Raw genomic sequence first — 72,089 nt, forward strand, 5'->3', positions numbered from 1 at the left:
CAATAATTTCAAACGAACGTTCGGATTCAATTCCGATTTCCATTGTCCACGGTGCTTCCCGGTTCCGTTCCTAATATCCCTTGATTTAATACCGAACATTGAAATAAAGCTGCCCATTGTTTCACGGTTGGTTTCCAAGATGATTATCAATTTCTCTTGATACAACGTCGAACGTCGAAACAGAAACGAGATATGGACCGTTTATTTCGAAAGTGGTCCATTTTTGAAAGAAATGAGATATCACGTAATTCATGCTTAATTTAATGTAAATTTTGTATGTATAACTAGTCCGTGTTTAATTTTTTTTAAAATTCCCATGTTTTGTTCAATTTAAAATTGGTCGGTAAATGAAATTGCATAATCATCGATTATGAAAGTAAATACTATCAACATCTTGTAATTTTAATAATTTAATTAGCGTCTAAAATTAAAAATATTACTTCTATTTTATGTCCTGTCATTATTTGTAAACGCAATTGGATTAATATGAATTGTATTTTAAGTGATATTTTATTTTTCAAAATTGAAATTAGCCAGCCCAAATTACATATTGATAAAACAGTAGAAACATTGTCAGACTTCATATAATTTGTCTAAATTTTTTAATTAACATAGGTTAACTTTTAATTTTCTCGAAACAAGAGAAAATGGACTAACACCACTTTCGAAATGAACGGTTCATTTAAAGAGAGCCTCGTCCGAGAGATAAATTCATTTCCGATCAAGAGCCGCGGTCGAATCGAGCTGGACGTCCCGTCCGGCGAAAACGTTACGTCGTTCCATCGACGTTTCGTGAAATATATTTCGGTAGCCACCGGGCAAGACACGTCAGATATTAAGCGCGTGGATTTCCGATAGCAATTAACGAAGAAACGAATTACAATGTGCCAAGGGGAATCAAACGGAGGTTCGCGAAGCACCGGCATGCCGCGTTAAAAAAAGTCGGCCGACGTGGAAACCGTTCGCGCAGTATTCTCAAAGATACCGACGGAGATCGGGGATCCATATATCAGTTCGCCGTAAATTAAACTCGCAGGACCATCGGTGGATAGAGAATTAGAAGGGCGATGCATCAGTTCGGGAAACCAATTACACCGAATTAGAGAATTTTGTGATATTCCCGGCGGGGACCGAGAAGAAGAGGCTGGGATCCACGGATTAAGCCGGTCCTAATTAAATTGCAGAACGGTACTGTGTCTAAAGCAACGCGACCAATTATCTTGTCTGTTCTAAGAACATTCCTTGCCGCCGTAACTTATCGAAATCATTTCTAATCGAAACTGCTGACTCTAGTGCTTCTAGCTTCGCAGGAAGAATTTGCATCTTCGATATTACGTCGTCCGCATTGATTTGGTATTAGGTCTATCACAGCTGGTTAAAATCATCTTTATTATAGAATAATTCAAATTGTTGAAGTATTTTTATTTTATCAAAAGACACTATGATAATACTTTTATTGATCAATATAGAATATATATAAATATTTTTCATATTTGATATGGAATATCTAGGCATTTCTAATATTCATTATTAAATATTTAAATACTTCTTTTATATTCAATCTGAAGTATTTAATATTCGATATATTTAAATATTTTTCGTATTTAATATAAAATCTCTAAATATTCTTAATATTCGATATAAAATTTCGAAATATTCGTAATATCCAATATAAAATTTCGAAATATTCGTAATGTCCAATATAAAATTTCGAAATATTTCGAATATTGGACATAAGATATTAAAATATTTTCTTCATCAACACAAGCTATCTAAATATTTTTCCTATGTAATATAAGATATGTAAATATTTTTCGTATTCGGTACAAAATATCTATTTCTCTCTGAATGGGTCAGTGGGCGTCAGAAAATCGAGGTCCGCAACAGTTCCTAAGGCAACGATAGGCCTCCGGGGGTCGGCAGGTCGGATATCCCGTGTCCCGGCTCGCAGCGTTTTTTTTAATCGGCCGGCCGCGTCAGGGAAATTGATTGCGACTCGCGTCTGATACTCGCTACGTAGCGCCTCCTCCGACGATATTTTAATAAACGCCGGAAGGTGAAATATGCGTTCCGTATCCGCGAGCAGCCGGAACGGTAGCCGGCGCGGCGCGGCGCGGTTGCCTTCGCCTGCAAGATTAATTGCGGTGCGGGGGCCGCTGGAGGACATCCGACGGCGGATCCCCGTAGGGGAAAGGGTGGATTTTTCGTCGGCTCGTCCGTTGCTCCGTACGAGAGAGAAAGAGAGAGAGAGACGGGGTCTCTCGATATTGGCGTGGAAACGGCGGACCGAGTACGTGCTCAGATACGAGCCACTCGTCGCTGATGGAACCGAATTTCTAGATAGAAGCTCGAGGACCCGGGGCTCGTCTTGGCGGGCAGGCCGATCGCCGGGAATCGGGAATCGGGAATCGAGGATCGGGGATCGAGAATCGGGGATACAGAAATTGGGAAACGCGCGGTGAATTCGATGATCTGCTTCGTCGAGAATCGGCCGTGCTGTGGGCTCCTCTAATTTTAGTGCCGGAAGCACCGCACAAACCTGCATTCCACCTGCGAAAGTTTCTTTGTAATCGAAACCGTAAGCTTACGTGACTGGACTGGACCATACCGTGGCCATGGCAACAGCGATCGAATGTAAAATAATACTGGTATCTCGACAATTTCCAAGTAATTTCTTCGGAATTTTCGACTCGTTGTGAACTGCGACAATCGATGATTGATGGAAGTATAATCGTGTAATTAATGGAGGCAGTTTTTATTTTGCATTGAAATCTGCGACAATTTTTAACAATTCCTTTAACTTTTAATTATATTTGTTTATTGTACAGACGACGTGGAGTTTTTCTTGTAGGAAACATAGTGAAAGCTGTGGCACACATTTAACATTTACGCACCTTGGAAATTATAATAAAATTAAAAAATTATAGAGTTGTTTAGCACCAAAATTTCTCTATTCAATCATTAAATGACTTAATTTAGAACAGGGAGATCTCCCCATTCAATTGAATAATTGTTAATAACGTTAAGATAAAAGAGACGAAAGAATGGCAATAACAATTGGTATAAATGGGTAACCGATTTAAACAGTCACAATGGTTATATAGTGTACGATAATAATTATAGTTAATTGATGTTAACGTCAAGGACTCTGTGTAACACAGAATACAGTAAAAAAATAAGATATAAAATGATGGAAAAATAAGAACTGCACGAGTTATGCATCATATGACATCGCGCAGTAGAAAAAGACGCCTATAGTCAGACAGCTGTCAACCTCCAGAAAACGCGATCGACAGTCACGAAACAATCACCGACGAGAAACAAGCATCTGAGCCACAATTCGAAGCAGAATACTCGAAACAAAATTCTATAATTCTGTTTTCTAAAAGCTTGATAGGGTATTTTCGAGAGCTTCCTAGCCAGATGTTTCAATTAGACTAAAATGGCTGGCCTTCGGGCAGGCTGGCCTCATCCTCGATTTTTCTCTGGACAGCGGCAACGCGCTCGACAACACGGATTCTCGAGAGCACGGTTGTAACTCGCTTGAATGAATGACACGGGCATTCGATTCTCTCGCAGCGATTCCGCTTCTGGCGCGAGCGTGTGGCACAAAAAACGGAGCGGAATAAATTGAGAAGAAACGCTCGTCTCGGCTTGCCGCACAGTGCAACGAGTGCAATGGATAAAAAATATCGGAAATCTATTAAAATAGTAACATTTTCATAATAGTTGTAACCTAATTATATCTATATTGAATAAATTTATTTATTCGTAATTACTAATCATTATTCAGAACTATAAATACAGTAATTTTTAGGTAAGTATGAAACTACTAAGATAAAATATTTTCGACCACATCACGAAATATAAACGAATAATTAATATATATTTGCAAAAGAAGTATATTTCATGCAGAGATCGATATTTTAATTTTCGCCCGCGAAAAGCCGCACTATCCGCACCACGACGAAAGCAGGAAGCGCGTAACGGCCGCGTTTCGTATTTTTCGGCCGGCCCATTTTTCCCGCGTTTGTAACCGAAACGTAAAAAAAAAAAAAACGAAGAAAGCGGATCCATTTTGGTTCTTATGGTCGCGGGCGACAACAAATTTCCATGGAAATATCCGGGGGACGCGCGCGACCGGGTTGGAACGGGACGAGAGAGAGAGAGAGAGAGAGAGAGAGAGAGAGCCCTGTCCGCGCGCCGCCACGCCGGATTTATGAAACACTGCGGCCCATTTTCCCCGGCGACTATTTTGTACATTTAAATCCGACGAACTTTAACTTGCAAATGCCGCGGCGCGGCCGGCCCCGCATTTAAATACTCGAAATTTGAATAGTTCGCGCGACGATTAAGAAAAATGTCCGGGCGGCCGGACCGGCGTGCGCGCGCCCGCGCGGCCATTCCGCGCCCGGCGGAAAGCGTTTTTTGTCTCCGCGGACTTTTTGCCCTATTTCTGGCCACCGCGAAAAATGTGCTCGAATTTCCGCCGAAAAGAGCAACTATTTCGAGAGGCTCGCGCCGCAGAATGGTCGCCGGAAAATTCTCGGGAAATAATAAGATAGCCGGGGCTTTCTGGGATCTCGCGATCGCCGCGGCCTTTATGGTTAACGTTAATTGAACGCGACGTTTCGCGAGCTTGAGGAATCGCGACCGTTCGTACGCGACCGAAATGACCCGATATTTCGGCTGATTCCTTTTCTACGTCATATTGACCCTGTTAAAAAGCTGGTCGTTTGCGTTCTACCGTCCCAAGACGGACAAACATTTTCCTGGAAATTGAATTCTGATCAAAGGACACTACGCGAGAGATTTCCATACGGAATGAACATCGATACCGCGGAGAGTGAAGTCGCGCGTAATCCTTTCTTTCCAAGCGAATGGTTGTTCGACCTCACGATTTTATGCGCTTTTAATATCTTATTGTTGCCGTGGAAATTATTTATATTTGTTCGAGAGTCGTAGTTGGTCGGTATTATTTAATTGATAGTTTGACATATTTAAAGTGAAAATGATCCTTAAACTGAAAATGATCGTGAAACTTTCATTATATTAAAACAATATTATTTCTTTTTTCGCATTCTGAACCGGATTGCTACTGCAAACATTGAACATTTAATATTAAAGCAAGGCTCTTTCCACAAGTTATCTAGTAATCTAGTAAAGCGTAATATAATTCGTAACATGAACAAATAAAAAATCTTACATCGCATTTATGACATTCGTAATTTATATATTTTTTAATATATATTTCATCGCGCTACACGTTTGCGACTTTTGTCTAATTACGCTAAGATCTATGGGAATAATTATCGATAAAATTGTTAGGATTGGCGCTCTCAGTGTTACGAACGGAAAATTTCTAAGCGCCTATAAGCGGCCACAGTAGCCAAGGGGTTAAACGGTATCGCTGCGCGCGACGGTTTCGGCCGCGCGTGCCGTGTCTTCGGCATTAAAATATGTGGATCAAGTGGAGTTCTCGCTTGGAGTGCCGGCACACTTTTCATTTACGGTACAATAAAACCGCGACGTGAAATCGCGGACCAACTTTACAGAGGCCATTGTAAAGAGGGAACTTCTCTTTGCGAGGCCACGTTGAAGCGAATCTGGGCAAAAAAGAGTCGTTTAAATCGCGTTGGAATTCGCGGTGATTCTGCATCGACGAAATCACCAGCAAGTTGACTTCCGTTTCTAATTATTTCTACACACCAGGAACAAAATCTTCGATGAAATCGATTTCATGAAAGCGGAGACTTTGCTCCTTGAAACGAGCTCGGGTAGACTATTCCACGATCTTTTTACGCGAATTTATACGAGTTCGAAGATCGTTAATTAGTCGTAGAAAATTCTGCGATAATAATTCGTTGAGGTTTTCGAGGCAGTGTCAGGTTATAGCAGAGAGTTAAATTATTAGTTTAATTATTTCAAATAAATATTTACCTTTTGGTTAAATATTTTGTTCTAACAGAGATTGTTTCATTAATCATTCGATCTTTTTATTCGAATAAATTAGTATTAGAAAATAATCTTGGTCGAATGAATGTTTATTTAAACAAGAGGTTATTCACCTAAATCTTTATTTAGATAAATTCTTACTGGATCAGATATTTATTCATAATGACGAATAAATTGCTATTAGAAAATAATCTTGGTCGAATGAATTCTTGTTCGAATAACACGTTATTCACCTAAATCTTTATTTAGATAAATTGTTTACTAAATCAGATATTTACCCTTAATGTGGATTAAAATTTTATTAACCGTCTTCTCTAATTCATGATCGCACAAGATGCAATCAGGACTATTTCTTGCATAATCCTGCGATTTCTATAACTAAAATGTTTCCAAAACTCCTGAATGCATGAAAACGATTAAAACATTGATGTAAATAACACAGAGAACGACAATAAACTCGAAACGAGAGTCCGACAAGGAAAATCCAGTGCCATCGAAACCGTTCAATTAAACGGAAGGATCGGCAAAGGATAAACGATCGTTCTGGATCAGGATCGTACGAGAGAAGTTTCATCGAGTCGCGGCGACAGAGTCGAGTATCGCCGAGGGACACACGTGACGAAAATTTTTCCAATAAGCGGAGCCACGATACCGCCCAGAGAAGCAATTTCTGATTCCTATATCTCGCGCTGTTCCGCGATGCAACGCCGTGCGTGCATCACAGAGAGAGAGAGAGAGAAAGGGACTCCGGACGCTTCCGAGCGCGGTTCGAGTTATCTGCGAGCCTCCTCCGCGCGCCGTCGTCTAATACACGACTGTATTACACCGTATACGACTCGTCCAGCACGGGGTCACGCTTGATAAGCTGCCCCACGCGAATGCGAAATATGCTCGATAGGATCGTAAACGGTCGCGAACGACTGCGAACATAACGCAGTGAAATTTCCACCGGCAGGCGCCATTAAAATCGCGCTGCGAACGCGCGTGAACTGCGTTTCCCTCGGCTAAATGGCGAGCTACTTCAGCGCCCTTGGACACTGTCATTCGGGGATACAGATCTTCTGGAGTTACTATGCTTGTGGAATTTATATTCTTCTGGACGCCGTTCGTTGGATGTATCACAATTGAACGCGATTTTATTAACGCTGGAAATACAGAGCTCTAAATACGATCAACGTTTACTGATCTGTGATAGCGGCGAGATTAGGTTTACTTAAGCTTAGAGTTGGGGAGAAATAGATTTTTGAAGTAGCAAATAGATTATGAATATTTTTACCTTCTTATTTGATGCAGAATTTGGGTAATTAACTTCTTTTCTAGTATTTTGAGAACCTTCATATTTTATATGTTTAATTTGAAGAAATGATTAAATAATTAGATTTAACAGATCGAATTTGACATGTATTATTTTATACATATAACACTAATTATACTTGAAAATAGACAGAAACCATTGTAATTGGCTATCCGATTGTGGTTTCACTATTTTAGTTATATCTAATGGATTGTCGGTAATAATTAAATTACAGCTCTTTGTGCAAATTGACAATTTTCTAAGACAATTATACGGAACCTGAATTAAATAAAAATAAATTATTGCTTTTATTTATTTTAATAAGTTACATATAGTACAACAGTATAGTTAAATTCTGCTCGCATCTCCACGACTTTTCACCTACTCAATCATTTATAAAATCCACGATTCCCAAAACAATTCACGCGACGTTCAACACGTTAAAGAAGAATAACAAGACCCGAGTAAAAACTTGGTGAACAATTAAGACTACAATGTGGCGGATAATCGAAAGTTCGCGTCCCATTGGAACGGACCGCTTGCCACATTTTCGAACGAGAAACGCTTCGCTACGGAGCCGATCACGAGCGAACGACGTCGTCCTAATTAAACGGTTCGAAATGAGCAGCGGTGTAATCGTCGAAGAAGATCCCCAGTTTCGAAAGACAGTGTCCCCTGGAACGGGGCAACGTTTTTGCCGGCAGGAAGCGGGGGCGGAACGAAGGGGGGAACGGGGGGTAACCGGTATTCTTAATAGCACTTCGTCCTGATTAAAATGTGCGGAACAGCCGAGCGCCGCGCCGCTCCGCCAATTGGACGGCTGTTGTTTCGCATTGTTTAACGAGCACTCGGCTGCTGCCAGCCACTCCGACCCGTAGCTCCGCTTCTCGCAAAAATTAGCTTCGAAATCTGTTAAGGCAACGGCACCGGCTATGCTTCGCACGCGGCTCTCGCCGTTCTCTACCTTGCCGACTCGAACAGCTCTGACCTGGAATGACATAAGCTGGAATGACATAACCTGGAACGACAGAAATATTAAAAGGTCCGGCGACATTCGCGTGGTGGGTGCGAAAGTTACCGTCGAAGTTAACCCCTTGCACTCGAGTGGCGCCTCTGAAGCTCCAATGAAAATTGTTATGTAATTAACAATATAATGTTGACATTATTTTAATATATTATTAAATACCCTTCTGTTAAAAGCACAACAGTCTTACTAGTGAGGAGACTCAATCTCATATAGCAAATTATACTAAGAACAATACCACAGCAATTGTACCACAAAAATAGCAATTTTGGATCTAAGCTTAAAATGGCTTCGAGTGCAAAGGGTTAATACAGGCGGCGTCTACGGTTTCGGGATCTCGTTGGAGTTGTTTCGCGGAGATCAAACCCGTTCCGGTTATGTCTTCGGAGAAAAGTTTGCGGAACGTTCCGAGAACTATTCGAATGTGGAAAGATCTCGTCGGGGCTGTATTCTCGGTGATTGTGAATAATTATTGGATGTACTGGGAAATGCCAGGGAGTAATCTATTTTGTTGCGTTCGACGGTGTATTCCAGGGGAACCGGTGGTTCGAGAGACTGACATTTGAATAGACCTAAATGTCTGCCATTTTTATAAACTTCGTCCGCCTTGCGCGCAGGGGTTCAATATAATAATGCGAAACGTGCACGTGGTCTGCGAAAGGTTGGAGTAGTATAATTAGATTGCGGTTTTTCTTAATTTATAATACTTCCCAGATTTATAATTATTTTTAAATACTCATGCGACTTATTTGAATTTTTATATGCTGTAGCTTAAATAATATTTTATAGCCAGATAACTCTGCCGATTGAGTTTTAACAAATAACTATAATTATGTCAGAACTTGACAGTATATATAACAATTTTAGCAACTACACTCTATGTACCTGGATTTGCAGAATAACCTCCAAGATAAAAACTGTGTGATAAAATAGCAGCGATGAGTAATTGGGAAGCCTAAAAATATCGTAGAGAATTTCGACGAATAGATTAAAGCCCCGTTCATAGTGTGTTAAATATTAGAAAAACTGCTATATCAAAACTATCTCGGTCGCGTTGGCAAAAATTTCGAATTGAAATAAAATATGCGCCGTCCCATTTTAGAGACCCTACAGAACAAATTAACGCAAAAATGATTCGCGCGGCTCTCATAATTAGAGCCTGAGCAATTCTGAAACGTGGAAATTCGACACTTGAAAAATGATACCGCGGTCATTGAAACGCCAAATTATCGTAGCGCTTCGTAATTAACGAGTATCCAAGGATACGACGGGCCGGCTTCAACGCGGAGCCGAGTATCTCAGAAAAAGCGTCGTTGCGGAGAGCCGGGGCGACGGCGAACGTGAATGGGGTCGTTTGCATGCGGCTATCATCAAATTTGCGTTATTCTTCTGCATCGCGAGGGGCGAATAGGATCGTAAGAGGGAATCTGTATTATTGGCTGGGATGGTTGTAAGCGCGGGCGGGGGCTCCTTATACGCGTTTTGAGCACGCCGGAATGGATATTTCCAAACGACCGTCACGTTGCTACGATACTACGATACGGCGTAGCAATTCCGAATAAGCTTTCGTCCCCGGCTAACGACGCTGGAATTTCTTTCCAACGGCGGCCGCGATCGCGCGCGGACGTGCCGGATAGGCTGGGGCCGACAGTGCCGGCTGCGAAATCTCCATTCGTAAAACTGAAAACCGAACGAGCACGACTCGACGAGCGAATCTAATCGAATCGATATGTATTTGCTTCGATAAACATTTCTGCCATTATTTAATAATAATAATAGCTTTATTGATCGGTGGGAGAACCCTCTGTTATAGTGAGGGAATAATAATAAAGTAGTCGCAGAAGGATGGATGGAATATGAAAAGATGAGTTTGGTAGTTGATAATTAATAATTGGTACTTAACACTTGACACTTGATACTTGACACTTGATACTTGATACTTGATACTTGACACTTGATACTTGATACTTGATACTTGACACTTGATACTTGATACTTGACACTTGACACTTGACACTTGATACTTGACACTTGACACTTGGCACTTGGCACTTGGCACTTGGCACTTGATACTTGACACTTAACATTTGATACTCGGTAGTTGATACTTGATACTTGACACCTGATACTTGATGCACGGTATTAAAAGTTTAAATACTTTTCAGAACTCACTATAAAACTGTCTAAAATACTTTTTCCCATGAAATATCCCTATACCATTTTCATCTTTCACACGCGGTAGAAAATGTTACTTTAATTATTTCTAACACACTCTATAATAAATCTACTAAGCCTAAACTCTATCGACGAAACTGAGAAATGCTATAAATCTCGAACTGCTATTTCATTCAAGTGCCTCCATCTCTCTCCATTAAACATAGTTTTCTCCAATTGCAACGTTCAAGAACCATCTACCTCGTCTACCGTTCTTTTTAACAAACTCCATCAAGCTCAATCATAAATAATAAACTTACATACACGACGACGAAGTATCTTCGCAGATAGCGTTCGCCAAATTTCGCGAACATAGGTATCCGGGCAAAAATGCTTGACTTTTGACCGCATCGTGTGTGCGTCAGGAGGTCGGTCGTCTGCTTCGAAGCGTTCTAACGTCAAGCCACAATGCGTGGACGTGCCGAATCCGCGTGTTTGCTGACCTATGTTCGACAGCTTTGACGCGCCCCTGTTGGGACGACGCGGACACCGGGGATCAAATCTGGAGATGAGCAAACCGCTGTCTCACCGCGCACCACACCACGACCGATTCAGGATTGCCGCTATCCAATCCTGTACGGGGTTAGGTATCGATGTATACGACCGAGTTACGATGCTGATAACGTCGATGTCGTATTACTCTGGATATAGCGGAGGGGGATCGCTTACTCGCACGTGTACGATAATATGCTCGGACAAAGCGATACCTTGATACCGGTCGCTGTTCACCGTTCTACAATGAGCTCAAGTAATCACTCCGTCGCGTCGGCGTCGCGCGACCTGATAATTAGTACGATGTCGTTGATACAGGGAGCGGATAAAATTTTATTCGAGCGGTCGATCAGAGATAAAGAATTGGCGAGGGTATACATTTATTCGAGGCAGTTCGAATAATATCCAGGACGAATAAATAAACGTTAAAGTAGATAATAGAAGCAGGGAAATTTAACCCTTTGCACTCGAAGCTATTTTAAGCTTTGATCCAAAATTGTTATTTTGACCAACTGTAGTATAGTGCTTAGTATAATTTGCCATATGAGATTGCGTCTTGTGACTCGTAAAACTGTTACTTATTTTGTTAGTTATATAACAATTTTTATTGGCGCTACAGAGGCGCCACTCGAGTGCGAAGGGTTAATACCTAAATAAAATTGAACAATTTAGTATGAGCCAAATAGGACGATAAAGGTACATAACCTGTATTATCATAGCAAATCGATTTTCCTCTTGAAAACCCCTTTTGATCACTAATTTTATGTTCTTTTGTATTCTATTGTACCTTTCCCTTTATCGTACCCTTTTCTTCTCTATTTCTATCAATTGGCCACTTATTATCATAATTGCTATAATTACGAAGAAATGCAAAGCTCGCGTGCCACGAACTGTTTCCAAAAATACGCCTCACCGCTTCTCCAATTTCCGTTTTCAATATTCGAGCGGAATGAATTATTTCGAAAGTATTAAGTCGAGGAACGCGTTCGAAAGGCGCGACCTGAATGACAGAAAAGGGGAGGAGGGTAATTTCGTACCTTCGACTGGAGTCGAAGGCTAACGATCCGCCATAAAATTAGCCCGATAGGGAGTGTTTCGCGGCGAAGATCGAATTTCCGTAATGGAAAATCGGCCGGCGAAGAACGAGGTCGACCGAAAATTTGTGGGGGTCGTAGCTTTTTCGAAAATTGGCCGCCGCCAGGGTCCGCGCAACGAGCACGGTCCGCGGACAATAAGAAGCCCGGCCTCCGGGCAACTTTCTGAAAATCTGCTTTCCAATAAGCGAACGGCGACGAGCATCGCCCGCCGGGATCTCCGATCCTGATTTCTTATGCAATTCTATGGAAAACAAGAGATCGGTGCGCGCGAAGACCGGGCGACCCTCTCGGAATTTCATGTGTATCCCGGTAATTGCATTATAAGCAGATTGAAAACTTGCCCGGGCGAACTTCTTAAGTGGATATTACGCGGTGGGTGTCTCTATAGTGTAGTCGGCAGAATGACATTGTCTTTTATGTCGTTGGAGTAGCGTATATGGGGAAAATCTTCTAATCGTATTGCATTGGGTTTCGCTAACGCGACGGGCGCTGTTATTTGAATTTATTGTGCGCTAAAAGTGATTGTTTTTTATTAACTCGTAAAGGTAACGAACAGACGTTTATTCTGATTTTTAATCGGTGTTATTGTGATACTTGCCGTGAGTAAAGATATATGGAATAAATAAATGTATCTGTACAATCTATTAAAATAATCGTAGGTATATTAAAATACTCCAATAATACTGGATTAAATTTTTGGACCTGTAAATGTAGTGTTAATAGTCTTTGTCAATAAAATATTTTGTTGATAAGTAATAGATAATTTACTACACTAAACAATAATCGTCGCCATTGCAGTCGAGCCAATAATTTAATAGAACACCATAGAAGAACATTTGTCTATCGATTATTCAATTTGCTCACAAACAGGATTAAAAATTCATTGATCCTCGAAAATATTTCCGAGTGAAATGTTACCAGAAAAATGTCAAAATCGCGGTTCGAGAAATAATGTTAACATGTAACGCGTTGATCGTTAAAAGGCGAGTTGCTAGAGTAGTAGCCGATTCAATTAAGTCCGCGGCCACGAAACAGAGAACAAAGTGGACTCGTTCCGGGCGGGGCGATCAGTTACTTTAATAAAACTGGTCGGCGGAACAAGAAGTTTATTGGCTATTCGGCGAGCGCGCGGGCGGGCGACATCGCCGAAAATCGGCTTTCCAATAAGCGGAACATAGGACCGTTGAGAAAGCAATTTGTGATTCCGGGGTCTCACGGTGTTCTACGAAATCGCGGACGTACACCGCCGCGTCTCGGTACGTTCGTTTCCAATTTTGTTCGGCCGCGCCACGGAGATCGTCCTATAAGTCACGCGATCCCCGGATCACCGGCCCTCCCTCCCCTCCCGGAACTTCGACGATCCAGACATTTTTTTCTTCGGAACTCCAATTTCGCCGGGGACGTTCGTCTTACGCCGTGGAATTCTGTTCTACGACGCCTCCGATCCGCGTCTACCCGGGGCTCAAAGGGAACACGGATTCTTCGAATACTTCTCGGTGAGCAGCGAGCACTGTTATCCCGTTGCAGATCTCATTTAAGTTGCCGGAACAAGTGCCTCTATGCACCGCGGGTTCCGTCGATATATAGTTAATTCTATTTAGAAGAGAACAGGCAAGTTCGTAGTCGACGCGAGAAGATGTGAATGGAAGAAGAATGGAAATAGAATGAAAATAGAATAAAATGGAATAAAATATAATGAAATAGTGTGAAGTCGAATAGAATGGAAATAGAATAAAAATAGAATAAAATAGAATAACATGTAATGAAGTAGAATAGAGTAGAATGGAAATAGAATGAAAATAGAACAAAATGGAATAAAATATAATATAATGAAATGAAATGAAGTAGAATAGCACATAATAAAGTAGATCGTAATAAGAATAAACTAAAATTGAACAAACTTCAATGGATCAATACTAATAACAATAAAGCAATAAAAAGACTGAGCACACAGACAAAATGGAAGTCAAAGTGTTACAGTGCCATTAAAATTAATATTATACTCTGACAAGAATTGCGAGAAGTTTTGTCAATTCGGACGGTTCTGTTTGCACCCAAGGGGCCGAAAGTTGCTCGCCCGGCGGATGATCGAAAGATAACAGCTCGGAAAGATGTAATATATCTCTTCGGTGTCGGTGGTCGGCGGATTCATCGGAACTGGCGTGTTTCCATGCGTCACGGAAAAATGTCACGAAGACTAATTGCACAGATTGCTACGTACGCTCGGACGAGCGCTCGTAATTATCGTTAACTGCGTTATCTGGCCCGGTCGGACGGTCGATTCGCAATAAGTACGAAACGCGGAAAAATTAGAGATAATTCATCGGACGGCCCCGGCCGGTCCTCGTCCGCCCCGCCCCCCCCCCCCCTCCCCTACCCCCCGAAAACCCCGCCTTAACGAACCGATTATCGTTATTAACGCGTTTTATTGGCAGATAGTGTCCCGGGGGATCGTTTTTCCGCTATTCAGGCTCCCCCACCGCGCTACTCCCACCGCTGCCAGCCGACTCTTTTTCACCGAAAACTTGCCAGAACGGTACGAAAAGCCCTCGTCCGCTTTGACGATCGAATAAACGTCCACGTTAATTTCTTTCTCTTCCTCCCGCGCGCGGTGCCAATACGTTCGGCTTTTCTTCTTCGACGAACGTATCCGCCCCCGGCTGTTCTCCTTTCCTTCGTCTCTCTCTCTCTCATTCTTTCTCTCTCTTTCGTTCTTACGGGGGCAGGGTATAAACCCTCGGAGGACAATCGTCGATACCGCGTTGTCTCGCGGAGTTTGGTGTCGACGCATCCACGGTTCGATACGATCGTGAAATTTGTAATGAACGATGTTGTTCACTTCCTAGCTGGTTTTAGCTCCTTTATTTGAAGCGACCAAATCCGTCGCTGATTTATTTGATCTTTTATAGAGAGTATAGAAGTGGTATAGAGCGGATGACCCAATTCCAGTGCCATCGAATCAAACGCGTATAGCCAAACGAAAACTTTTATATATAAATTGATGATTTATAGTTTTATATTCTAATCAAACTGAATATAAAAATAATGATCACTGTTTCATTTCTCCATAATCTTAATACGTTTTACTAATACGATTAACATTAATTTTACTTAATATTGATCTTTATTCGCTAAATATTTTCTTAAGCTTTTTAATGTGCTTTAAGCCTTAATTTTATGTCTTAGATAATTACTATGCTTCATAATACAATCATTGCTCTAATATAGCACGTATTCTTCATATTAAAAATATGAAGAGACTTATACAAAATTATATTAGTTACTCTAAAAATATTTTAAAAGAATTTGTTGTTGGTCGCCATTGGTTGGGTGTGGATGTCGGATATATCCGGCGTTCGAAGCGAAAGGGTTAAGAAATATTTTAAAAATTAAATTGAAAAAATTGCCATACCTTGTACGATGAATGTAAAATGAATTACGCTTGAATGTAAACAAAATACACTATTGTCTAACCGATAGTAATCGTATCCACTATTCTACACGGTGAATCCATGGCGGCGAAGGCACGGGAAGATGTTCTTCGTGGCTTATCGAAGAAACCGGCGGCCAGGGGCGGCGTGTTTCGGCCGACGCGGCGGCCCGTGGTGAAATTCGGCACGACCGGACCGAATACTAAACTGCGGCGAGCGAAATTGAAGTTTCGGCAAATTGAAACTGGCGCGGCACAACCGGTATAGGGCGCGGCGGCGTCGGTGTTTCGTTAAAGGGAATTTTGATAAGAGGGCTAAATGGAGTTGCAGGCTAAAATTAGCGCGCCGCTGCATACTGTTTAACCGCCGTCTGTGTCATTAAGCGGAACGAGTTTGATCAGGATGTGTTTGATTAGAATTAATTGGCTACGGCGCGGACGTCTGCCCGTCTGTGTTTGGTCTCGCCGGCAAACAGCAGTTTTCTTTTCAATTACACCGACGGCACCACTCGTTTTACTTTTACGGGCGTGCCACCCGCCGCTCGATAATTCGCCGGGAATCTCGTTACGGGCACCATCAACGCGCATTCGATTTATCGCGCAAGATAAAACAAATAAAAACGCCCCGGCAGGAAACGCGTAATTGAATTTTAACTTTGCCCGCCGATCCGAAACAAATTGATTTTCATTGAATTGAACGGTGTTGTACTACTGACGAAGTTAAGCGGAGTTTAAGTCATCATTTCTTTTTTTTCCTTGTTTTGTTTGCGCTCGTTCACGTATCGCCGGCGTTCGTCGCTTTGCTGCTTCCGATTTGACGTGTTCGCGAGTGTACAGGCCGGGGTTAGGAATTTTTATTTCGCCGACTGAGTTCCGAATTCACATTTCACGTCTCTTCACTTCAATCTAGAAAGTATGGTCTGTTTTCGAGATATTTTTCGAATGGATAAAATAATCCTTTCACATTGAAACGTACGAACAAAAGTGAATAAAAAGTCGTGCCATTTTTGTGTGATTAAAAATATACCGCACATATCAATTTTTATCTCGAGAAGAAACGACGGGATTCGATCGACATTTTCGCAATTCAATCTAGTATGTTTGATCTATAGTACCCATACTTTTTCATCCGCTAATTATCGGATTTAGTCGAACAATTTTTTCATTTCAGTTTGGATGAAATAATCTGATTGCATGGAGACTTACGAGCAGAGACGAATAGAGCCGTGCTATTTTAGTATGATTAAGAGTACGCTGTACGTTTCAATTTTTATCTCGAAGATAAATAAACCTATTAAATAGACATTTTTTTATTTTAATGTAGAAGATCTGAGCTATAGCATCAAAAATTTTTCAATTAATTTCGCGCTGCTGAAAATAGTAAACAAATGTTTTCATTCGCACCATGAAATAAGTCTTGACGAAGCGCGAGGAACGAGGGAACGTGTCACGGACTGCGATTCGAAGCGGAGCGAGGCGTATTGCGGACTTTCGAGCTCGCGGTCCATTCTACGACGGCGCAATTAATTATGATAAGCAAGCACCGTGATTGATCGCCTGTGGCTCGGCGGTTCAACTCGAAGGAAATAGAAAGAGAGAGAGAGAGAGAGAGAGTAATTACTTTCACGCGCGGATTTCCGGCGATAATTCAACGACGAGCTGGCCCGACGCAAACGACGCGTGAACGCGAACTTCCTTCGCGAGCTCGCGAAAAACAAAGGAACGATTATGAGCCTCGACGGGGCTTTGCAACCCACTGAACCACGACTGATGCCGCGAATATAGGCTAGGCGGGGCTTTCAAAAATCCTTCTGCGGAACATCGCGTGGAATCTTAGTTCCCGGCTCTACTCTCTTCGAATCTTACAGTTCCAGTCGCTTCAACAACCAGGTAAACACTGGAAAATCAGTTGTCACCAAGTGTCAGCTGCCTGGAGTGATACACGCCCGCGTCGGAAAGTATGTTAACACCTTTTCAAACGAAATCACTTTTTTAAGGGTGGAACTGCTGTGAATTGTTTCGCAGCTATTGCAAGATTTCGTTCACTGGAACTTCGTACAATATACGTATGTTATAGTAAATATTGTAGTAAATATATATTCTAGTAAATATTACGGCAAATATATATTATAGTAAATATTAAAAATATTTCCATTTCCAACAAAGATTTAACAAAGTCCGTGCATTTCATCAAACTTGGCAATTCTCAATATAGTAAACACGGTGTCATATTTAAAGAGTTACATTAGTTAAAATGCATCAAACATAAAATCCCACAACAAGGTTTCAAAATAGAGGTTTCATGCTCTAATTCAAAACTAAATTGACCATTTTACAATAATTTTTCGTGAAGTTACCGTCGATCAAATTCGGTCAATTTGAACTCAGTATTTGTCTTTGCTGTAACATTATTGAGCAGTGTATTTACCTCCAGAAAGTTATAAACAGCGTACTCGATATAATTTCGTACAAATTCGAGATCGTTGTACTCCAATCACTTAAGCGACGGAATAAATATCGCGGTATCGCAATAAATCTCGGCGGAACGGAGTCCGGTCGAATTACGGAAAGAGGAAAACTGATGAGAAGCCGCCGGTTGCACAGACCGCGAGGGGGGCGATACGAATCGACGAAACAGCGAGCGCGCCCGGCTTCTTCTGGTTCCCGCGTCGAAACAGGGCGCACTTTATCCGGGCGCATTAATCCATCGAGCGTCGTGCAACAGCGTAAAAATACAGCTTACGTATTTGGGTTACGGCACCAGTTGGTCGTAACGTGCTGGAAACGGTGGCTCGGTTGTGTTGCGTTTCTCTGGAAGAGCGAGCGCGGACGCGAGGCGACGCGACGCCCGGCGTCGAAATATATTCCCAGGGCCGGGGTAGAGGGGTTAGATAAACTCCGAGGGGAGCGCAGTTCGCGTCCTATCTTTACGTAAGGGCTTAAATCTGGCAGCAGATAGCGCCGGCGGACCCATTGTGCATCGCGTGTCCTCGGCAAAATTGCGACGGCTGCGCCATTAGCCGATGCATCTCCCCGAGTAAATTGACCCTCACCCTTCTCTCTCCCCCCCCCACCCCCACCCTCCTTTGGCTCTTGTTTTACGCGGCTATTTGCCGGACGATTATGTCGCTTTCATGTCAATTCGCGAACGCCTTGCTACCACGGTCGCACCGACGCGGCCCCGCGGACCCGACTAATTGAGATTTTATCGACGGATAAGCGGGTCCGGATTTTCGACGGAGTGCGCGTCGAGATTCGAGCAATGTTAATTACCGGGGCCTGCTAACGATCCCCGTGTCAACGTCGCCGTGCCGGGCATAAATTACGCCCGGGCCGATGTTAGCCCGTTTAGAAAGGAACTATGAATAATTCCGCGGAAACGAGCTGGCTTTGTGGCAGATTTTAGGCTAACGCTGTACGGCCCCGCTACCGCATATTCCACGGTTAATCGCGAAGCAACAATTAAGTGACGTCGGCGCACCTCGACGGCTGGCTTTCTCTGATTTTTACGTGGAATTTGAGACTGCGTTTAAAAAGGGGAAGAGGAATTACTTTTGGGAATTTATTACGGGGAAATTAGGTATAGGGTGTTTCAAAAGTCACTTGCAATGGGGGCCTGGGATCATTCGAAGCAACCTTTTCCTTAGGTTATGTTAACTGTGATGATAGTGAAAAATTGGACAAAGGAAGTGTCGACCGAGAAAAGCGTACTTGTATTATCGAGTGAGTTCCGAACGCTCGGTTGCGGGATTGCAAAGGCGGGCATGTAAGACAGGCCGCAATTCCTCGAGGATTTACAGAGGCCGGGGTTTTACGACAGTCGACGCGGGACCCTAATTCTTTAATGAACCCGAAATTGCAAAGTCGACCGGGAAGCGGTAAATTGCCAGGCCGCGATAACGTTCGCCGGTGGACCGTGCCGCCGCGGCGTTCATGGTTACCGGCGCCTCGCAGGACACGCCGGGGACTATAATTGAGATTTTATCGAGCCGTTAAACGCTGCAAACTTCCGGTGCAACACGTGCCAAAGTTTGCGGAGCGCGGCCGGCCGCGGCGCGCGTTCCACGGCGCTTCTTTAAACCGGCGCGAACAGGCGACAAACGGTGACAAACGCCGTCAAACGGTGCGTCCGCCGATCGCGTTTCACACGGTCCCCGTTGCCGTTTAATTGGCAAACAATCACTCTGTTGCAGGCCGGAGAATTCTTCAGCGCGGCGCGCGGTGCGCGATGACCGCCGCGGGATACTGTTCCTGGCAACGCCGACAAATCGGTGAGTCGATCTGTTTCTGTCGATTGTGTCGGTCAGGTTCGAATTAACCCCTTCACTACAGCGGACTATGAGACACGTTGGCTATACTATACGGGATACTATAGGAATTCAGTTACAACGAACGCCAAAAATGGTGAAATTTTGGGTAGGAATGTATTTTTATGAAAATATATTGCAATGATTGAAAAACTGAATTTCGCTGTATTAACTCTTTGCACTCGAATAGCGACTCAGCGGCGCCATTAAAATTGTTGTAGCACAGTCCAAAATTATTTTTATACAAGAGTTTGCATAAAATCTTCACCACGAGTCTGACTCGTTATTACAGTGCAAGGGGTTAAAACAATATTATTTATTTCTTCGTATTCTGAACCGAATTGCTACTACAAATATTAAGAATATTAAAAATTTCTATTTCTGAATAAGTAAACAGGTTTCTCTAGATTTTGACGATACTAGCTGCTATTCATTTTGTAACTTAATGTTCGTTTAAAATTTGCGAAGAACTTTGATTGAAATTCAGAGCAGATACGTGGCTGGGTCGTAGTTGGAAATGTGGATTTTATGCATTTATGATTAGACTGCGGATTTTATGCATTTGTAAGTAAACTCTGGATTTTGTGTATTTAGAGCAAATTATGGCTTTTGTGCATTTAGAGCAAATTATGGCGTTTGTGCAATTAAAGCAGAAATGACTGTCTGCGATTAGAAACGTTAAATGGTTAAAAAGAATAGAACTATATTATTATGTCATTTTTGTTTAATTAAAAGGATGAAAGACAGAAAGAAATTCCAAAATGAGTTCTGTTGTTTGTAAAACAGAAACAATTATCTTACGCAAAGATCTGCAGTCATAGCAGATGTGATCAAATGCACATGCCATATAAGGAAACAAATGACTATGTTGTAATCTTATCTCCTAAATAACTTAGCACTATGTTCACGTATCTCGTAAAAATTACAAATCAATAATTTATTATATTATTTTACTATTTTAAATTTATTATACAATATATTAGTTCCAGCAAATATTACAGTAAAACTCAGAAGTTAAAAATCATAATAAATATCTTATTATTACTTTCGTCAACTAATATAACACAGCGGTTCTTCCACAAATGTTACACCTTCAGCGTCGAAAATCAGCCACTAAAATCTCCACATAGCTAAAGCAATTTAATTAATTAAAGCAAAACTGAAAAGTTAATATTTATCATACAGATTAGCATTAGAACTCTTTCGCATTCGAGACAGTCTAGTCAAATTCAGTTTGTTCAAATAAATTACAATAGAAATGAATTTTTAAAATTGGTAAAAAATTGTCACGCATATTTGACTAACGCGGCGTTTAGTTAATAAATCTTCCATAAATCCAGTGTTACCCCAGACAAAAGATCCGAATACGGTTTCCGGTTTCGTTGCACGCTTGGCCCGCGCTTCGCAGCTGGTTTATTGGACCGCACCGAATGCTTCCGGCCTAATAATCTCATAATGAAGGAGCAACATTATTCCATCATCTATGACTTCTTTCCTGACGAGAATCGCGGCGGGGGAATCGAAGAGACGGGAAAGATTAATTTCCGATAGCGCATCGCCCGGAAATCGCGTCGATCCGCTCGCTGTCGTTGCCGGGGGATCGGGCGTCGGCCGTGTATCTTCGTCCAGGGTGCACGCATTAGCAAGTTTTGTCGACGGCGCCGCGATAAATCATCGTCGGAATGAGAGGTTCGCCGGTGAAAAATCGTGCCCGGTCATACCGTGAGTTGCGCTGATCAAGGAAACACCGAAAATATCTTTCGGAAATGAACGGCCGGCCGCCGAGAGATGCATTAAAACTCGCGGGGAAACCGTAATGCTCCATCCAGACGTTCGTTCTCACGTGTCCGCTGATTTTTCGGACACCCGCGCCATTTCATCTCGCGTTAAAGATCGTGCGCGAAAATAATTCGCGAAATGGTACGCGAAAATAATAAATCAATCGCTGGTGGCGTTAAAGGATATATCTCTGATGCGACGTTCGTTGGGCCATTAAACAATTATTTTTATTCTATGTTTATTTATTAACTTACTTATATGTTTATGTAATATAGTTATTTATTATAAGCTTATTTGTTTTATTTGTTACTTATCTTATAGTGGTATTCATAGTTACAGAGTCAAAGTTATTTTTACATTATTACTAATATCTGTAGGAGAATTTAATAAAATATCATGTTTGTATATTTCTATTATTTTTAATATGGAATATATGAAATATATTATAGAATAATATAGAATATCATATAAGCTAAAATAAACTCAAAGTAACTTTTCAAATTTTATAGATAATTAAAGGAAAATCAAGAAGAAAGCTATACTTATATATTTCCATATTAGAAATGACACAAAATAGAAATATACACTGCAATTATACAAAAATACTTATATTCTAAATTACAATTAAACTGTACATGAATTCATATGATCCAACTGATTCAATGGCATCCCATAAATTTATAACAGATCCTCTAACAGAGAATTCCATGTTCCATAAACAAACTTCGCGATTGTTACCCGAGAGTGTTAGATCACGAGCTTCTTTCTAAACTATATCAGAAATTTGGCGCATATTAGACATTAAGGAAATGAAATCACCTCTCGCAGCACTGTTTCCATGCAAATATTCCGCAGCTCGCTAAGCACTCTAACGAAGATTCTAACAGCGCGGGCGTAGATCGGATAGCGAGCCGGGCTCCTCAGCGGAGCGAAAAGTGGAAAGTTAGCTCTCCGCAACAGCGTAGCCGGGAAATTTCGGAAAACAGCCGCGCGGCATTCCCCTATATTTCCCGAGTGTATTTCACGGTAGCTGGGAAACGCGCGTACATTAACGTCGACTGCCGCATTAGAAGCACGCTCTGCGGAGACGTAGCCCCAGCTGATGGCAACTCTGTCTTCCAAGTGGCTTTTCTTGTTCCACGCTCGATATTTTGTCCGCCGCGCGTGGAATATGCTCGTTACGCTCGCCGACACGTTCTCGCGTCGAATCGCTGCGACGGAAAACCGCCTCTAATCGGAGCGTTCCGAAGGATCGGCTCTCTCTCTGTTCCTTCCTCTCGCGCGCGAGCTATCTCTCTCTTTCTTTCTATCTCTCTCTCTCTCTTTCTTTCTCTCTCTCTCTCTCTTTCTCTCTCTGTCCCTTCCTCTCGCGCGCGAGTTACCTCTCTCTTTCTGTATTCCTTTCTCTCTCTCCTTCTCTTTCTCTATTCCTTTCTCTCTCTCTCTCTCTTTCTCTGTTGCTTTCTCTCGCGCGCGCGAGCTCGCGCTTTCGAGAGCCGAGAGCCCGCGGAGGCAGGTTGTATGCACGAATTACAATGAAACGCGTGCCGAGAATTCGCCAGACGCGTCTTCTTTCATTCGGTTACGATCCTGCATTGTGTGAGACGAATATGAGGCGAGCGGAACAGTCGAAAGTCCTCCAAGAATTCCGCACTCGTCGCGTAAACCACTTGGAAATTTCAATTCTTCGGCGCACACGGAAACTGTAGGACGTTCCACGGCTTGCGGGGAAACTTTGCTGTTATGGAGTCGGTAACAATGTGACTCTAGACACTTTTAAGTGCTCCGGAAACTCTATCAGAAATTGTCTCTCCCAGATGTTTGCGTTTATCCACGTCGGTTTAAGGATCACTGGTGGCCCCCGGATTTCGTGTATTTACGACAGCGTTCGGTTGTTGTAACTTAAAGCTTTGCACTCGAGATTATTTTAACTAGAAACTCGAAATTGTTTTAGATGAGTCAGAGGTTCTCTGTTTAACACGTTGGCGACGTTATTTTCCTTGCATTTCACAAAATAGATACTACAAGATAGGTTTATGTTATTTTATCTGAACATTATAAACAGATATTCGATAGTAAAAACATAGAAATTCAATATTATAAACTTAACATAATTATTTAATTTTTGTAAATTTCGGGCGCCGCTCACAGAGAAAATCGCGAATATCGGTGCCGGCGTCAACATGTTAATATCATTTATTTATGTAATTTATGCATACGAGATTGAATTTATTTAACAGTTATACTTTGAATAGTTCTTTGAAAATAAAAAATTATAAGTAAATATTAATAATTAAATTGTTAATTTTATAAAACGAAATCGCCTTTTTGATCCAATATTTTAACAGCGTCATTTATTCTGTATTTGATGAGTATACTCGTCGCTCAATTCTCGCGACACGTATAAATGTGCGCTTTGACATATAAGCGCCCCAACTAGCTGTTTAAACAACGAAAATCGTAGTTAAATTAAAAATTGAAAGTTCGACCGAACCTGCCGCTGGCAAGTAATTTTTGGCGCGACGTGGTACGGTACCGATCGCGGCTACAGGCTCGAAAATCTTGAAATATGAAAATATTTTGATCCCCAATCCCGGGCGCGCAGAAATATGTAAATATTTGAAGGCGAGGGAGCCTGCGAGGGCCATCCCGTGGTATCCGGGTAATTCCTCGAACGATCGTATCGCGGCGTTCGAGATTCTATTCCGAAGTTGATCCGCGAGTTTCAATATTCCTTATCCCCCAAACATTACACTTTATATCCCACCTTCTGAAACTTTTAAAAGGGTTCTCTCGGAGGCCGGCGCGCGGCGAGGTGCCGGTCGGCCCCGCGAACCGCTCCGCTTCCTTTATTGATAAACTCCGGGAAAAGTCCGCGGCGAAGTTTCCCGTCACGGATGTCATATCTATGCGGACGCAATCGCCTATCGGCCCTCGAAATGCGCCGCGAAGCCCGCTTTCGCATCGTTTTCGTCGCCGCGACTCGAAATAATACTTCGAACGGTCTGCCGAAACTCGATCTGGTCTCCGGAGTGCGGGAATCGCGCGGAAATCCAATGCATCCTAATTTTCGAATGTCACTCGATATGTGTGATCCTCCCCTATCGGATTCCAAAACTTTTAATTGTTCTACAGCTGTTCGTATTCTTTTCGATTCGGAAACTTTTAATCGTCCCGCGACGTGTCCTTTTTAATCCCGAACGATTTGATCGTTCTACAGCGTGAACTTTTTCATTCAGACCGGTTTAATTGTTCTACAAAGTGTCCCCTGTTTCATTCAGAGCGCGGCTCCCCATTGTTCCGGAAAGCATTTCTCCCCCATTCGGGGCTTTGGAAATCCTTTAATTCAGGATCTTGTAAAACCTCGTGAAAAATTAAATGCGAAGGAGCGCCGCAATTCGCGGGCCAATTTGCATAAGACCGACGACGCTGTGTTTTCGCTTGTTATAATAATTCTCGGTGAAAATTGGGGAATCGAACGTCGATGAGGGCGACAGTTCTCGCGGTGATACTGATAATAAAATAATAATTAATTGAGGGACAGTTGTAAGAAATACGCTAGAAAACTTTGTTTGACAAAAATTGGCCAATATTTTTGTTTAATTAGAATTTTATAGTGTGATTGGAACGAGGGATTACTAAATTTTAATCGATGAAATATATCAATGCTATAACATAGTAAATTCAATACTAAATCTACCACAGTTAAATGATGATGTCTTACTTTAAAATTGTAGTAACAATTAAGACAATTTCGTCAGTTTTTAATATTTTTATCGTCACTCCAAATAATCATAAAATTAAACAAATACCATTTTAGTCACTCTGTATCATCTAAAAGCAATCCAAATCGTTAAACAAACCACGTCGTGTTAAAAGGTGTCCGAATATTTTCATTACCGACTGTAGCCCATGCAGTGCTCGTCGCCGCGAACGCGCGACGATCGCGCGGAACCGAAACGGAATCGCCTGTTACTCGCGCCGGGAACTCGATTCGGTCACGGGGGACCGGAGCTGTCCACCGTTGATTTAAAAGCACGGGGTCACCGGCGGGCTCTTGGCGGATCCCTTGCAAAATGTAGTCCGCCCCCGATGAAATTCAAATATTCATTCGAAGTTGGCGGGATGGTTCCCTGCGTTCATCAACGTAGAATCTTACGGTTGCCCGGTATTTAATCGCCGGGGCATACCCCGATGGAAACGCGGCCGCGGGGACGTGTCTCCGTGGAAAGAGAGAAGTTTCGCGAAACTTTCGTAATTCCCTTATCGCGGCCTTGGCTAATGTAATTTCGTGAAAATAAATATTGGCCGAACCGGAAAGTTCTTTTTACCGAAGGTCCTACGGATACCGAAGGCGTTCCTGCGACGTTGATCCCGTTCGGCAAAGAGAGGACAGGGCGGAGAGCGAGAGAGTGATGGAGAGTAAGATAGGGAGAGAGATAGAGTAAGATAGAGTAAGATGGAGTAAGATAAAGATAGAGATAGAGATAGAGAGGGAGATAGAGCAAAATAGAGTAAGGTAGAGCAAGATAGAGCAAGATAATGTAAGATAGTGATAGAGATAGAGATAGTGATAGAATAAGATAGAGAGGGAGATAGAGCAAAATAGAGTAAGATAGAGTAAGATAGAGCAAGATAGAGCAAGATAGAGTAAGATAGAGCAAGATAGAGTAAGATAGTGATAGAGATAGAGATAAAGAAAGAGAGAGTGATAGAAAGTAAGATAGAGATAAAAATAGAGCAAGAACCTGATAGAGAGTAAGACAAAGATAAAGAGAGAAGGAGATAGCGATAGAGAGTAATACTAGAGAGTGAAACATAGAGACAAAGAGAGAGAGAGGTGGCAGTAGACTCTAAGCGACGACGGATGAGCCCGATCGGCGAGATTGAACGCGTGCTGCCGCCAAACCACTCGAAATAACGGCGGAATAATCGGCCAGGCGATTGAATGGAGAAGTTCCATTACCAAGGCGAAAACGACCGTGGGAGTAGCCACTTTTCTTAACAACCGGCTCCGCTCGGCCAGGATCGCGCCGGTAATTGCCGGCCGGGAAAATCGAGCGCCTTTTCAGGCAACTAATTCCGCCGATCGCTTGACAAACTTGTTAGCGGAGAGCTTCCGAAAGCACCAACGCTACCCCGGGCCTCCATTCAAACTTCACCTTATTCGACGCTATCGCGCTGTTGCCCTCGCCAAATGCTCTCTGAATACGTTGTTTACGCGCATCGATCCACGGATCGGTTGCTCAACGCCGCTTGATGACTGGTTAAGACGCCGTCTCTCGGCTGGCGCGTCTTCCACGATTTAAATCTTCCGCTAATTAAATATTCAATGGTTTGTAGATTTTCGTAATTTTTATTTCAGTTTTCTATGAATTTTTATTTTAATTTTCTATGAATTTATATTTAGGTTTTGTATCCCATATTTTTTATTGTAAGAGGCAAAATTGAGAGTTAAAGTATTGTAGTACAACTATTTTAGAACTGGTTGGGACATTAATTTTTCTTTAAATGTTAGTTCACTGTACAACATCTGAAATTTTACTATTATTTGGAATTTAAAAAATGGAGAAAGACTATCGTTTCTTCACTGCTTGAACTGAGCTTATAATGAAAATTTGAAAAATTCATTTGGTAACTTACTAACTTTCATCAGCATGCATTTAAGTTACCCAGAAGTAGCAAATTCATTTTTAAATTTTCATTGCAGGCTTACGTAAGAAACGACAGATTTTTTAGATTTTTGTATTCCAAGTAATGGTAAAATTAAAGAGAGAACGTATTTTAGTTATCGTACAGCGTACTTGTCCTTCTAATATTTACAGAAAAAAATTCCATTTTAAAAGTGTTGACTCAATGTTGCTCCCCACAGCATATTTCAATTTTCACATATAAAAGAACTATAATGAATAACACACAAAGATCCACAGTCTAGAAATCACTTTCAAAACATAATAAACAAACTACGTACTTTATGCATTCATAACAAAAATGTACAAATCAAATACAGAACAGTAAAAACATTAAAAATATTTTCAAATATTGTTGCATTAATTTGAAATCTCTAAAATTATTAAAAGCAAATATAAATGTCCCTCCAGCTGGAAGTACCTTGCAATTGATGCAGCGACATTTTATTCCGCATAAAAAATCCACAGCCCGCTAACGAATATATGAAAAATGCTTAAATAATAAATTAGAAACGGCGAATCATTGCCATTCGCGCGTGCCGGAATAAACGCGATTATTCCGGTCCACGGGCCAAAAAAAAAATATCGCCGGACATTCTCATAATCGATAAACTGTGAACGTCGGCGAATATATACGAGTTCCGAGGGAGTTATTGAAATTCCTCTATTTTGTCGGTAAAAAAAAAGGGAAATAGAAGGGACGGAGCATATGAATAGCGACGAAGGAACTGGCTCCGTTTCAGACACTGTAGTTATACGGTCGGCTCATTCTTTGGCAATGCTTTCGACTTCCCAGAAGGATACGCCTTTTTCGTGTCTGGCCATGGCCGGACTTAATTCACTGTTCCGTCGCTCGTGGTATGGGTATGACTCGTTCAGAACGGCACGCCTTTTTGCGATTAATATAGAGGAGTCTTTCACGTGGTTGCATCGTTTGTGCGGTATTTACGCCGGACGGTAATTAATGCCACTTGCGGCCGCGCGAAAAATTTGTCCGCCGCTTCCTCTTGTTCTCCGGAAAATGTGGAAAAATTATTAGCGTCGCGAGAAAGTTGCCCGGGTATTTAAAACCGTATTAAATTCTGAAATAGAATGTTTCTCGCTTGTCACTAGATAAAGCGCGCTCAACGTTAATAACCCATTGCACTCGAATGACGACTCCGAGGTAGCTTTAACAATTGTCATTTTTAAAAGCAATTTCTGTATCATAAAATTCGTTTATATTTAAAACCTTGTTAAACAAGTAGATACTAAAATAAGAGTACATATGTTGAATTTTATACAATACAAAAATAATACAAAATTAGAATAGTAGAGTCGAAAGTAGTATCTTAGTTTTCAAGTGAAATTATCTTTGATCGCAAAGGGTAAAAATGATACGAAACAGTTGTTTAAATAGCGTTCGGCTTTCGTGGATTAAACTGTGCTGCAGCGAACTGCCAGGATGAAGATAACGGCGTAAAATAAAGACGTCACGAATCAGAGGGAGATAAACAGTGTATCTTTATTATTTCCGCGGATTTCGTTTATGTCCAGCAACAGGAGGGCCGCACGGCTACCTTAGTCCCTTTAAAATATAAAAACGCGTTTCGAGTTTATTCCCGTGCCGCGGGATCATCGCGGGCTGGAAAAAAATCTTGTTACCGGACGGTCAGTTTACGTCCGGGGTTTATTAAAGCCGCGCGGAATCCTCGATTCGAGGCGGCGTGGGAGTGCGCTCACGCCGTATCGGGCATCGCAAAATCCAGTTTACGACCGGTAGCGGCTACAAAAGCGTCTAAACTGTGGGGGGAATCTGCGCCGTAAGGGAAATCTGCCCTTTACTCCTAGTTAAAACGCATTACCGGAAACAGCACCCGTTCGCCCACCGCGGCGCCGCGGCCCGCCAACCGAATTCGCTGCCGCGCCAATCCGGGTAAACCGAAAGGAACGGCTGCCCTCCACCGGCGCGTTTCATGGATTCGACCGCCATCTTATTCCCGGGATTCAGCCCGAGGCATACGCGATCGCTTTTTGCCCTCTTTTTCACGGGATTCGAGCATTCCCTAGCACCGCCGGTAAACATGCAGTGGGTATTAACACGTTTCTCGTTCGATTCGCCTCACCACGCCACGTTTTGTTCCGGGGTTTAGTCTTCCCCACCCTCTCGTTCACTCCATGGTGGGAACGCTTTACATTGTTATGAATTTTGCATTGTTGGCACGTGTCGCAAATGTTCGGGTGTGAGAGAAGTAATGGAGTCTCTGACGATGAAAGTATTTCTTAGGGAAAAGGCTGGTTCATAGCGTAAAATAAGTATCTGGAATCACTGTTTTAACAATAAATTATATTTTATAAATACGAAGTTAATAATTTAATTTTAATCTAAATTGAATCATAGTTAAAATTTATTTTCCATTCCATCATTTTTCTCTAAAAATGACAGTAAAAATGAATCAATTGTCAAGTAATATGTTTAGTTAATTAATAAAAAACTTTATTAACAATAACTTAGTTAAAAAATGTGCTAATGATAATTATAGGAATAATATTTGTTTGATTAAAACCATTGAACTGCTCGAGAAGCATGGGAAAATCGTATTGAAATCACTCAATTTTAATATTGTTGTAACTTTTAAACTGTTAATGATATTTTAATAAAGTAAAGGTTGTCGGAAAGAGAGAAGTCTCTGCTTTAAAATGGCCTTTGATTCACTGTGATACGATATCTAGTTCCCGAGTTATCGTCGTGTAAAGACAAAGGTGATTTTTGACATTTGACTACCTCTGTCTCCCTCGCACAGTCAGTCTTTCTCTTTCTCGCACCGTCACTGACCTTCTCCTACGCGCCCGTAGTTGAGGCAGGTCAGTTTTTACTATACTACGCATTTCCAGGAAAATTACTGTGAATGGACCCCCCCACTCCATTCACCCACGCGAAAACTTTAAATGCTTATATCTCGAAAACGGATTGAGATATCGACATGGGACAAAAGCTATTGGAAAGAGCGTCGGCTCTGCCATCATCCAGGCATACTAATAATACCAATTGATTTATCCTTAAACATGCGATATGGTCTATATCATGTACTGGTTGCAGGAGACAAAATTGATTTCCAAAAACATAAACTATATCAACTAACATGCACATTCGCCATCATAAAAATTCTTCAACGGCAACAATAAAACATAGATATCTATTTATCATATCCCAATATCGCATTTAAATAAAAGAAACATAATTCATAAAACTACAAATTCTTTTACAGCGATTGATGATTAATATTTTTATTATTTTTAACAGCGAAAATTTTTTCATTAACTTAAACAGTCTATTGTACAGTAGACATAATTGTGTTCTTAACATCCTTCCACGGTGCTTGATCCTCTGCGCCGAATGTACCATCAAATTGGACATGCCAGCGTGAACTTTGGCCCGTCTGAATCGAATTTTCGTACGTCACGTTTATCAATTTGTATCTCCGTCGGAGTTGCCGTGACAATTAGAACCGTAGGATTGTCAGCACGGGTACAAGAGGATAAGTTGTTCCTTGGGAACGTGCACGCGTTATGGACTTCTTGTTATCGCAAGCCCCGTGTAGACAAGGCACGTGCATGCCCGCGACGTCTCCGCTCATGTAAGCCGGTTGCAACCCGCATACAAGGAACCGGATTCGACAAGCGTGAGCACCACGGAATGCATTGGATTAGACGGCCGTCGCTTTTCATGCTAATTCCGCGCCGGCGAATCGTCGTCTCCCTCGTCGACAAAGCCCTCGAACTGTACGGGTCGAACCGCGATCGTGTACGTATCTGGTTCCGGTTAGATGGGACACAAGAAACGGACCGACTAAACGGATACCGGGCGGATATAGAAATACAATTAACCGTGGCGCGTTGCTCTGATGGCCTCTCTCGCGGGGATGTTCGCCGAGGAAACCGAGTATCGGCCGGTCGTCAAAGTAACTATTCGAGGATTCGAGGGATCACGGCGATGGCACGAATACGAACCAGCAAGAAGGTTCGATTCAAACTTACACCAACCATTGCAAACAATGCCTTTTTCTATCTCAATTAAAGTTTTTATTTTCACATCAGTAATTGAGATCTACAAAAGGTGTTTTTTAAATTGCCTTTATAGGATCAGATAAAAAAGTTAAAAGCTCTCGTCTTCTATTTTACCTTGTCACTCCAAGCAATAGCAAAATATTAATAAAACACATAAACCATTATCTAGTATACTAATATCCCTTTATCATCTAAACATTATTACGTTTTAAAAACTGTCTCCATATTAATGATTGTCCTCGTACATCAGCAATTTCACTGTTAATTAGCCGCTGGAAACGTGTACCAGCTCTTCCATATTTCTCGTCGTCCGTCTCAAAAAGATATCGCGCAATTTTCCGCTAAAAATTGTCGGAATCCGCCACAATGTTTACGCGTTAAAATAATGTTTGCGACGCGGTGCTCCAGTACAAAAGGGGTTGGACGAGCCCGCGCCGCGGAAATACCGGCGAATACTTATGCAAACGAGTGCTCAGGAAAATAACTAATTGCTGTCATGCGTTTTTATTACGGCGTTCGCATTAAACGCGTTTACCCGAGAGAACGAAGAATAAGAGACGACGCGTATTTCCGCCGGCCGCGACCGGCGCGCGAGGATCGACCGCGGCCGGAAGTAGCTGGTTTTTCAACTTAATCTTCGAAGCCGGCGTTTCATTGAAAGGAGATTAACCATCGTATTCAGTCGGCTCGCGCCGTACGCGACGGGCCGGCCTCGCCCCGCGATTTTTTCCCCCGCGTTACGAAGATCTACCGCGGACGTTTATTCTGATCAAGGTTAATTTACCGCGCGGCCATTATTTCCCCGCGCAAGAAATACGAGCGGTGTGTTTCGCCCGGGCGCCGCTCCGTTAAATATTCATGGGGTACCAAGGATGCGTTATTTATTACGAGCTGATCGCCGGTATTTCTGGCTTCTTGAATTATGAACAACGGGACGCGTCGGGATCCTTTTAGAGCCAAGATAGACAGGCGTTCTTCTCCGTGCCCTGCCGGTGTCGCGCGCTGAATTTTCATGACGGACACGTTGATGGCTTAAGATAAAGGCCCGGCGACGCCTTAAAATAAAATCAACGTCGAGCACGCTGTAAACTTTCTCCATTTCGCTAATAGACTCCGCCAAATTATTTTTTACCTCGGCGACATCGCGGCCAAATTTATTCAAATGAAACATTACCATCCGACCTAGAGAGATCCACGAACTTTTTCGCGGTCTACTTTTCTTCCGATTGTATAATAAATTCGGAGGTTCCTGAAAAAATCACGACCAAGTTGTGCTGTGGAAACATTTTTGAAATTATAGCCGCGGGTCTAAGCAAATAATAAGTCATTCCTGTCGAGTTTGCAATACATCATGGCGAATAAAGAATTTATTTATGATTACGTATTAAGTTAGATTATTAGACTAAGTATTGAAAAATAAAGAAATAGTTGCTAGATTTTTGTATTCAACCTATTTGTTAAAGTTCAACAGCTTCGTTACAGCTTTGCGAATTACCTAAATTCGCGATACGAGCTTATGAATGATAAATAAAATAAACCGAATTGAAATGTATCCACTATATTTTAAATTCCGAATGCCGTAGAATCGGAACCGCTTTAACGAAGAAGCGTCAATGTACCTCGGACGCGACAAGAAGAATTCCCCGCATTTATGTCGCGTTGCATACTCAACGCAGCTGCATTCGCAGGGTCGCAGGAGGTCCGTCGAAATAGCGGTCTCCTCTGTTGCAACGTGAACCAGCGCGGCATGAAAGACCATCCTGCGGCCGGGTCGCGGCCGAATAATAGCCGCAATCAGCTTTGTGCGGCGCCGCGGCGCGTCTTCGCAAAAGCGGCGACACGTTACACTGCTGCATAATCCATGTAATACCAATCAGCGTGGCGCGGTTTCGCAAATTAAGCCGGTTTCAATTAGCCTCGGGCCTTCCGCGCGGCGCCGATGAAAAACGCGCGGGCCGTCCCTGGCCGGGGGACCAGCCCCCGGTCCTCGTTTATTTGACCGGCCACTTTCGGCTCGTTTTTTCCCCTCTTTAAAATTGCATTCGGCTCGTTGAACGGAAATGGAAAAAGCGACGGCGCCGCTCTTCCGTCACCGCCGTCAACGAATTCGCGGCGGCGACAATATTATCCCCGGCCGTTTCAACTTGTTCACCGTTGTCTCGCTAAAATATTCACGGCAACTACCGCCGTCGATTTCTTCATGCGATCTCCCGCTTCCGAATCCGCGAGACATCCGAAATCTTGATCGAAACAATGGAAATCGTCCGTCATCGTCGATCGTCGATAGAGAAACGACGAACGTCGTTCTGGAAATGAATCTGTCGATTTTGTCGGCGCTCTCAAACGGAACAATATCAATCAATTATTTCGGCTGCGCGTTATTGGCAAAAAGTGGCGCATGTGTGTTAATAACGGCGACAACTGTGTTGCAGCGTAAACTGGGATACACCGTGATCGATGTAATCTTTATCGGGGTAGCTGTGTAATGAAACCGGATTTACGCGAGCCGTAACAAATGAAAATGCTGCGCCGTATCTTTTAATAATCGGCCGGACTTCTAAACAGAATGGCGCACTGATCTGTCGTATACAAAGAGACGACAATTGTGGACATCAATTTAGTTTACAAATATCTTTCCGTTACAAGTTTAATATATTATATTACAAATAGTTGTTCATGTTAAAAATATTATATGAAACGTAATCCTTATGGTAGCTGGTCTAATATGATAATACAAAAAAGAGCTGACAAAGTAAATTTTCAACATAAGATCAGTTGCACTGTTGAAATAAAATCTTACAAAAACCTCGATAGAAAATCGGAGTTCAGAAAAATAGTTATATCGCAAAGGTGGACCAAATAGATAAGTTTATAAACGAGAAGCACGCGGAATGGAAACGCGTAACGAAAAGAAACGGAAAAACGGGAATTGGAGCAATATTGGACGAGATAAATGAATAATTGATCAGTGTTAGCGTTTACACGAGCCATCAGAGCCTAAACCGGATGCACTATCGAGAGGCAGTTCCGTTCGCGCGACACAACAATCACTTTCCTGTAATCTGCCCTCGTTCGGCCGTTACCGTGAATTTGGCGCAACACCTGTCGTTGACGGGATGTAACTAAATATCGGCAGAGTGCATTGTTTCGCGATCGACAGCGACCGCGGTTACATCGTCGCAGTCCCGGCGCGGCATCGGAACGCCGCTGTCCTCTCTCTCCCATCGTTCGCCCCCCCCCCCCCCCCCGTGTCCCGTTCCCGAAAAGCTGCAAATTTGTATCCGTTATCGATCGAATCCGATTTTACAAATTTCCGATTTTTTTACAAATTTGCGAGCCGACGCGCCGCTGCGAACGCCAACTGTCTATCGCGTTCGACGCGGGGACGCGTATTGGCAGCTCGCGACAAATCGGAGATATGATATTGGGTATGAATCTGTTCGACGCGCTAATAACTAATTCAATAATATCGTCAGCGTGTTCATTCAAATATTTAACGAAATCAAACGGAGATATTTGGGAGGAATGCGTCGCTGATTTGCTGCGCGATGATCGAATTGAATGCGATGATATAGAAATGCTTGGATGAATTGAATATCATTTTACGATACGGTGGATGATATTGATATAGGAACACTAATATTCTATGGCAAAAATGCTAGATATATTCTAATAATACAATTATACGTATAAGGGATACAAGGGATATAAGGGATACGTTATAAGGGATTAACTAAAAATAAAAAGGAACAAGTTAACAAGCAAAAATATTCTTTTAATTTCTTCTTGTTTTAATCGAGCTTTATTCTTGTCTAATGGAACAAATAAGTAAATTTTGAAAAATTCGATTCTTAAAAATACATTTAATATTTGCGAAACTAACAATAAGCTTTTGATGATGATTACATAAGAAGGATTTTTAGAATTTAATAGACAGATTTTTTGGAATATATAATGAAATTCAAGAAAACCACATTCTTTGAAAAGGCATTTATACTTTTGTAATTTGTTATATATTTAATATTTACAAAACCGACAATAAGATTCTGATAATAATTATATGAGGAGGATTTTTAGAATTTTATAGAAAAATTTTGTAGATTATAAAATGAAATTTAAGAAAATCACGTTCTTTAAAAAGGCATTTATACCTTTTTAATGTGTTTCGTAATGTGTCACGCTTTCGTTCAATTCCACTTCGCATCGACTGCGATCGCAACGCGTAGACTAGCACAGTCGTTTGCGAACGATTTCTACGGGAATCAAATAATCTCGCAGTTTAATTAAGAGGCGTTTGTCGCGGAATGTTCCCGAGTAAACGCGCTTACGGTTAAAGCGTGTAATCAAAGAGCATCGTGTAAGCCGTAGGTGCAGCGAGAAGCAGCACGGAAACGTGACCCATTGTTCGAAGCACACCATTGTTATTTCCACTATATTTTCCTTTCTCTGTCGAAGCGGCACCCCCCATTCCCCCGTTCAAACAAGCAACCCCTTTCCCGGGCCGTCAATAAAGCTAAAAAATACATCTTCGAATATAACCATCGCCGAAAGCTTTGAAACCTGAAACCTACGTGGTAGGGACAAAGAGCCCACGGATAGTCGAAAAGATAGAAAGATAGAGAGAGAGAGAGAGAGAGGATCTGCTGGAAAAGTGTATGCGGTACACGTAAAAGAACGCCGCTGGCGTTGCAGCGACGCGAAAGGATGACGTTTTCGTTCGACGTAACACGTGGCTGACGTGTTGATTCGTCCAGATTGAAAAATTAATTTCTTCGCCGGTGTATCGAGTGCATGGTGCTCGGCGTCCGACATGGAAGAGCGCGGATAAATAAATCGTCTGGATGAAATTTATTTTTACTAAATCGATAACAGACATCGACGCCGGAGTTCTTGATCCAAACAATCTGTAAAGCACAACAGGCATTTCATTCTTGAAAATTAGACGATGAAATATTGTTCTCCAGTTCTGCTTTCAACCACTTTTTATTAAATGGAAATTTACGGCCATTTTAAATTTTTAAAAAATTTAATTTAATTTCCACGAACAATCTTCTATTCTTTCACTCTTTCTCTTCTTCAACCCTTTGCACACCGTGTCATCATGGATGTTACTTACCAGCACTTATTATAGTATCTTACTTTGTTCCAAACGTATACTATATAATATAAAGTTTCATAAGTATAATTTCGATTTATATGAATTTATACACATCGAGGAATATTTGCAAATCGACATTTTGTTTCTTATAATTTTCTACAGTATGATCAATTTTAAAGTATTGCCTAACATGCATTTCAGGCTGATTGCTGTATATTTTACAATAATAAGTGATTTGACGTCTTCCATCTCATATTCATCTGTCAGAAGAAACGAAGTGCAAAGGGTTAAAGTTGTCAATTTCATAACAAGTACAGTCCGATCGTCATTTAATTACATCAAACACCATGAAGCACGAACATCCGAATTTTCAATTCCCTTGCATTTTACTAGAACGGGACGGATTTTTATTTCTAGAATTACGAAATTTACATAATAAAATAATGAATTATTCTTCATTCTGTTGCAAAAGTCTCGCCTCGCTGCGACGTGTTTATAGAATCGTAAAGCTAAGTGAACGATTCGCGAGCGAAATAGATTACTTTGGAAAGCGATAACAGCGCGGTCGTATGTGCCGAGTAGTTTCTCGTGAGGCGCAGCGCTAATTGCTGCCATTATTCCACGCACGTGCGCGCGCTGCAGCCCCGTTGCATCGCGCGGCTGTCGTTGCAGCCCGGAGTCCACTACTGGCGGCCGGAAATGCACTCGACGCTGGTGCCGCGCGCGTGGAACGCATCCGATTAGACGGACCCGCCGCTTCCAGGGCTCGGTTTCGGCAGCGGTCGCCGCGCACAGCACCGGTGCAATCGTATCGTTGCTCGCTTCGCTGCTGGAACCCGACCCAGCCGCCGCCTCTGTCACTTATCTGCAGCGAAACACTCGGCCCCGGACAACGGCCCGCGCGGATTCGACCTCGCGCCGAATCAATGAAGACGGGGTCGTTTTTAGAAATTGCAAAACCCGTCGACCAGCTCTCGGCGAGGGCTTCTTAAAAATCCTCTATCTCGCGGCGCGAGCCCGCGGTAGATCGCGATTGTTCCTGTTGCAAACTTACAGTTAATGCGCTTTCCAGATCTCTTAGAATTCTGCGGGTTCTATTCCGGTGGAAATCTTTTCAGACATCGACGGTGCTAAAATGTAAAGCTCGCGAATAATGCAGTTTTATCGAGTGAGCTTTATGCGGTAATATATTTTAATCTAGTGTACGTGCAGTCTCGACGTTTCACTTGGTTTTAAATAAATTCATTTGGTAAACGTTTCATTAAGTAATCAACTCTGAGGAAAATTGTATAAATCGAAATGTGAAAGATCATTTAACTTATCCTAGTTTGCTATATTTATAATTACACGGCTGGTCTTGAGGAAAAATACGAAATTGCCGAGACGAGAAATAGAAGTGAAATGAAAGTTAATTTTTCCTTTTAATAATTTTAGTGAGTCAAGAATAGTACAACGAAATTTTTAAATTTATCAAATACTTGCACAGTTTTGTATAGTTTCTATTCGCAGTATGGACTGAATACTTTTTAAATAAAATTATCGGAACAATAAAATCATTGGAGTACCATATGTAGTGGATTATAACTACTGTGACAATTTTAATTGTCAATTACTATATACTACGATCACTATTGTAAGTAACTGTACAAATTACTTATTATACGAATTCTCGATTATATATCGAAGTTAATCCTATCCTTGCAAATGCAACATGACTGGTCAACAAGAAAATTTAAATTGCTTTATACAGCGTAACTAATAGTCAACTATCTAGCAAAACGTTACCCGAAGACCCCTCCGCCGGGAATAGTCAGCATCTTTCCCTCGACGCGGCAGCATTTCGGGGAAACTCGTTTCGAAAACGCAACCCAAATCCGCCGTTGCCAGAGATTTCGCTGCCCTTTCGAACGGGGAGATTTATGTCCCGAAAAATGTGCAAACGTGTATATCGCGCCGGTGACTGCGGACCCGTGAAAATTCGCGTGCGTCTCGAGGCATCGCTGGTTGCGAAGGGCGAGACGGTAGAGAACACGGTAGCTGGCACATCGGCGGCGAGGCCAGTAAATAATAAGGATTCGGCGTGTCTTTAGACATTCAGCAATTTGGGCTAATGCCAGCTTGCATTTCATATCCGGGAAGCCCGTTGCGTGTTGAAGCATTCCGTTCCATAAATCTCGTGGGGAAAACGTTGCCTAATATCTTCCTTGGAATTCCGGCGTGCCGAGGACTCGGTTCTTCGTAACCGCCGCGCAGGAAAACCTCGGCGAAATAATTATCCGCGGGCTTGCGCGCGCCGAAACAAGGAAACACCCTCTCTCTCTCTCTCTCTCTCTCTCTCTCTCTCTCTCTCCTCGGTCCCCCTTTTTAATCCCCGGCGAATTTTCTTCCGGTCAGTTTCCCTTCTTGGCCACGTTTTCCCGGCCCCCCTTTTGTTTCCCGCAACTCTTCCCCCCTCCGACCCTGTCGCCGGCCACTCGCAATAATTAACTTTCGAGCGCTGTCGCGGACTGCTCCAGCGCACCGCAGATTTTTACTGCACAAATTCTACGTTCTGAAGTTAAAAGAATTCTTCAGCCAGGGCTCTCTTGCCAAGAGAATTCATTGGGAATAGTATGAGTCCGGAGTTCGATGTTATTCAGTACTGTTTCTAATTATTATTGTGTCTGAGTTAATCGTTTGATTGAATTGTTTTTAGGCGGATATTTTATTTGCATTATTCATTATTTCTGAGGAATTGTTTTGTCATTTATTGGAATGATTGCTATTTCTTTAATCGAAGAAATAGTTCGATGATATTCGAAAATAATTAATATTGAAGGAATTAGTCAGTGAATTATGAGGAAAACATTTAATATTCTATAATTATTGTATTGTTATATTATTACATTACTATATTATTATTGTGTCGTATTATTATATTACTGTTTTACTATATTGTCATATTATTATATTATTACATTACTATATTACTATATTATCATATGAATATATTATTACATTGCTATATTACTACATTGTCATATTAATATATTATTACATTATCATATTACTATATTGTCATATTATTATATTATTATAACAATTTTACAACTTTTTATTGTAACAAAATCGTGTCCGAATAAATGTCTCCTAATTCTACTGGAATTGATTGAATCGCCTGTAATGCCGCGCTACTGTAGCAACGAAAGACCGATTCGCCTATCAGCAAATCACGGAACAGTTTCGCGGACCGCGGAAGAAGCCGTCGTAGGACAAAAGTCGAGAATCCGGAAGAAGTTCTTATCGGAGCGGGTTTCTCTTGTCCGCTCATTTTTTTTCGATTTATTTTCCGGGAGAGCCTTCGGTCGACGCTAATGAGATTCCGAGCCACGGGCGAGCGGAGTCGGCATCCTAAATTGGCCGCTTCGATTATCTCGCATTCGACCGTGGATCCAATTAGGACGATCAATAGCGGGTCCGGCACATAATTATAAATAAGCCCGGGCGCGGCCCAGCAGCAGTCGGCGCACTTCCGGCGTACAGAAAAGTCGTCGTCCTCGCGTACATATTTCCGTCGGCCCCGACGAGACCGGGCCATCGTGTCTAGAAGGAGGGACGTTCGTTAGCCGAAGATCTCATTTCGATAGCCCCGTGCTGCCTCCTCGAACGTCCTTCCAGGAGATCGGGTTAATAAGTCCGCGGGAATTTGCATTGCCCGATCGAAAATATTGAAGTGATCGCCGGACATTGGTTTCGAAGCGGAGAAGATTCGAAACGAGGACTCGGGATATTCGATCGAGAGAAGGAGGGAACGATTTTCAGTCGCCGGGGCTCGTCGACTGTCGATTCTAACGTTCGAGAAGTCGTCGTCGAGGTAGTTAACCCCTTGCCGTACCATTTTCTTTACAATCGCTGCAATTCCAATTTTTTCGATCGCACTAATTTCTTAAAGGAGAAAGGAATTTTATATTTATCGTGTGCACGCATCTACTCGAATAATTAAATATTGGTGACAAAAGAATCAAATTTGATTCATCGCGAGTCTGACTCTTTAAAGCACGGCAAGGGGTTAACCCTTTGTACTCGAAGTCATTAAAATAATTTTTCTGGCTTCTAATATTTCTATCATATATAACAAAATTCATTCTATGCATATGAAATTGAGTCTCGTGGCTCATATAACAATTACACTTTCAACAAATATCTCAAACTAAGCTTTGTTGATATCTATAAAAATAATTTTCGAAGGTGTTAGAACAATTTTGATGGCGCCGCAGTGTCGCCACTCGAGTGCTAAGGGTTAATTGAATCGCAGCAGCGAACACCGGATCGAGAGAGGTGTCACTGTTGTTTGATGGCGTGCTTGGCGGGATCTTTGGTGTTGCGCTGTAATTTAACTATAATTTTCGCAAATTGCTACATACAAATGTATGCTCGCCCGGGGATCCGCAGTCTAATTATTGCCGTCATTACATTAATTTATGGGCGGGGGGTGCATCGCGATTCGTACACATTATTTACTCGCACGGAAATTGATAATGATTCAAAATGTGAACGCAATAATGAAATTCATTAATCATGTTCCCGGGCAGTGTCATCCTTGTAATGCGCCGGAATTGGTACATTGCGGGAACACAAAATTTAATTAAATGAGTTTAGTAGACGCCAAGGAAGGCCGTTCTCGATTCTCGTTCGATTCGATGTGTTACCATTGATTTCATGTACAAATACTGGTATATTGCGTTACTGGGGAAATTGTTGAATTTGTTGAAAATTTATATTTTAGTATTCTCCGTTGTGTAATAAATATTTATGGAAAATAAGAAGTTTGTGCATCAGGTGAAAGAAACGGAAACTTTATAAACCTTTATTAGAACTTTGGATGATATTAACGACTATATTGTTTATAAAGCATTAATCAATTCCAACTAAAAGAGACCTTACAAAATATCTTTAACAACAAACTGAATCATTCCCCTCTTTAAACACAATTTATTTTTCAATTAACTTTAACAAATAGTTACAGTCTTCGCTGATAACCAGTGTACTTGATGCGACGATAAAACTTTAAATAAAAAATGTAATCGCATTATTATAATTTTCTAACAATTCCACCGTTTTATACTTTTCCTTAATTAGATTTCTCGTAAATGTAAAAAATTCACAGTCTAGTATAACAGTAATGAAATCATTTTATTGCCATATAGTAAGGTAGACGTCAAGAGTGAATGAACTAATCCATTAAAACTTGTGTATTTCTTACGCGATACACAAGGCGTTAAGAATATTTCCACCAGAATTCCTATAAACCTTCAACGTTACCACAAGCGGCACACATCCACCGAATCCCAGATTTCCACAGAAACAGCCGCGCCATTTAGATTTCCTCATCGCCGGTTCGAATCCAGTAGTAACCCCAGTAATCCAAATGTAAATCCGCGAGTAATCCAGCTCGGTTAAAGCGGAAGCTAACCATCGTACGGCTCGGGCGCAGCAGGTTCTCGGTAGTCCGCTCCGTAGTGTGCAAGTGCCGAAGGTGCAACGAACCCCCCCGCGAAGATAATTTTTTAACGGCGGAATGCTTCCGGCCCATTACCGACGCTCGTAAATAACGCGCGGCGAGCCCTCCATTCCGGCTGGAACGACACACAATTTTACGGCGGCGGCACGATAAATAACAGCCGGTTGTCGATTCCATTATGCGGGGGGGGGGGGGGGGGCGGGTTGATAAATCGGGACGCGCCAGCGGATGATGATGATTTACGAAAAATTTCCGCGGAACCGTCTCGCGGTCGGACGATATCTGCTTAGCGGGCGACGGCTGTCGGGCACGCGGAACGCGCGCGGCCGGCTCGCGAAAACGCGGCGCCGTCCGAGGCGATCCGTCTTTACCGCTGACAGACAGGTATTACCGTGGAATACCGTGGAGCGGCGGACCAGCGTCCTGTAAACAACGGAAAAATAGCAGGAAAACCCGCGCCGGGATTCCAGCGAATCCCCGTTACCGCGGAACTCGGCTCGGGCTCGAAACTTTTCCGGCCGTAGCCGCGGATAAAGAAGCCGGAAGCCAATAAGCTAAATATCTGCGTGCGGAGGAGTTCTCTCCTGTTGTCGCGATCCAAGAGAAACCAAAGTTTTCTTCGGGCTCTCGCGATACCGACCGCTGCCCATTTCTCACGAACCTGTTCGGAGTGATTGCGAACGAGGAACAATTCCCGCTGGATTTTTCGGTTCCTTCCCGGCTTTTTCGGAGTTTTTATCGAAAGAACCGAACGTGGTACCAAAGTGCAATTATTCTCTGATTATGGTCTGACCTTGGAGCTTTGGAAAAAGGAAAAATATTGTTGGATTTTTTTACGCGGATTTATGGCAGCTGGAAAATCGAGAGTGCAGGGTTCGTTCAATTTTGAGGAAAAGGGTGTTTTTCGGATTTTTTATTAAAAGAACCGAATATGATAGCAAAGTGCTATTATTCTCTAATTACAGTCTGATTTTTGCTCTTTAAAAGAATATTCTAAGATATTTTAATGCGAAGTTGCAGTAGCTCTTAGTCGCATTAGGATACAAAGTTATTCGAAGAATTTTTGGAGTTGTTAGCATAAAGATTGTAACTATTTAGTTGAATTATTCTTTATTCGAATGATTACTATATTAGACTAATATTTTATTCGAATAGTTTCAATAATATTCAACGATTCAGTATTCGAATAATTTGACTAATATTCAATGATTCTGTATTCGAATAATTTGAATAATATTTAATGATTCTGTGTTCAAATATTTCGAATAATATTTAATATTTTTTGTATTCAAATAGTTCGAATAATATTTATTACAATAATACGAATGCAGAATCATTAATTAATCGAATTATTCGAATACAGTATCATTAATTGTTCGAATTATTGGAATATAAAATCATTGATTATTCAAATTATTTGAAAGAAAGATTATACAATGAATAATTATTTTAATATGAAATGATTCGAATTTAGAATCATTCGAATAAATGGCCAGAATAATTTCTAACGAATAATGAATGTTTCGAATAAAATATGCGACTAAAAGAAATAAATTCAGATGATTATCTAACATAAATATTTCTTGGAAACGATCCGAGTAATACGCGACTCAGTTATTCTCGCTTCGATCACGTGCCTTTACCTTATCTACTCTACTTCTCTCTCTCTCTCTTTCTCTTTCTCTCGTCCCGTTGGTCGGACCACAGTTCGCCGCATACGTTTTTATTTTCCAAGCGCAATGCTCCGTCGTCCGACCGTTTTATTCGGAAGCAATTTCCCTGTAATATCCCGCCTTTCTATCGAGACATCCGGCGCGATGTAAAACGCGAGTTTATTTGCATAGCGATACCCAGGAGATTGATATAATGATGCTTGAACTGGAGCAAGATACACGAGGACACAGCACCGAGAGACAGCATCGTCGGATAAGTACAGTCTTGAGTCGAGTTTGTAGTCCAGTAAACTTTCGGGCCGAAAGTAGGTCGTTTTTACCAGGCCGGGGATCCCCGGTGATCCATATTTATATTGTGCCGGCATCGTCCAAACTCGACCCAGGCCATCCCGGGACCGCCATCAGAGGGGCTTTCCCTCGGTTTCGATCCCCGGCAAGTTCCACCGGCGAACGACTCCTTCGAATAAATCCTCCTTCGCCTTAAGACCCGGTGTCCTCGCGTTGAAGCCACAGGTCTGCCGAGTTTCCTCGCTGACATGTCCGCCGAGTTTCACCGCTGACATGTTTGCCGGCTCGTTCTGGATTATACGCGACTTTGATCCAGAATTCGGTATTATTCGGATAGCTTCGAGTAAATATTTATCTAAGATAATTACCCGAATTCCTTTCAGTTGAATATTTGATTCGAGTAATTCCTTATTCGTGATACGTTATTTTAGCCATTTATTCGAATAACCCTTTACTCGAATAATTATTCGTATAATTTTTCGTACGATTAATGATTCTATGTTTGAATAATTCTTTACTCGAAAAATTAATGATTTTGTAATCATATAATTAATGATTCTATATTCGAGTAATTAATGATACTATTGTATATTCAAATAATTCTTTATTCGAATGATTAATATGAGTTAATATGAAAAAGATAAATTGACAAACTATAAAAAGGCGTTTACATAATATTTTATGATTTTTATTCAATTATTTTTTTGAATCTTCTTCAAGTGATTTCTTACTCGAACAAAATCTCGTTTGGATAAATCTTTATCAAGATAAATTTTTAATAATTCGTTTGTATATGCTATTCATTAATGATAATATATCTAAATGTGATATAGTCCTTATCTGTTATTCGTCAATGATAATATATCTAAATATAACACAGTCTGTTATCCATGAACGATGATATACCTAAATATTACATAAACGTTAATAATGAAATAACAAAACATTTGAACACCAAAATATACCAAAGACAAACGTTCGTATAAGAGAGTCTCTACCGAGCTGCATAATCCTTTAATCTTTCTACGCTCCGCTTGCACACAATCTGCAGCTTGCTTATGCGGGGGGTTGGCGCACGAACGAGAGACAGACAGAGGGCAAAGGCGAGGAGCATAATCCTGGCCTCCGTAGATCAATTTGTCACCGAGCAGCGAGCACCGTTTCCCGATGGATTCATCGTGATCACCGGGTGAAAGGATAACCGGGTTCCTTTGCCGGTAGGTTGCTTCGCACCCTCAGCACTTATGAAAAAGCCCTGGCGCGAGCAGTTGCAGCCCGAGCCCCGCCGCCATCGCGCGGTGCTTTAAGCCCTTCAGATCAGCAGCACGTATCCACACGGCGGAGTGCCACTCCGCAACTTTGATCTCCGTCGAGAAGAAACGCGGCGAGAAACGAGCGACAGAGACGCGAAACACCGGCGTTGTGTGTGCTTTGTGCTTAAGCCTATTTATAGGTCCGCCAGTGCTTCGCGCGACCTATATCGGGGGCGGGAAGGTGTGCTCCACTTTTCGCTGCTCGGTCGAAGTGCTCGTTCGGATCCGCGTTGCTCATCCTCCGAGCCCTAAATGTCACTGGACCGGCGAGCGATAGCCGGTGACGGCGTAATCGGGGACCGGCCGAGCTGTCGTCTGCTACCACTCGAACGGAGAAGACGCTGTAGCAGACATTCTACTGATTTTCGATGACGCGTCGGTGCCTTTGAAATTGTCCTGATGCGCGTATATTTTGTATCGAGATATACTGCTCGATATAATTAGAAACGATAGAAATTGGCCAACTTTGAGCGACGATCACTCTGCGAAAAATCATCGTAGAACGATGATCTTTATTGTAAAATAAAGCTTGAAATCTCTATTTTAAGACACTGTTTCTCGATTTTTATACTGATCATTTTTATACTCATCCTTGACACTGTAACGCTTCATATATAACACCATGTTTGCCTCGTTGAAAATTACTGAGTTTGACGAAACGCCAGAGCTTTGAACAATTTTTTCGAAGATGCTGCTTATACTAGAATACAGTTCCATCCTTCCCCTTTAATTTAAAAGAAAGTAAACGCGACTACGATTTTTTCTCGCGAAGTTACAGCGCTTTAAGTAACCCTTGTCAATCTCATCTGTCAGTCCTCTAGAAAGGGGTGGTTTTTCAAAGCAATTTTCATTATGCCAAACACGGTTACGCATTTAAGGGGTTCCACGGGCGTGGGTGCGTCGAACTTGAAATCCAGGAAAGGTATCTTAAAGTAGAAGTTTCAGGCTTTAATTTGAAAGAAAGGCCAACATTCTGCGATGATTTTTCGCGAATTCGCAGACGAAATAAATTCGTATAATTTGCGAACGAAGTGAAATGAATGGACGGGGTTTTTAAAGAGCAATATTAGTTTGTAAACGAATGATGATGTATCGCGAAACTGAAGTTCTCACGAGTCCTTTATATAAATAACAGTTCCCATGAAGATGCTCGTTCCGTTAAAGCAGGCGACAACGATAGCGAAATAAATGAGATTTTCAAAATTGAAAACGAATGATGACATAGTGCGACGCTGCGAAATTACTGAGGGACAGATTTTAACAGATAAAAAAAAATATTGAAATTATTTATGATTCGGAGCTGTTTACAAAATTAAAGAAAAAGAATACGAAATATCCTCTGCTTATTAAAATGTCGCGAATAATGCTAGAGTGAACAAACGATGTATTGTGATAACAATAGCAATAATGATAACAATAATAACGTAAAATTTAAATATAAAATAAAATGTATAGAATGTAAAATATTAAATAAGCAAATGTAAAATATAAACGTACACAAATTTGGGATAGAAGAAATAAAAAGATACTTAGGAAAGAAAATATAAATACTCCATGGATTATATGGCGGTGAACGTTTGTATAAATCTCCGCACTCCGATAATAAGCATTATGGTATCCCATAAGTTCCTTCTTTTTTTTAAATACGAAATCAATAAAGGATATTTGTAGTTTAAGCTCGATTTATCGTGTTAAGAACGAAAGAACTTATGGGACACCGTAATATTTCCTTCGTCGACGGATCGACAGGTAGTCAGTCTCCAGGTTTGAAAGACGAACGTTCTGACGGCTGAAAAGTTGAAATGCGCGTGACAGTGCGTTGACCGGGACGTTGAATAATCCAGCCGCGTTCCACGCGTGCAATAAATTGCCACTTTAGCGACCGGGACCGATTCATATTAAAATAAAAGAGCGGTGCACCCGTTTCCTCCGCCCACGGCAGCCGACCCTCGAAAAAGAAGGGAACCCGGAAGCCATTCAGGCCCGGGAACAAAACGAAAGCCCATTAACGGTCAGCGTGAACCGCTCCATCTTATAAAGTGATTGTCCGCGCGAAAGTACCGCGGTAAAGCGAAGCCGGGGAAACTCCGCTGGAAAAACAAGAGTCGCGATCCCGGAATGTCTTGCCGGTGCCCGTTTTGTATATTCGACGATCGATTTTCGCTTTCCCCTTCCGCGCGACAGACCTGTGCGTTTCTATTTCCTCTGTTTCCTTAAAAAACCGATTGTCAGTCTCGGAGAATTCTGGACAATTCTGGAAAATAATTCTAAACGAACAGCTATTACTTATTTCTAATATAATATTAAAGAACATATAGAATCAAAATAAAATAAGATATAATTACTGTTAAAATAAAATAACATATAATTACTATTGAAATAAAATAAGATATAATTACTATTGAAATAAAATAAGATACAATTACTATTAAAACAAAATAAGATACAATAACCATTAAAACAAAATAAGATACAATAACCATTAAAATACAATGCAATTTGAAATAACACAATAACATAAAATCATCGTCGCATTGCGGTCTGTTAAAAAATTCTGCGAAACCCCGGGAATATCGCTGCACAAAGATTTCACATTTCCGGTTATTGTTCGACAAAGAAAAACAGATACCACCGCGAGGTGAAATTTTAATGCAAATTATTGCCGCGAACGAACGTGTCGAGATTCCCGAAAGAATCGAGTCGAATTTCAAGCATCGGTGACGGAATAATTACACTGCAATAATTTCAGCGAACTCGCGTCTCGATGCATAAAGAGGGAAATGAAAATTGAACACGTCATACAAATTATATTTCTTTTTTCCCCGAGTAATAGCGCGTTGATTGGTGGTTACGAACGGAATCAAAGTGGAACTGTAATTAACTTTGCATTTCGCAGGTTTTTGATTAATCCGGTTGATTATAAACGCGTCGAAAATTCACAGACCAGTGATTTTATATAATCGGCCTTTCTTGGTGCTGTGATTCAATACGTTTAAAGACCGTTCCAGCGTTAAACGTTTTCGAGGAGCGCTGCCATTAATTGGACATTTTTATTTCAGACGTATGAGTAGATACGCGATACGATTTGCGTATTTATAATAATGATGGATACGCCAAATTGAAAGCTATAGAAAGATTCAATAGGATATTATGTATTGTTTTTAACTTGTTGAGATTGTAAAAGCAAGAATTAAATTTCTATTCGTTTTCAGTCGTTTGCAATTAATATGGACAATTTTTATTTTGCGTAAAGATCCACAGTATATTGATTAGATATGTACAATATGGTTAGAAAACGATTTTAATTTCATTTTATTCATTATTATTATTAAACTTTGTTATTAGTTCATTTATCAAAGATTTTTTAAACAATTTTTTAAACACTTGAACACAGTATTAAAAAAATACTAAAACATAAAAATCGTAGCAGTCTAAAAGATAAACTTCTAATTATTCTAAGAAATATCTCAAAACTGCATCTCGCTGAATGCATTGGATTCTTGCTATTAAACTCTATACACAATAATCTCTCCCTGAAAAATGATCATCGCGCCCTCAACAAATCTTTAGTTTTCCAGCAGAGATACAAGCACGGATCGATTCGAAAATTCCTGAGACTCGGCACGTTTCCGAAACTGCGAGCGTGCAACGAGAGTTCGCCAGAGATTCTGCCGGTGCATCGACGAGGGGGGAATCGATCCGATCGCCGGGCCGGAGTTTTTAAACACGGCAGACGCTGCCGAAATTGGAGTAGCATTATAAAATGGGACGAGGTGTTTTCCACGCACTGGTGGGACTCGTTAACGTCGCTTGGGCACGAATTAGAATGGCTCTCGAGTGTCCTGACACGTCGCGCGCGTATTTCACAAAGTGCTCGTGCGGCTCGGTAAAAAACCGTGTAAAAAACGGAGAGAGAAAGACGAACGCGGGGGTCGGGGATAAAGTGAAAGACAAACGGAGCGAGAGAGAGAGAGAGCGAGAGAGAGCAGGAGAAACGGAGAGTCACAGAGAGAGAGAGGAGGAGAATGAGATGGAAAGAGAAAGAAAAGGATCGAAAGCAAGGGAAAAGGAGATAGAGAGAGAGAGAGACGGTGAGAGAGGAGGAGAGAGTCAGGAAGTGAGAAAGAGAGAGCGAGAGAGGGAGACGGACTGAGGGAGAAAGAGAGAGAAAAAGTGACAAAGAGGGAGAGAGAGAGACGGGGAGAGAGTGAAAAAGAGAGCGAGGGACAGAGAGAGAGAAAGAGAGAGAGAGAGGCAAACAGAGAGAGAGAAAGATATGGAGAGTAGAGACAAATAGAGAGAATCGCAGAGAGAAAGAGAGAGCAAGAGAGAGGGACAGAGAGACGCAGGCAGAAAGAGAAACGAAGCGAGAGGCAGAAAGAGAGACAGAAAGTGAGACCAAAAAGTGAGAGAGAAAAACAGAAAGAGAGGAGAAAAGAGGAAAGGAGAAAGATATCAAGAGGAAATAGCGGTGAAAAAAAGAGACGAAGTGGAAAGAAGCGAAGGGAAGAGGAAAATCCCCGTTTTCGGTATGGAAATGGGGGTTGCCGGTAGAAACGTGTTCATAAACTAGGGCCCGAGTAATCAGGAAAGATGTGCAATACCAGCGGACCGCAGTCCGCAATCTCCTGCCGGTGACGTAGCACGTCGACTCCGCGAAGATTTAATCCGTCGGGCTAACGATTACGCTCGCCGGGTTCTCGTGAATATGTCGGGTTACGATAATCGGGTAATCGGGATTCCCGAAACGTAACTGCGAATCGAAACTAGTTTGCCTAATTGCGTTCCCTGTCGTTCATACGGCCGGCACTGTCCCCGAATACCGTTATTCCCAGCCGCATCAGAAAATATTCAATCAAAATTAGACACGCCCGAGGTAACAGTCGGTTCCGCAGTCCGTTCGATCAATCGATTCGAAAAGCTTGTAATTCGTTTTAATTCTTGGCTTAACGGAAATTGTTGCAATTTAATGCCGCTTATTATTTTACGAATGCGCGAATATTCTTTGACTGATAATGGAAAGGTGAAATTTGGATACGGAAAGTTAGGAATTGTTTGAATAAAGAATGGTGGGTTGTTTAAATAGAAAGAGCAAAATTATTCGAATAAAAGGCGGAGATTTATTCGAGTAAAAAGTGAAGATTTATTCGAATAAAGGGTGAAGAATTATATGAATAAAAAATGACGGATTATTCGAATAAAAGACGGAGATTTATACGCGTGGAAGTGAAGATTTATTCGAATAAAAAGTGAAGAATTGTTCGCTTAAAAAATGGAGATTTATTCGAATAAAAAATGGGAAACAAATCAGATAATAAATGTAGAATTGTTCGAATAAAATGTGAGGAATAAATCCAATAAAAAATGAAGAATTATTCGAATCAAAAATGATGGTTTATTCGAATTAAAAGTGAAGATTTATTCGCATAAAGGATAGAGAATGATTAGAATCGTTCGAATAAAATATGAAGTATTATTCGATTAAGAAATGGAGAATTATTCTATTAAAAAATGAAAAATTGTTCGAATAAAAAGTGAAGAATTGTTCAAATAAACCTGAAGAATTATTCGAATAAAAACTGGTGAATTATTAGACTAAAAAGTGAAGGCTCGTTCGAATAACAAATGAGAAATCATTCCATTAAAACCGGAGAATCGTTCGACTGAAATATTCGCCACAGAAGAATTCATTCTAACAATAACTCCCGACGAACATTTATATCGAAAGGATTCGAATAACGCTGAACCCTATAATCGGATCATTCGTTACCTGCTAATTGGCTGATGAATGAGCGGCCGGCATCTGATGCGTGACCATTCTCCCGCTTCAAAGGAATCTAAAGAAACAAAGAAAACGGATTAATGGGATTTATTCCGTCGTGCTGCTGTAAAAATGTTTGACGGGGCCCGGCAGTAACGAATAAGCGGAAAATAAGCAGTTTACACTCGATCCACGTATAAAACCTTTGGGAAAACTAGACGGGAAGCAGTGTACCTTGCACTCGCCCTCGAAATAAGAGAAACAACTGGATCTTTTTGTGCACGTCGAAGCGACCCGTTAAAATAATGGTGCTAGACGAGAGAGAAAGAGAGAAAGAGAATAAAAGAGAGAGAGAGAGAGAGAGACCCGGTAATCCCGAGGTACGGATTTACAATATTCCGCGGGGCGCAAAGGGGTCTCGGCGGCCAAAGAAAATTCGAAGGAATAATATTAAGAAATCCTCCGACCGTCCCGGGCGTTTTCTTTTTACGCGCGACCCCGGCCAGATGTTTCTCCGTTCGGAACGGGTTTCTCAAGGGTTGCCCATTGTCCCTAAACTGGGTCGCCCTTTTCAGGATGAAAGGAGCTAATAACTGTCTGGTCGGAGTCTTCCCGTCCGGCCAAGGAGCGGCGGCCTTCCTCCTTCCTTTTTTCCCCAGCCCGGCAGGATTATAATTAAAAGTTTCTGTAATAAGTAGTGTTTGTTGTGTGCCACGGTTAAAAGCTTTAGTCGGAGTTTTATTGTAACGGCGCACTTTGTTTCGACGCCGCGCGACGCCGAATCGAGACCTTGCCTGGATGGATGCGACGTGCCTCGGGGCTTTTCTTCGAGGAATGACGTTCGACATCCGCGGCGAATTAACCCTTCGCGCTCGAAGCCATTTCACTGTGAATCTGAAATCATTTTTCTGACTTCAGGCATCTCCTTTTTACTTCGCAAAGTGCAGTTTTATGGGTACAAAATTAATTATTACGACTCCAGCAACACTTTTACTCTGAGCAATTTTTTTTTATATCTAAACTTTGTTGGTATAAACATTATTTTGGAAATAGAACATTTTCAGTGGTGCCTCAGGGTCACCACTCAAATGCAAAGGATTTAAGGTTTATAAGAAGCGCATTCGATGCAAAGTCGAGTATAATTAAATGGTTAAAGTATTTCGACGCAGGAAAGGAAACTCTGTGCATTGTTAATGATCAATGTTCAGCATATTTATATATTCTTCCGGGCGAAGGATGGGTGCGGTATTGCTGTTACCCGTGGCTAATCAACATCGACCAGTTGCTGCCCTTTTGTTTGCAGGCGTAATTAACACGTGTCATCAATGGCACACGGTTACGTATTTATTTAACATGTTTGCTGCCATTGTTTCATACATATCGCGATTTTGTATTTTACACAAAGAACATCGAGTTAATTTCAGCGGTGAATGTAATTGAACATTTTAATATATAACATGATATTTGGAAAATTTGCAGTTTCTCTGTTGCAATATTTTTGTCATATTTTATAATCCATCGATCGATTTATAAATTTGATTTCTGATAAAATTGGTCAACTTTGAGTGACGATAACTCTGTGAAAAATTATCGTCGGATGATGGCGTTTGTTTCAAATTAAAGCTTGAAACTTTTACTTTGAGATACTGTTTTTCGATTCTGAGATTGATGCAGTTAGACCATTTAATAATTGAAATGTTAAGGTACGTTTATCATACTGAAAAATTGCTTTGACGAAACACCCCTTTCTAGGCGATTGACAGATGAGATTGACAAGGGTTACTTAAAGCGCTGTAACTTCGCGAGAAAAAATCATAGCCACGTTTACTTTTTTTAAATTAAAGGGGATGGATGGAGCTTTATTATAGTGTAATTGGTATATCAGAGAAAAATTTTACAACTCCGAGCATTTCGTCAAACGTAGCAATCTTTATACGACAAATATGGCTTCAGATTTAAATGGCTATCTAATTTAAAATCAAAAATTATTTAAAAATATTTAGTATTTTAAAATAGAAGTATCAAACTTTAATTTGAAATAAAGATCGTCAACCCATAATGATATTTCGCGGAGTTATCGTCGGTCAAAGTTGACCAATTTTTATCCGAAATGTCCCTTTGCTAGCATTTTTTCGAGGAGGATAAAATAATTTTTGCTCTTAAAACGTAAATAAAACAATAGAATAAAAAAGTGGTATACTTGGTAGCAAGAGGCAGTGAGCAATAGCAAGTAGCGAAAAGAGGTGAAACTAACGAAAGTCTGAGCAATTAGAGGTTAGGGTTCGCACGTACGTATAGAGAGAAGAACCAGGTGCGACAAATTACTATATTCCGTGCTAGCCTGAATTTATATATACTTTATATATATTTATAAAAAAATATATATGTGTATATTTATTAAATTCATATATATTAACATATACTATGTACTGTACTATGTAATATACTTTCAACAGCAGCAAACACAGAAATCCGATTTACACACGGATCTCTAAAATGACTTCTGTCCAGTTTTCCACATCTCTCCGCTGCGTGGGCGTGTCCGTGGGATCGTGTCGGCCCATGGCACGTTGCAATTAATCAAAATCGTGGCTAAAGACCCGGGAGAAGCTATTCTCGGGGGCGGTTAACCGGCACGGCGAGGCGGGAAGTTGGCCGGCGAGCTTTTCATCGCCTCGTACGGCTCGCGAAAACTTGTGCCACCTCCGAGGGCCGTGTCGTAAAGAAGGTCTCCTTTCCGGCAGAAGGAGAAAAACTCATAGATAAGACCGCCATAACGCGGATAACGGCCGTTGGCCGCCCGTATCCCGTTCGACGTTAGATCACTGCCTGTTTATGGCCCCACGAACCGTCGGAATTACTTTTTATCGACGCTATCGGCGGACCGCGGTATCGAAGCGACGCTTTTCCGCCTCTCAAATATTAAAATCACTTTACGAGCGGCCGATGCGCTGCGATCAGGCGTCTCGAGGAACGCGGGAACGTTCGCGGGCGGGAACACCTGCGCGAAAATACGCAATCGGTACAATTAACTGCAACTAAACAGAGAATTAACAGCACGTTTGAGTGTATCAGAAGAAAAAATTATTCTAAAAATTCGTTGCTCTTTAAAAGCGACATTATTGATATAAAAAGTTACAAAATCGTCAGTCGATTCCTCCCTAAGGTATAAAAAATAGTTCTTACAATTATTTACACATTTTCATATAATTCAATTTATATCACCGTGCATTACCTTTCTGAGTCAATTACCGCCAATTCACTGCATGAAATAAAGCATAACCTGACGCTTCGAAATCGTAAAGAAAATCGTTCCGCGTTCTCCGAGGGTGGATTATACGCCAAATAATTTTTTTAGCGACCCCGGATCGTTGCGCTCGCCGTAGAAAATTCTCGAAGATTGCCGAACGTTCGTTCGGTCGTGCTGGAGATGATCCCCTAATGTTATTCGTTCGAATTCTCCCGCCGCGGTTACCGGTCCGTGAAATATTGTAAATCTGTCGAGGATTACCGGGGCGCGGGGTCGCTCGTCGCGCGCCATTATTTTAAATGCTGCTTTCCCATTGCTCGAACTAAGGAGATTGCCTTTTACCGCGGCGAGAGTCGCGAAACGGTCGGCGCTGGGGTACGCAGTTTCTCACGGCGACGAGATTCGCCGGGGATAAGATGGTTTCGCGAGCAATAATTGCGTTCCGGTGCTGGGTACCGGAAGCGCGAGCCCCGGCCAAGACGCCAGCCGATAAGGTATCGTTTAGAGCGGGCATGTGCTTGGCCTTGGAGCGGCGGTCCCGCGGAAAACGGATCCGCCGATACGCGATATACATCGATTCTCTCTCTCTCTCTCTCTCTTTTGCTCTTCGCTATCGGAGTCGATTCGCTGCAATAAGCCCTGGAACAAGATTTTATCGAGGCGAAGCAATCGCAAGATTGCGAGGCAATCTTTCGGTCCCCGATGCCTGGCCTGGTTTTACGCAACCACGTGTAACGAATCGTGCCACGTGATCTTATTGAATCCCTGGCTGGGTGCCTCTTTGAGCGGAAGCGTTCGTAACGTCTCGTGACATACTTGCCTTATTTGGGACTAGTTTCTAGTCGGCGCTCCGTGAAAGCACTGTTTCGATTCCGTGATGGTACGCTGTGCAACAGAGTTCCATAGGATTACAATTGAACTGCTCGAGAAATTGTAATTGCGTAGTAACTCGGTTGCATTGTCATTCACAATTCGGATCGACATTCAGTTGAATTAGAATGTAATTCGATGCTCGATGGTACAATTATAAAATACTGAGTTACACGATTAAGTTAATCGCGAAATTCAAAGTAATCCAGTTGGATTAGTTAGAAATTCTAAAACAATTGAATTATATCAGTTAAGAATTCTAAAATTTCAATTACATCAGTTATGGATTCTAAAATTTCAATTATATCAGTTATGAATTCCAAAAAAAATTAAATTACATCAGTTATGAATTCAAAAATCATTCATTTACATCACGAATTACAAATTCAATTACACTAATTACGAATTACAAGATACTTCATAATTCGGATTGCCATTCAATTAAGTTACAGTGCACTTCGTAATTCACTACACAACATTAAAGAATCTAATTATTGTTATAAATTTCAATATAATTATTTTCCTTTCGACCTATTGTATCGAGTGAACAATATTTTCATAAATGATAAATTCATAAATGAAAGTCAAAATTGTACTCATAAATAAGAAATGAATTTTATTGCTTCAAAGAACTTGTTTAAATAATATATAAAGTATATAAATAATAAGTAATAGCTTGTATCTATCATTCAGTCCTTCAAATAACGAATAATTTTTACTTACCTTTAACCTAATTTTTTAAGTAAAATCTTCGATGTCCGACCAATCGCGGTGTTCTTCTACTGAAAAATTTCTAAAATATGAACCTCGCTAAAATTACGCTTCGTAATTAATTAATTAATTAGATCCCACGAAATTCTAGTAATATATTAATTACGAGTACTGATTTAACGCAATCTGATGTCTGATTAACTATATCCACATATGGTTTCTCATTTAGAACTCGAAAAACCGCGTTCCAATTTGCGGACATTAATCGGGTTCTATAAAAGCAAGTCATTATCTAATTAAACTAGAGCCTCAATTATAGCTGCTGGCTAATGAGACCGGGGTGTCTGCCTAATTATAAAAATAATCTGCTGAATATTTCCATTTCATAGTAATAACTGCGAAATTGCGATGTCTGAAATAAAAACTGCGATAGTTTATTTAATGTCATTCCAATTAAATATATTTAACAGGAATCTAATTTTTGCGATGCTGCGAAATTTTCAATCTTCTATCAAGTGGAATAAATAACAATTTTAGTAAGAAACTTATTACAGTTAATTCTTAATTGATTATACTTGCCTGAAACTATATATTATGGTGTCTCATATGTTCTTCCCGCGCCACGCTTAGTATGACATCGAGAGTATGCTCGATGAAAATCCGCGACATAGTGTGCGCGAGATAATGGATGCCACTAACATTCCCAGGACAATAGTACAGAATCATTTAATCAAGATGGGTTACGTGAATCCGCATGAAGCTTGGGTTCCAAACCAATTCACGAAGACCTTATGAACCGCGTTTCTAAGTGCGATTTGTTATTTGTTTCTTTCGTTAAAAAATTCTCTTCGTGGTAAATGTCAGAAATCCTAAAAGCAGCTCGATGAATATTTTGCAAGGAAATTTCAACTGTTTTGGAAAGGGGGCATAATGAGGCTTCCTGAGAAATGGAAAAAGGTAATAGAGCAGAACGGTTCATATATAACACAATAAATCAACCTTAAATAAGAAATTGCCGCATCAAACAACAAAATCTAAGTCGAAAATATGGAATAAACGATTTCTCTGTTTCCAAGAACACTTTACCTTTGACGTAGAATCAGCTCGTATATGGTGATACCACCATCTACATGACACCACCCTGTATTCCTCGCGACAGCAACATTAATTAAACTACAGTGAAAGCCGTATGAGACGGCGTGACCGACTGGCGGCAGAAACAATCTACCGAAAAGCCCGTAATTCCAGTTTCCAGTCCATAGACGAATCGACACGGCGGTGCCGCGCGTTTTCCAATTAATTCCTCGAGCACTCAGACACTTACCACTTGCGCAATTTTTCTGAGGAGCCGCCAGAATCATAGAGATTAGATGGTAAGAAGCTTCTCCTCCCCATATCGTTCCCATTGTGCGCGAGGAGGTTCCCGGGGATACCGTAGTCAGAAGAGATTGACGGAGAGTGCATTGCGATGCATCATTCTGGTAGATGTTGCTGCCGGGCGTTATCGATCCTACGGGCGGAGTATCCAACAATGAATATATGTATGTATTTCCCTGACAGTCGACGGAATTCTTACCTACCGTTTCGTACGACCGAAACATTGCCGCGAACGCTCGGCAAAGCTGTATCATTAATTATCAGACGTCTCAAATGCTCGGGCTCTATTATCGACTCTTTCGTAGCCGCGCTTCCTCGACCGTGTAATCTACGGCTTCTATTGATCAATCGGGAAAAGTGTGAGCGTTGAAGCAGTTCGATAATCGTCTAATTAAACTGATAAATTTCGCTGAAATCTGTTGGTATGCGCAACCTGTTTCGCCAAGAACAATCTCAGCGTTTTCAAGTGTCATCTATAAACGATAAGTAGCATGCAGATTTTATGCATTTAGAACAGAGTTCAGCATAATGTTACTCGAACGATGTATAAACGATTTATCTAGATAAATAGTTTATTGAAGTAAAAATTCATTCGAAGAAGATTTTATTTCGATGCGAATTTATTCGAATTTATGCCAAAGACTATTTCGAATCAAGCATGAAGAATGAAGAATTATTAAGAATTAAGCACAAAGAATTATTCGAATAATAAATGATTCCGATAAAGTATTATTCAAATGAAGAATTATTCGAATAAATGGTTACAATAATTGATGAGAGATAATGAAAATATTCTAATAGAATATTCGACTAAAAGGAATCCTCTCAGATAATCATCTTAGATAAATATTTATTCGAAACAATCTTAATATTGTTTAACTATGATTTATAATAAAAATGAGTGGGTAAAGCACAAGACAAAAAGTTTCATTCTACTATTTAAAACTCGTTAAATTATTCACGGAAAGAATAAATAATTGCGCGGTTCCCGCGCGTTGCAACAAACGCGTACATTTATTTCGCGCGATGATCCGCAATTCTAATAATAAAACGTGCCCTACATACTCTACCATTGCACCGTATATAGCCTAAATGCCTGTTTACGCGTAAACGCCGGTAGCTGGGCGCAAGAAACACGAAACAGTATGCTGTTTCCGACATTCGAGGATCGTCAGACGCTCGTCTTTGACACGTCCGGAATCGGGCGACGTCTTTGACGTTCCGCAAACTCGATTAGCACAGCCGGAAACGTCGATGACGGTGTACGGGCGCGCGCGCCTGTGTGTGCGCACGTGTCTACTTTACATTGTGCCACCGCTTAACATGGCAACAGTACAGGTGTTCGCCGGGGGAACAAGCAGAGAAGCTTTCGCGGTGTCCACAAATTTCCGCGCGCGACCGTGTGAACCCGATATATGTACGTATATATATATCGGGCTTCCTCCTCGGACTTCGGAATAAGATTTACGAGCGCCGGGAGAACACGGTTACGTTAGGCCAGCCGGACTCACGCACCTAACCATGGCAAATGATAATTAATGAACGGCTCCGAAGTGTCCCGCGTTCCGGCTTGCTCCCTAACGCGGTGAAAAATAGCGAACCTCGAACATTTGAATTTCAAGCGAGCTAACGTGCGAATATAGTTGCCGAGCTGCATGATTGAATTTTCCTATGTCTTTATCCTCTGTTAGGTGAAAATCGGCTGAGAAGACGCGATGGAAAGAAATTGCAGTATATATTCTAAAAAACTGGATAAATGATATTTCTTGTCGATTACTAGAGGTTATGAAAGGATATAAAATTTATTATTATTTACGTTGTATCCCGTAGAAATATTTATCGTCGATTTAACTTTCATCACGATGAAATACAAAAATTTGTTATTTTTTCCCATGTTTCAGTTGTTGTTTATTCGTTACGCGTTATCTCCGTTATTGCAGTGGCGGTGAACTCAATGTTTCCCATTCAAATAGCATTTATATTTATTAATAAAAACTCTTTAGCCTTAAATTTGCTGGAACGTGTAAACGTCAATTTAAAATATCGACGCGACATTCGAGCAAAGAAAACATATTATTACTATAGTTAATTAAATAAGAGATCTTGTTCTGAAATTGAATTCAAGCTTCTTATTTAAATATTAACGATAGTTTGATTAAATATAAAGTTGTGAAGACGTTGGAGTTAGTAAGAGATACGATTAACACTAAGTCTTATATTATATTATACTATGTAATCTAGTATTGCATTTTATCGTATTGTATTGTGTTTTTTTTCTATTGCATTGTATTGTATTACATTATATTATATAATCCAATATTGTATTTTATCGTATTGTATTCTGTTATATTATGTATATTATACTTATATAGTATTACATTACGATTATAGTCGGCACCCTTAACGAAAGGGTTCAAGTCTGAAATAAACGTCTTAAAGACATCCATTTTCGGTCGTGAGACGTTCAAGTCTCAAATGGCCGTAAAATACACGTCTTTAAGCCGTTCAGTACTGAATGTGCCCTGTTCCCGCAGCCACTGCAAATAAATTCTGTTTCGCATCGCGATCCTTGTCTACCGGTGAGGAACCAGATCCACGGAAACGTTCTTCGATTTTCGCTCCGTCCCCGCTGCGCATTCTCCTTCGGTATACAGCTCCGTCGGCAATACCGTTGCGCAAAGAGTAGCCATGACTTAATCACCGGCGAATGCGCAAGCGGGTATTAGCCGGTTGAATGAGAGAGCCGCGGCAATAGAATGCATCGCGTGCACGCGATCACGCGATCCCGTTTCCGTTTCTATTGCATCCACGGTGGAAAATTGTTGCCGGTCGTTTGTCCCTTGCAACAGTAATTATTTTCTGTCATAATACACAGAGCGCAACGCGGCAATAATACTCGCGGCCCGCGTGCTTACCGCTCCCACGGAATAATATTAATTGCACCGCTGGCGATAGTAATGTCGCCGGCTGGCTCGTATCGAGCCAATGCCGCGTCGCGTAATCGTTGGAAAGCGGTCGACGTTACTTTTCCCCGTGATAGTTGTCGAATGAAAGTGACTGGAATTATTTCACGCTTTGTTCGATCGTTGTAAAGCGCGGCCGGCTGCACGGCGCCGATTTATTAAACGGGAATTACAGATCGCCTGGTTCGCGCTAATCATTACCCACGGATAATTAGAAAACCGTGCCCGCATCGCCGTAAATCGTTTTCAAGGGGAACAGCTACGGCTGTCTAATATTTCACGATGTTTTCGATTAATTTATCCTGTCGGTACGAACTTCGGATGCTATTCCCAGCTGCAACATTATGAAACTCTACGAGAGCCCGTGCCCGCAGTTTCGACGTTCATGAGTTTTGATTGCTGCCGCGCAGTTTGTACGAACGTAATTATTATTGTATCAGACTTTATCGGAGGAACGACGATAGTGGAGGAAAGTACTGTGAATAGTGTAATATAAAAAGTGACATATGGAAGTGGCTGTATAGAATAATAATATAGATTTAAAATGTGACGTGCGATATTTTTCAAATTAAATTACAACATATTTGCATAATAGCGCGTATCCAATTTTTATTTATATATTCGCAGTGTATTATATTTATACAGTATATCGTTTTTACAAATACCGAGTAACTAATATGGCGCCGTCGACGTTCAATTTTGCGTCGAACCGGATCGACTGACGAACCTATCAAATTTTTATCGCGTCAGATTCTGAAATCCAGCCAAATATTCCGAATTGAAATTTTGATGGGGCTGCTTTTCTCCCAACAGTGTTTTCGATCAATTAAATTTCGCGCACGGCGAGTGCTCGAAGATTTTCTCGCTCGCGGCGAAAAATTGTTTCGATTTTATGCGACGGGTCTAATGGTTTTATGCACTCAGCGCTGCCTTCGCGCGACGATAAAAAAGATATAACAGGGCGGCAGCCACTAGGTCGTCCTCCATCCGGCGTGCAAACGGTACATGGCACGTACGAGCCTTATTGCCGAAAGTTCTCCATTCGACCGTCACTCCCCCGGAAGCCACGAGCGCGTTCGCTTCACGGGACAATTACCCTCCGCCGCGAAACTCGTAATTGCGCAAGCACTCGAAACTGGAGAAGTCACCCGCGAACGCTCGCGTTCTTTGACGCGTCGTCAATTAAAGATCTCGAGTGTCCGGGGCAAATTGGAAATTCTGCGGACAACAATCGCTTGAAATAGCTGCGCCTGTCCCATACTTCCGCGCTCGAATTATCTACCAGCCGGAATATCATATCTATCTATCGCTTTATCGAGGGAAGTCGCATATTCTCGTTCGGCTCTTAATTATTCGACCGTCTGGAAATCATTTCGCTATTTACATTTCGTTACTTGTTAAGATCGTTGCATAGTATTATATTATGTAGTAATAAAATTAAATATTAGGTCTACTGGAAAGTTATGTTCGATGATTTTATTTTCAGTTCACATTCTTGATAAATTCTTCAAAAATGATATTTATAAACTGCAATCACGCTGGCAAGTGGACATAGGTAAAGACGGAAACTATACAGTACGATGAACATTATTAAATGCATATAAAATTTATTGTTTTCTTTCATATCAAGAATTGACAGAACTTTTCGGCAGACCTAATATATGTAATATTATAATTAATTGTATTTTATAATCACATTCTATAGGAATTCTAATTGAATTATGCTGCTTTCGGATTATATTGTAATTCAGTTAAGTCAATCCTTTGAGTTGATTTAATTATATTAGTCTTTTTAACGATGAGTATATTTCAAATACAATGCAATTGTATTACTTAGTAATTGAATGGTGACTTTTTGAATTTAGTAATTTAATTGAATAGCAATTCGAGTTATGATTTGTAATGTAATTTAATTGAATGGCGATTCCAATTACGAATTACAATTTAATTTAAAATGAATGGTGATCCGACTTACGAAGTACAATGTAATTTAATTGAGTGGTGAATTCATTGTAATTGAATTACTTAGTACTATACTTAGCACTATAATTACTATGTAGCTTAATACTTAATAATTGAATTCAATGACGACCCAAATTAGGAATCACAATATAATTTAATTGAATGACAATCCGAATTATGAATTAAAATGTAATTGAATTACTTAGTACTACAATTACAATGTAACTTAATTACATAATAATTTAATTCAATGATTACCCAAATTGGAAATCACAATGTAACTTAATTGAACATCGATCCGAATTACATATTACAATATAATCACTTTGTACTCATAATCCCTCGAGCGATACAACTTTTCTACACAACTTCGGCCCACCGGCACTAACAATCATTGTCGGCTCGGAAGCGAACGCCGCAGTTCGAAACAACCGGTAGCTTTCTTCATCGTGTTTCCAATAAACCTTCATCGTCATTTTCTTTTCCATCCGCGTCACCTGTCCGGTCTATCAAGACACACACCGATGCCGGTGTTCGTGGAAGTTTGCCACGGTGTTGCACACAGCGGCAGGGCCGCTGGCACGCATGCACACCGCCGTCAATTTGTCACATCCATCCTCTGACCAGGATCGATAAGTCGCCCCGGTAAAAAGTCAAGTGACAAAGTTGCCGGTGGCGCGTTACTTTTCCCTTTTTTTGCCACGGCACCGGCGGTGCCGCCATTGGCCGGTACCCCGGTTTTCCGAGTTCGCCTCGCCTCGTCTCGTCCTCGCCCTAGCCGCACGAGGCCGCGGCAAAAACAACCGCGACTTTGTCTCGCCCCCCTTATCGCGAACGATGCGTCGTAAAATTAGCGCAATTACTTGTACGGCTCCCCAGCCGCCGACGCCGCTCGTCTTTCGCGCGGAATAATTTATTGCACGGTATATACGGGACAAATAAGAATGTAGGACAAAGCACGAAACCGTGGGAAAACGGCACCGCTTTTCTGCTGACTGTAAAATGCAAATACGGGTCGTTCGTTGCCGGCGGTGTCGAAACAATTAATCTTCGACCCGGAACCGCGGAGTGGGACTTTTCGGGACGACGATTGATTCGTTCGGAATCGTCGGCATGTTCCGACATTTTAAAGAGCTGTAACTAATAGTGGATGCGAAAATAGTGACTGTTGAGATATCGTGATCGAACAGTTAGATCTTTCTGAAAACTGTACGTGTTGGTTTTATAGTACTGTAATCAAATTTAATCGAAGTTTTATTCAAATACTGTTTCATTTTTTTATTTTATTATTAGCATTTATTTGTTTACCTTACTTATCAGTCAGCTGTTTCCGGTATACTCTCATATCTCAGTCATATCAGTTAGCTGTTTCCGACGAGTTTACTCGTCGCGACACGAAAGGTCTCCAAAATGGCTAATTTTGTATTTTTACGCGCACAGTAAAAGCATTTTAGTATTTTAATTTCGAGCGATTTTATCGTCGATTCAACGGTTACCATTTGACCCAATTCTCACCTTTTACGTCAGCTGCGTGGCAGTAACACTGAACATCCATAATATCTAGTGGATATAAATTGCGGATAGGCTGCGGCAGGCTTTCCGCGAGACTTTACGAACGACTTGCCGGTTCCAGGGGAAATCCTGGAAGTCTTCTTATCAGCGGGTCATCGTGCCGTTTTATCGATTCCCGTGGCTTGTTCTCGAAATTTCTGTGTCCTTTTTCATCGCGGCTTCAACCTACATCGATCTTTATCGCTGAGGCCTCCTCGCGGCAGAACGTTGTGCGATATTAATTGAGTTCGAGAGCCTCGTTGCACGGAAAATAGAAAAGACAATCATCGGATATTGAGAGATAATTGCCACGGTATCGGAAATCTAGTTTCGTACCTGCGTCTGACCATGACTTGTTAGGTCTACTTGGTACAGAATTTCTGAAACGAACGATTAACTCTTTACGCTCGAATGTCGTCGTTAAGACGACACAAATTCACATCAAAATGGCATTTCTCTACATTTATCATTATTTTCTTCGAGCACTGAATTAATCATATTTTAATACATAAATACACAAATTTTTAAATATACAAGAGTCATGCCGGTCGGATTTAATTTTTATTCACCGAACAGTAATACTTAATATACGAAATAAAATAGGAAAAACAAAATATATCCATTCTTTTTTCGAGAAGTTTTAAAGTTTATATATATGTAACACGATAATATGTTTTAATTCTATGTTAAAACAATAAAATGGCTCTGGTGCTTGCGAGTAGATATATGACCGCAAAGGGTTAAAATTGCTTAGCAAAATCACAATTTTTGCAGAATCAATGAGACGAATGCTTCGAGTACTAAAATTTAAAAATTTCTCTTAAATGAACTTTATCGCATCCTATAATAAAATGAAAGCAAGAAAATATAATAAAAATAGAATAAATGGAAAATGGAATAAAAGATGAAATAAAATAAAGTAGAAAGAAAATGACAGAATAGAATTGAAGTACAGCAAATCAAACTCGAATAAACTGCTAACAATTCCTACAACAGACCTTCGGAAATAAATTTATCGAATAATACTTTATAACTCTTCGCATTTTCCACCGTTGCAAACGAAAGAATTTCTGTCCCGTTGTTGAACTTCTCGAAAAATTATGACGAAAAGTCCGCGTGAAAGATTGCCGGCTGCGAAGAAAGAAGAAGAAGGGCGAGCGTAGCCGTCGGCGTCGCCGCGGATTCCCGTCTTCGAATTCCTCGCGGAAAAACGGTAAGCAGTGGCTGGCCTCCTTGCCAGTATTCGGCGGAGACTAATTTGTCAGTGGACGGTGATCAGAATGAACAAAGAAACGCCGACAAAGGGGTAACAGCAAGCTCATCGGTCTTCCTGTCCTCGTCGCGGTCGTTTGACACCGCGAATGCGTTCTTTTTGCCGGACGTATAATTAATGCGGCCGCCGTCGCGGCGAGGAGACCGTGCCGCGGCCAGGTAAAGGGCCAATTCTACGGCAATATTAATGTCATTTTTAATTAAACCCCCATTGAGAGTGTCTTCCGTCGACGGTGGAACGGCGCGAAGGAGCCGCGCGGCCTCTTAAACGCGGATTACAATGGCCGGGCCCGTCTCTTGGCAAATTTCATATTCGACAACCCCATCGCCGCCGTTCGGACTTCTTTAATTATTTGCGTCGCCGGCTTGCGGTTCTCTTGATTTCTTTTTCATTTCGTTTGTCCGCAAGGGGTCTCCGCGGCATTCATACTTAACGCGCATCATCCGTCGGATAATGCGGCAGTTTAATTTGATTAAACCGCGTAAATCTCGGTGCGAGAAGTGATAAGCTTCTTTACGACAAAATTAATTTAGAGCCTTTCATCCCCCACGGATCCGGTCGGAAGACAGTCCGCGTTTAATAGAACGAAACGCGGGACAGAAAAGGGGCGGGGAAAAAAAGAGGAGAGAAATTCCTATTCAACCGGTTTGTTAATCCCGGACTTGCTATGCACGATTTTGCATTTCCTAATATTCTCTTGCCACGGGCCCCCGGCCATTCAGAGGCAGAATCCGCGCGAACGCGGCCGGCGTCGGGTTGTTTTCAGCGCGGCCGTCAACGAGCTACTAATTCCTCAAAAAATCCCCTCGTTATCATCCCTCTCGGGGCGCCCTCAAAGCCCGCTCTCGTCTCGCGCCATCTCAAACCACTCGAATTCCCAAACGCGTTAATCCGCGTCGTGCCCCGCAAATAGTATCGTTAGCACAAAAGCGGGCTCGTTAAATTAATTTATAAAGGCGTCGTCGCGACCCGTGGGCGGTGACGAAGAAAATCGTTAAAGGCTCGCGCGACGGTGTCCGGAGCTACCTCGTCGCGTACGCTGATCGATATCGCGAAAAAATCGCAGGACCAGCCAGCGGATCGCGGTCACTCGACCCTAATTCTACGATACAAAAGCGGATATTTGAGTATGTGTAATAAAATAGGGAATATACAATAGAAAAGAGACAGAAATAATAGAAAACTATAACAGAAATAAAATGAAATAATAATAATTACTATATAATATTATTATTATATACTATAAATAAGGTGGATTTGATGTGTGATAATTGTTTAGCTTATTAGTATTGCATTATACTCAACTCGTAAAAATTCCTAGAAAAAGAAAAGTTCGTTTAATTAGACCATGTGTTTTACAACGAACGCAGACAAGTTTTATTTTGCATAAAAATCCACAGTATGCTGATAAGTGAACAAAGTCCTGCTGAATGCATTTTAAGTGGCGAGCTCATCAGTTTCCATCATAGGTTAGTCGAATGTCCCAACTTTTTCCTGCGCGAACCAGATTCTCTGTTAAAAGGGATCTCAAGCGAAACCCTAAACGATGACATCATGTTCTTTGGATCCATTAATCTATACAACCTGTTATAATTTTCTGTTACTAGACTGTGGATCTTTATGCAAAATTACAATTTTCTGCGTCATTTTTAAAAAACAGAAGACGGACAGAAATTTCTTTTCTATCTCAATTATTTTAATAGACTACAACACATTTTTAATAATACAAAGATTACCTTGGAACGTGATGTAATAATTTTAATGGTGTCTTAGTACAAAGTTCCAGTGCAAAGAGTGAACATGAATATTAATTATATATTATATTTTATAAAATCTATAATATAAGTATAAGCCTAAACTAAATATAAGTGTAATATGATCGCTAATGTAGTTAACGTGACCACGCTAATATAAATGAACTTGCAAATTAATTAATAAAGTATAGATAACTTCAAACATAGCGTGCGTACATTTTCACGTGCTCCGTTGGTCATCGCGTTAAGGAATGTCAGATGATGGTATACCATCAGCAAAGGGGAGAGTATTGTTGAATCTAGAGGCAATTTGCCGCACGGTATTCTCTCGAGAATGAGCAGGTGATTCCAGGTATAAAATAAAATAAGGAGCTCACGGATTGGATTAAGACGAAATAAATGGATCGCTCGATCATCTTACAAGATAAATACACAGGACGTGCAAATACCCGCGTAAGGTGCGCCCTTACGATGCACCAGGTGCTAGTCCCGTTAACACGTTCATAGTGCCGAAAGACAAACCCTGGAACACTTTTGTTTAACATCGTCTATTATCTTTCGCTTCGTAATAACTGGCAAAGTGAAACTCCTCGAATCCGTACATCTATCGGCGACGCTAATTTTCCAATTCCAGAAGCAAACTATTTCGGCGTGTCTGCTCCAATTTCTAGCTTCACGCGTTATTTTATAAGAACAAAAGGGGTATTCTGGTGCAAACTGCGTTTTCGTTTAACTTTCATTCCGATCTTTTTGCGAGAAACTACAACAGGCAAGTTTACAGTTTGCAATTTACAGCTTCAAAGCAGAGTCGAGCTTTACTCGGTTCGTTTCGAAGAAATATTTATATAAGATAATTATGCAAATAAATTTCTCTTAGATGAGTATTTTATTCGAACAATGTTTTATACTTCATAGATCATTCTAGCTATTTATTCGAATGAATCATTCGAATTATTCGAACAATTTTTAATACAAATTATTCGATAAATTCGACGAACTCTTTTACTCGAATTATTTGAATAATTCGAAGAATTCCTGGCTCGAATTAATTGAATTATTCGGAAATTTTGACAAACTCTTTACAGCAATTATTCGAATAATTCAATCAATTTTTTACGATTCGAATGAATTCTTATTCGAATGAGTTCTAATTCGAATCAAATCTTACTCAAACAAATCCTAATCCGTACAAATTTCATTCGATTGACTCCACATTCGACAGCGTCGCATAAAATCGGTTAGCCTTTGATCTCAATGCTCTAACATCACCTTCGAGTATTTGCGAATCACCCGTCCTTTACACTTCGCTCTAATATTACGAAGCACCTAAATAGCAAAAGTTTCGTCGTTAACATCATGCACCGATCGAGCCCGACTCCGTTGCATTTAAACATCGCTGCCGGTGCGTCGGGGATTCCCCCCAGCACGACATCATCGAACTCATCCCCCCTACCCGTCGGAATAATTCACCGGCAAAACGACGTCGTCTCCGTACGAAACGGAATCCTGTAGAATCGGCAACACCAAGGGAAGTGGATCGCGTCAGCGATTCCGCGTGCGGCGTTATCGAGCCACGCCCCCCGTACACGCTTACGCTCATTCCGCCGAAAGAAATCGAGCGGAGTCCGCGCATTAGTATCGCATGCGACGCACGTAAGCCGTCGCTCGATTACGCGTCACCGGAGCCGAGTCTCTCCCAGGGAAATAAGAAATCTTCAGCCGCCTCTCCTATCCTCCTATCCTCCCACGGCCGGCGCCGCGCGGATTTGTATAGCGGATAGAGTGTACGGCGTGGAGGATCCACTCTAGCAGCCGCGCAGGGGGCTCGCAGGGACGGGGCTGCATTGAGATGCATAGCAACGGACGGCCGGTAGATCTTGCGTAGACGCGTCAGAGCTGACAATGGTAATATCGCGGAAAATGAAAATGGAATGTATTGCGGGGGTGGCCTGACCTCCTCTCACGCCCCCCCTCCGGAAATGGTCAATTCCAATGCTCCTCGCTCGCTGCCGAGCATTTCCTCGACTTTCTACAATGCCCGCCATTTTTTCGAATGCGGACGAAAACGGCGTACGCTAAATTCGACGTCATTGGGTTTTTGCTCCCTTTACATCTTCACGCGAGATCAAAATTCCTATCCGAATTTCAAGAGCCAATCGCACGTTTCTTCTTTTGCTCAATTGTTTTAACTAGTACAAACTGATGCGCCGACATACTTAGGTCTCACTTTCTTTTAATATTTTCACTGCTTCAAATGACACCCACTCATTTATTTAATCCCACTAAAAGTAATGTATGGAATAAATTTTTTCGAACAAAATCTGATTCATGGAATATTTCGAATGAATTCTCCGAGTAAAATTTAATCTCTATAATATTTCTTATTCATGTAATATATATTGCGAATAAATTTGTGGAATAAAATTGGATTCGAAAAATATTTCGCACGAATTCTTCGAATACAATTTGATTAATATAATGTCTCATATTCGTGTAATATATATTCGAATAAATTAATATATATTTCGAATAAATAATTCTCTGAATAAAATTTGAGTCGAGCAATATTTTGAATAAAACGTCGCTCCAGATGTACGCCTTATTCTCCGAATAAGATTTGATCCGAGTAACATTTCAAACAAACTTCCCGAATAAAATTTCAGTCGTTATACGAATCAAATGCGAGCCGGCTAGCCGAAGCTCTATCTAAATCGCGACGGTATCGTTGCGCCGATCGGAGCAGCGACAATCGTGCAAGTGGGAGCAATGGAGAGTTCGGTAAAATTACCCTCGTGGCCGAGGGATCTGTATCGACGGAACGACCGCGTCGATGCGGCCGCGGGACGATTACAAAAGAACGGAAACGGTCGGCGTCTTCGTCGGTTTGTCTTCCCTACGCCGGTCACGCGAGTCGAAAGTCGTGATCGTCGCCGCGATAATAGGGAGGGAGGAGAGGAGAACGCGCGATTTGTCGGGAGCCGATGAAAATAATAGTAGTTGCGGGCAAACGGTGCCGCGGGATCGTCTTTTGTCGCGGGAGTTGATCGGAAAGGATTACCAGTGTTCGTTCTTATCTACGTCGAGCGTCCACCTTGACTTCTTGCCTCGACACCGCCCGTCCCCGGGAACAGTATAAACCTTTTACTTGTAGTGCAATCTCTTAATGGAGGGTGGCAGCGTTTTGTAGTTTTTATTCTACCGGCGGAAACCCCCGGTGAATTGCAATTAAAAAAAAGCATCCCGCCTGCGGCAGTCTTCCGCGCCCTGGATCTTTGGGTTTTAACGCGGATCCCTCTGTTTTTCGTCGCCGGGGGCCCTTCTCGAAATTGTCGCCGGAAGCTCCGCCGTACATCCTCCGCCAAAAGTATCGCGACACGTGTCCATTTTCTGTGCAGAGCGCTGCCGGATTAAACCGCGTAAGTTTTTACATGGACCGTGAAATAAAGAAATTCTTTCCTCTGGAAGTATGTTCGCGAATGATCCTCTAGTTAGGATTTGCTTCACTTCATTAAGATTTTGCTTCCTTTAGTTAGGATTTTGCTTCCCTTAATCAGGATTTTGCTTCCTTTAATTAGAATTTTGCTTCGTTTAATTAAAATTATGCTTCCCTGCAATTAAGATTTTTTCAAGTGCAACAATTTCTTTGGAAGAAAATTAATGTCTATCCCGGGTCATTTACTTGAATATTTAAATATTAATGACAAGGGATTAGAATTTTATTCCAATTTTAATGAACAGAACATTCATACTTGCCAAAAAGTTATTAATAAAAATTTGTCATTAACAGACGGACTGGTCCGCAAGGGGTTGAGAGATATTTACTTCTAAAACTATTCACAATCACTAGTTAATATTAACTTTAAACAAAATAATACGCAAGAGTTATACTGAAACTACCAAGTCCTAAACAAAACTATTGCAGTATAAATTGTTTCATAACAATGAACGAAATTATTTGAGCTTCGCGTGATTAATATTACAGTAAAATCCCACTCCGCAAAAGAACAGTACATAATAAATCAAATAAAACTCCGCACAATATCGAGCGATGCATTATCTCGTTGAGATTTCATGAAAACGTTGCACGCGCGAATCGCAGATTCGCAAAAACTATGAAATATTCACCGGCCGACACTTCGTTAATATATGAACGAATATAAAATTCAGAGACAGTTTTAGCATACGAATCGACGCGCATTTAGTTTGCATCTCTCTCTCTCTCTTTCCAGGAAATACATAAAAAGAATGTTCTTCCATGCGAACGAATATAAAATACTTGGCAGAGAAATATGCATAAGCGTGCGCGGATAAATTTTTTAACGGAGCACCGTGGCGCGCTGGCTGTTAAAGCGAGCTTCTTTCGGTGAAATATATATATATATATACATCGCTGCCGGTAATATCGAAGAATTTTAATTTAGCGAATGGTATCGCTCCAAGAAAGAAAAATCGGTGGACGCTGACGATTGCGCGCCGTTGAACGGGGAGGGGGCCGAAACGTTTCCCGCCAGTCGCGAGCAATCCTCGGAAAGCAAACGATCGCCAGGAATACTTTCGCTAAGAAGACTTCCTGCAGCAAAGAATTAAATTAAAGCATGCCGCGGAAAAATGCTGCACCGGTTGCCCCGGCCGGCGCGCAGCACCGGATACAGCAAACGCGTTATAAGAATAAACTTTCCGCGTTAACCTTCGCAGGAACAGTTCCCGCGGATTGTACAATGTGTCCCAGTGGTACCCGGCGCAATCTTTGCCGTTTCAACTTTGCCGGCGAAATTACAGGCGAAAATACCGTCGCGGTTCCATTGCGGACCTTACGGCAACCGATGGAAATGATCTCGCAAATCGAGACGAAAGTCGAAGGAACGAAGATCGCTGCCGAGCAAAAGCCGGGATCGGCTTTGGAAGCTTCAAAGCACCGCGCTGTCTCGCGTTCCGTGTACAATAATTATCAGAGTTACCCGAGCGAACCGGTACCCGGCGTCGGTGTGCGTTTGACGGCGCTTAACGCCGGGCCGGGTCGGGCCGGGCCCGGGCCGTCGCCGCGTGTGTACTCGGCAATGTTTTCACCGGGAAACGAGGATGCTAATTAGTCGCGCGGTGGAGCGGATGCTGCGACGCGTCCCGGCTCCGTTCCGCTCCGCTCCGAGGAGTATTTAATCTGAACGCCTCGCCCTCTTTCGCTCCCTGGATCCCGTTCGCGTTATCGTTCCTCGAAATCCACCCTTCTCCCTCGTCTATCCTTCTATCTCTCTCATCTCTTCTTCTCTTTTCTTCTCTGTCTCTCTCTCTCTCTCTCTCTCTCTCTCTTTACCTCCCTTTCCCTCTCTCCCTCTTTTTTTTCTTCGCTCGCAGATTTACGTTGTCTACCGGGGATTACCCGGCATTACTCCTTTGGCTGAGAGACTTTCCCGCTTTG

This window comes from Augochlora pura, chromosome 10, assembly GCF_028453695.1.
Source record: "Augochlora pura isolate Apur16 chromosome 10, APUR_v2.2.1, whole genome shotgun sequence".
Taxonomy (NCBI): domain Eukaryota; kingdom Metazoa; phylum Arthropoda; class Insecta; order Hymenoptera; family Halictidae; genus Augochlora; species Augochlora pura.